The following is a 72,089-nucleotide window of genomic DNA, read 5'->3' as shown; positions in this document are numbered from 1 at the left end:
AGACCACATTAGCGCAACTCATATACAATGAACCTGAAATTCAGAATCATTTTCAGTTGCAGCTCTGGGTACAGCGGGCATCCCCCAGAGAGGTCTATGATACCTTTGGATAGATTTCAAAAACTGGACAGCGGGCACAGGTATCTCCATGTATTGGATGATGTCTGGAACAGAGAGGTCTATAAGTTGGGAAGGCTGAAGGTCTGTCCTCAACATGGTGGCATGGGTAGTGCAATGTTAACAAGAACTCGTGATAAACAAGTCACTGAAATTATGGGTGCAGGTAGAGCCTACAATCTCAATATTGTGGAGGATTTCTTCGTAAAGGAAATTACTGAGGCTAGAGCATTCAGTTCGGAGAAAGAAAAGCCTGTCGAGCTAAGCAAGATGGTTGATGAGATTGTAAGCTGATGTTCTGGCTCTCCTTTAGCTGCAACTGCATTGGGCTATGTACTTCGTACCAAGACTAGCGTCGAAGAGTGGAAGGCTATATCATCTAGTAGCAGCATTTGCACTTTGGAAACTGGATTCTGCCAATATTAAAGCTTAGCTACAATGACTTGCCATCACACATGAAGCAATGCTTTTCCTTTTGTGCTATATTTCCAAAGGATTACAAGATTGATGTGGACAAGCTGATCTGACTATGAATTGCAAATGGCTTTATCCCAGAGCACAAGGAAGATAGTCTTGAAACCTTTGGAAAACGTATTTTCATTGAGCTTGCCTCAAGGTCATTCTTTTTTTCTCGAGAAAACGCAAAAGACCTTTCTGTTTCTTTTCATTGAAAAGGTAGGGAGTCAGTTACAGTCGTCCTAGGATGAATAATGAAGGATCAGATACAATGCTCAGTGCACGTCCCATAAAGGGGGTAGGACTACTCTAAGGCCTACTGCTCCGGCCTTAGCCCAGGAGTCGGCTTCCTCCTTGATCCGGTCGACTAGCGTGCCTAGGGAGGGCGTCGCGCTGTCGAAGACGTGGCTGTTCATATGCTTCCAGACGAGCCATGGTACGAGTAGCACTACGGATTGCAGGGCCTTGCGTTGTGCTTGCGGCGTGCCGCCACCAGTCCATGAGGGTGGGCTCCTGGTTGGGGATCGACGCCGGTATGCGTAGCCAGGCCAGGGTCTCATGCCATGCCTGCCTAGAGAAGGGGCAGTCAAGCATGAGGTGCCGGATCATTTCCGGCGCCTGATCGCAAAGAAGGCAGCACAGATGATGCTGCAGTCTTTGGCAGGCCAGTCGATCGGCAGTCCAGCAGCGATCCAGGTTGGCAAGCCAATGGAAAAACTTGAGCCGAGGGGGAGCCCAAGCCTTCCAGATCAACTTCCAAGAGTAGGAGTGCACTGATCCTTGGAAGGTAGCCGCGTAGCAAGACTGCGCCGAGTAGATGCCGCTCGCAGTCTGCTTACAGATCAGCTGGTCAGGAGCATCGCTGAGCATAGCCTGTTGCGTGAGTTGCCAAAGCTGTAGATACTGGCCTATCTCGTGGATGACGAGGACGCCCTGGATGTCATGGGCCAATGCGTTGCAGTTGAGACCTTCGGCCACCGTTCTAGCTTTGCGCCGGCGTTTGGGGATGCAGCTGTAGAACAGGGGCATGAGCTCGCCAACCGAGTGCCCGTTGAGCCATCGATCCTCCCAGAACAGGGCGTTCATGCCATTTCCAATGGTCATGTAGGTGGAGGCAAAGAACAGTGTACGCTCGTTGCTAGAAAATTGGAGGTCCAGCCCCTGCCAGGCGCGCCCTTCGTCCGTTCGCGAGAGCCAGAGCCACCGCAGCCTGAGCGCGAGTCCAACGCGCTCGACATCACGAACCCCAAGGCTGCCAAGCGCGAGCGGGCGGGAAGCATGATGCCAGTTCACATGGCAGTGCCCGCCGTTGGTGATGGCTCGCCCGGCCCAGAGGAACCCTCGTTGAATTTTCTCGAGTTGCTGCAGTCTTTTCTTCGAGGGGGCAAATGCAACCCGCTGGTGCACCGGGATAGTGCAAAGGAAGAACTTGACGAGGGCGAGCCTGCCGGCTCTGTTCATGAGCCATGCTTTCCAGGTGGGCAAGCGTCCGGTGACCTTGTCGACAAGGGGCTGCAACTGCCCGGCGGAAGGGCGGCGCATCGTCAGAGGTATACCGAGGTAGGTGACCGGGAGCGCGGCAGTCGAACACCCCAAGCTGGTGATCATCTCGGAGGCAACCTATTCCCGATGCAAGACCGTGGCCGAGCTCTTGGTGTAGTTCACCTTGAGGCTGGACGCTCTACCAAACAGGTCAAGGATTTCCTTGACGACAGTCACGTCACTCTCCGTGGCATGGCAAAAGAGCATGACGTCGTCGGCGTATAGGGATATAGCCGGTATCGGCCTCCGCGGATGCAGCGGCTGGAGGATGCCCGTATCATGGGCGCGCCGAATCAGCCGGCCGAGAGTGTCGACCGCGAGCACGAACAGCTGCGGGGACAAGGAGTCCCCCCTGCCGTAGCCCTCCCTTATGCCATATCAGTGGGCCTGGGACACCAATCAACTACACCCGAGTGCTTGCCGAGGACAGGAGGATGGCGATCCATTCGAGGAAGCGATTCCCGAACCCAAATTGGCGCAGAACCTCAAAGAGGAACGGCCAGGAGATGGAGTCAAAAGCGCGCGTGAGGTCGAGCTTGAGCATCACCCTGGGGGCCCCAAGTTGGCTCAGCAGCTTGACCGATTGCCTGACGAGCATAAAGTTGTCGTGTAGGCTCCGTCCGAGGATGAACGCGTTTTGATTGCGGCTGACAAAGCGGTCAAGTTTTGGAGCTAGCCGGAGCGAGAGGGCCTTCGCGAGTACCTTGGCCACGATATGAATGAGGCATATCGGGTGGTAGTCGCGCACCTCCTGGGCTTCGGCAGCAGCATGAGAAGGGCCTGGTTGACCTTGCAGAAGCCACGGCCACGCAGCTCGAAGAGCTACTGGAACACATCCATGAAGTCCTGCTTGATGATGCTCCGGCACACGCGGAGAAATTCAGCGCTAAAGCCATCAGGCTCAGCTGCCTTGTGCGCGGGGAGGCGTTTCACAGCTTCCCATCTCTCCTCCGGGCAAAAGGTCGCGTCAAGGTCAGAGAGATCGCTCCCCTCGATGAGCTGCGACAGGTCCATCGAGTGGTCGTGTTCGACCGCCGTGCCAAGCAGTGTGTCATAGTGCCGGAATGCAGCCTCGGCCATCTCGTCATGGTCTGTGAGTAGCGTGCCGTTCGCAGAGAGGCAGAAGATGCAGTTTTTCTGTCATTGAAACGAGCACTGCCGGTGAAAGAAGGCAAAGCTGGCATCACCGTCTTTGAGGGTGGCAATGCGGGCGCGCTGTCTAGCGATCGTCTGTTCCAACCGCATTTCGAGCGCACACAGAAGGGCAGGATCCGACTACGGATGAAATCAAACAAAAAAGAAGAATAATATCCACCCCACTAATCCCAGGCTCCCCGACCCGGAACCTAATCCCTTGATCGAAGAAGAAGAACTCCAAAAGCAATCAAGCATCGCTCTCACGTCAGATCATTGCATTACCTGTACCTACAACTATTGTTGTAGTCATCTGTGAGCCACGAGGACTCAGCAATCCCATTATCATGGGTATGAAGACTAGCAAACCTTAATGGGTATGGAATGGATAGTGGTGAAGCTGCAGCAAGCACTAAGCATTTGTATGGTGGCTAACTTACGAGTACAAGAGTAAGAAGAGAATCTACACAACGGTCGCAAACTAATAGTGATCAAGAAGTGATCCTAAACCACTTACGTTCAAACATAACCCAACCGTATTCTCTTCTCGAACGCACCTGAAAAGAGACAGTCACGGTTACAGCCGCGGTTGGTGTATTTTAATTGAGTTTAGTTCAAGTCCTCTACAACCAAATATTAACAAATTCCCATCTGCCACATAACCGCGGGCATGGCTCTCGAAAGTTTAAACCCTGTAGGGGTGTCCCAACTTAGCCCATGACAAGCTCACGATCCGCAGAGACAATCCTCCATCTCGGGACCCTCCGATCAGACTCGGAATCCCGATGCACAAGACATTTCAACAATGGTAAAACAAGTCCAGCTAGAGGTGGTTTCCAATACTTCATGACGTTTACAGATAAGTTGAGTAGATTTGGATATGTCTACTTGATGAGGCACAAGTTAGAAACTTTTGAAAAGTTCAAGGAGTTTCAGAATGAAGTGGAGAATCAACTCGACAAGAGAATCAAACTTCTGCGAACTGATCGTGGCGAATGAGTATATGAGCCAGGAGTTTGATGATTATCTGAAGAGTCGTAGGATAGTTCCACAACTGACTCCTCGGGGTATGCCACAGAGAAATGGCGTGTTGGAACGAAGGAATCAGACTCTGTTAGACATGGCCCAATCAATGACGAGTCAGTCGGATTTACCCTTGTTATTTTGGCGATACGCTCTAGAAACTGCAGCTTTCACACTAAATAGGGTACCATCCAAGTTTGTAGATAAGACGTCATATGAGATATGGACTGCGAAGAGCCACAGTTTGTCTTCTCTAAAAATTTGGGGTTGTGAATCATACGTCAAGCGACTCCAGTCAGACAAGCGCACACCCAAATCGGACAAGTGCATATTCATGGGGTATCCAAGGGAAACCTTGGGATATTACTCCTACATCTGTGAAGAGGGCAAAGCGTTTGTCGCTCGACATGGAGTTTTCCTTGAGAAAGAGTTTCTCAATCGGAAGGCTAGTGGGAGGATGATCCGACTAGAGGAAATTCGAGAACCACATGGAGTTAGTCAAGGAACCCATAGTGGAGTCGACGCTGATTCCACAGAGGTCGGAAAGGTTGCGCAATATGCATAACTGCAATGTGTTGTTCTTGGAGAACAACGAGTCGGCAATGTATGCAGAAGCGACGGAGAGCCCTGATTCCGAGTTATGGCTTGAGACCATGAGATCCGAATTAAAGTCCATGGATGGCAATCAAGTTTGGAAATTGGTTGATCTGCCAGATGGCGCTCGAGGCATTGAGGGCAAACTGGTAGTGATGCCTAAATAAATTAGGATCATTCTTGCTATATCTGCATATTTCGACTATGTTACTATTATGTACTTCAGCGGAAGGTCCCAAATGTTGTTGTGCCTCTGCTGATGGACGTCAAAAGTGAGATGACTATTGTTTGCCCTTTGAAGATCGGTTTCAAATATACATACTTGACTGAGTGTTAATCAAATGGATGCCTCAAAATTGAATGATGGAGGCAAATAGTCAATGAGTGCGGGCAACAAATTGGAGACCGGGGATCTCTGTGGTCCATCATGGAGATGTAGTTATTTTTTCTGTTTTATTCTATTTTACCTAAGACACTAGAGTAGGTCATAGTACTTGTCATGTGCTTGAAAGTTACTTACCTAGGATGATGACAATTAGCTAGTAGTGGTTAACTTATGATGATGCTGATGGTGATGATGATGATGATGATGATGAGACATTTTTATATAATTATGATCATGATGAGCTGTTATATCACTACGATGATGATGAGTTATATCATTTTGATAATGATGATTTGTTACATGATGATGATGATGAGTTGTTATATAGTTGCTAGTGTATAAAAATCTGTATAATTATTGTATAATATAGTATAATATGTAGAAAGGAAATACATAGAGTTAGTAGTGGCGGGGGGCCTCGCGCTATAGCTAGTTATTTGTAGCACGGGCCAAACACCGCGCTGCTACTAATGTAAGTAGTATTAGAGCCGAGCCTGGCCCGTCTTACTAGGAACCAGTTAGCTACGCGCTGATGAGTTGTTACATGATGATGATGATGATGATGATGATGATGATGATGATGACGATGATGAGTTTTTATATAGTTGCTAATGTAAGTAGAGAGGCAACCCGCGCTACTCCTATGCCTTTAAACCGCGCCACTACTAGCACTAGTAGAAAAAGGGCCTTTAGTCCCGGTTCATAAGGGCCTTCAGTCCCGGTTCTGGAACCGGGACTAAAGGGTCGTTACTAAAGCCTCCCCCTTTAGTCCCGGTTCTTACACGAACCGGGACTAAAGGCCCTCCACGTGAGGTCCACCTTTAGTCCCGGTTGGTAACACCAACCGGTACTGAAGAAAATTTTATGATTTTTTTTAAAAAAAAAAAAATTTGATTTGCAAATTTCTGAATTATTTTAACCTCTAATCTCTAATCACCCCTCATCACTGCTCAATTTAACCTCTAATCTCTCATCATTCCAAATCATCTAACTTCCCGAACGGTCACCCATCCTCTCACTACTCCAGCCTGAGCACGCTTAACTTCCGGGTTATATTCTTCCTCGTTTCCAAGTCTGCACTTGTTGTTTTCCTGACAATAGTAAGATGTCAATCCTATTAACCCTCAGGAATTTAGCTTGAGCATGAAGTCACACATTTCACTGTTTGAGTTTGAAACTATTGTTCTAAAAAACAATAATTATTTAGTAACACTAATATTTCTTGAATAAATAGTTTGACCACAGTTTGACCAGATTTGACCAAAATTTAAAAAAAACTGAAATAATTATTTACTAGCACTAATATTTCTTGAATAATTAGTTTGACCATTGTTTGACCACAGTTTGACCAGATTTGACGAAAATTCAAAAAAACTGAAATAATTATTTAGTAACACTAATATTCTTGAATAATTATTTAGTAACACTAATACTTCTTGAATAAGTAGTTTGACCATAGTTTGACCAGATTTAACAAAAATTAAAAAAACAGAAATAGCATAACTTTTTTCCCTTTTAGAATTTGAGGATTCTAAAAATTTACAAACAGGCCGTAGGCTGTCAAAATCGGATGCGGATTTTCGTGCTGAACATTTCGATATATTATACGTTTTTTCTGACATCGTATGCAAAAGTTATAGCCGTTTTACATTTTCCCTACACTTTTTACGAAACATGTCCAAATTGAAGTTTTTAAATTTTCCTAACTAGGACATGTAGTAACATAACTACATCTGGAAGGATTTTAATTTTTGAAGTTTTTATCATTTTCTTTTGCTTTTTACAAAACTGAAAAGGCGTGCCATGAACCGGTACTAATGCCTCAAACCCCATTAGTACTGGTTGGTGGCTCGAACCGGGACTAAAGATCTAACCTTTAGTACTGGTTGATGCCACGAACCAGTACTAATGGGCATCGCACCCTTTAGTCCCGGTTCGTGGCACCAACCGGGACTAAAGGTCCCATTTGAACCGGGACTAATGCATGTACAGTGCCCTAGCCGCTCGAACCTGGACTAATGCTCACATTAGTCCCGGTTCGTAATGCAACCGGGATTAATGCTCTTTTCTGGCCGAACCAAAGCCCTGTTTTCTACTAGTGTAGCCTTATCCCTTGTAGTGACAGGCAGATGGAGCGATGAAATGCGCATGTCCTCAATGGGCTCCAAAAGAGAACATTCGCCTAACTCAAGAAGTGTGGCCGGTGATGGATCTATGAGCTTCCCTATGTTCTATTTAGTGTAGATATGGCTCTTAATTAACTTGTTTTTCTGCGTATAGTGACTAACGCTTTGAGCCTTTGTGGTTTATCTCACAATTTTTGTCTTCACAACTGGAGTAGGCCACAATGTTGACATGCAAAAAAGGTCCATAAACTAATTAAATAGAATATCATTTAGATACGACATTTATAAGATACTTTAAATATTAAGAGACGTGTTGAGTATATAATGAATAGGGGTCATTGTCTCTAAATAGTTTTCACTAAATAGGATGATGTGTCAAGAGACACTGCGTTGTGAGTTCCCTTCGCTAAATTAATTTGCCCTGGTTCGATTGCAGAGATGTGTGCGGAGTTTCTTGGGGGAGTTTGGCAGCCAATCGATGATAACTAGTTCTAGGACGCTACTAGGTCAGATTCGAAACTGAACATATGGCTTGGTCCAAGAGTTTGGGCTCTCACAACCTGAAAATCTGCAGCTTTCAAACTAAATATTAAGAGATTCCAAACTGAACATATCTGTCATTGGTTTGATGCTGTGGGCCCTTTTCATTATCTTTTTTTTTATCAGGTAGTTGGACGGCCACACCATGCCCTGAAAATCTGTCTAGATCTTGATCGGGAGGCATAAGATTTCTTATTCTGACAACCCTGAAACTGTTTGCCATGGATGCGTTATCCTTCGCAAAGCGAATTAAGTTGCCCCTAGACAAGGGAGGATGGAGTATAGTTCACTGTAGCTTCATGATTCTTTTGTCAGCTTATTTTTTAGAGCTGCGGCTATTATATTTACACCTGCTGTTATATCTGTTTCCAGAACCATGTGTCAGCAGCTTCTGTTATCATAGCCGATAAAACTATCACGAAGCTACAGTGTGAGCAATGAAGACGTTATATAACCAGGGATAAAATATATTGTGCTAAACTGCTCTATCCAAAACCATGTGTCTGCTCCTCTTGTTTGTTTCTTTACTATTTTTTCATATTGTGGATGATCATGACGATACATACTAAAGAGTTTTGCATAGCATATGTAATTTCATGCATACAGACAATGTTTTTTTATTGGTGTATTATTTCACTCTGTTAAGACAAAATTATATTTTGGAATATTGAAATAATAATATTAGGTAAATCATACATGTGCACTATGAAGCTAACTTTGTGCAAGAGAAATGAGTAAAATTAAGGACAAGATTTATACATATGCAATACAAAAAAAAACTATCTGCACAGTAAATTCATGTAGCTGGTAACATTACTGGTACAAATTAGATCTAATATATAGTGCATACATGTACCTTTTTTAGAAAAACAAATCTTGAAACTTCGATAGAAAATTCTATGATTTATGAAATTTGAATGGGAAAACTAAACCAAAACCAAAAGGCCGGGAGTTAAATGTGAGTGAAAATAAATGTCAGGAGGTAAATGTCAGTGAAAATAAATATGAGTGACACTTCTCCATGCGAATATGTTAGTGAAAAAACTTGAATTTTCACTGTAAAAACAACCCCAAAATAAAGGAGGAAGCAGAACCATCCAAATAAACAATATATCGAAATGTTTATGAAACGAACAACCACCAACATAAGAGAGAAGTCACCATACTCATTAAGACGCCCACGTTCATCTGAGTAGTTAAGCCACTGCATAGCAATTAATTTTGACGGGCTCGTGGATCACAGCAGAAGCATGTATGAATGCATATGTCTATCGTTGCAGGTCATTCATGAGAGCAATGCATTCATATCTCATCTTTGCACGTACGGATGGAAAAATTAGTCTGGCGCCATATATCTTCTATTTGTTATATCACACAAAGGCACAGATCTCATCACGGACGATTAATCAACACTATATACTACAAAAAGACACATTAAAATAAAGTTGCCCCTAAACAAGGTGCATGGACGACCACTCATTTTGGCAGACTGTACTCGCACAATTCGTTTTCCCAATAATAATGTGAATGGAGAGAGTATAATTCACACTGTAGCTTCATGATTCTTTTGTCGGCTTGTTTTTTAGAGCTGCCTTCTTTTGCGGGAATATTTTTTAGAGCTGTCAGCTATTATATTTACCCCTACAGCCATAACTATTTCCAGAGCCATGTGTCGGCAGCTTTTGTTATCATAGCCGTCAAAACTATCACGAAGCTACAGTGTGATCCAGGAAGACGTTATATTTTCAGGGATAACATATATATTGTGCCAAACTACTCTATCCAAAACTATTTGCCGGCACCTCTTTTTTTGTTTATTTACAATTTTAATATTGTGGATGATCATGACGATACGAAGTAAAGAGTTTTGCATAGCATATGTAATTTCATGCAGGCAGACAACACATTTTTATCGGTGTATAATTTTGCTCTGTAAAGACAAGATTTTATCTTGTGATATTGAAAACATAGTGTTAGATAAATCATATATGTGCTCTCTGTGGATAAATTTGTGCAAGAGAATTGATTAAAATTAAGAACAAGTTTTATACCTGTGCAATAAAGAAAACTATCTGCAGTAGTAAATACATGTACGTGGCAACACTCACATTTTGGTTATTCCTGTATAAACATTGCTGGTGCAAATTGGATCCTATATATTGTGCACACGGTGTTCCCGTCCTTGGATGGTTTCCCCTTGTTCGGTCTTGCTCATTCTCGTTGCTCACAAGCTCATGCAATTGAGATCCTGAGATCTTCAATCTGGCCATCTGCGATTTCCGGACTTCTCCTTTGAAGGAAAAAAAGGACTGGCACATATGGCGCTCTTTGGACACCTTGACTAGATAGGGGCCTGTCGTGCGCACCCGCAACATCAGCATAACCAGGTTTACCGGGGTATCGTGAAGCTCTGTTTTTGTTGGCACCTTGGGACATGTCTGCACCAAGATTTCCATGGGATCAACACATACGGAGAATGGCATGGCGTGATTGAAGGACTTGCAAGTGGCGAATGCGAGGTCTTGGATGCGATGAAGACTTTGCTTCATAGGCAGTTGTTTAGACATGGCTTACAGGATATGTTCCCGTCCAGGCGGGACGTGAATTCCTGTGAGCCTAATGGTGCGTGACTTGCAGTAGTAGCCTCCGCAAGTGGGGGTGGCGGCATTGGAGGACTTCTTTGTTATTCGGTGCTCCTTTGAGTACCCAATCAGGATTTCCAAGGTGAAAATCCAAGGTCTGGCCTTTATTGGTTGTGCCTGGCGGTAGTCTTGTTGAAGGCATTATTGTTGGGAACCTGATCTTTCTCCAGGGTGAAAATGTAATATCTTTGATCGGGCAACGACAATGCTTGTGCTTTGTTTCCTTTCTAGAGGCATTGCTTTTGGAGAACCTATTTTGTAGTCCGGGTGACATCTTTGGTGGTGGTTAGAGTGCGGCTACTTCGGGTGATTGATCACCGTGGCGGGATATTTTTTCTCATTTTTTCTTCCCTTTTTATTTTAATTTTTAGCTGTGTGCATCCTGGATGTTTTTAGGCATCTTGTTGTTGCAGAGTCTGGGAGTAATTGGTATCTGCTTGGTATTAATACATTCTCCTTTACAAAAAAATTACATATGCCTTTACTAGATTTTTTTTTCTTAAAACTTCCAGGGAGGATTCTATCATTTGTGAAATTTTAATGGAAAAATTAAACCAAAACCAAAAGGTCAGGAGGTAAATGTGAGTGAATATTAAGGTCAAGAGGTAAATGTGATTGAAATAAATATGAGTGACACTTCTCCATGTGAAATTGTTAGGGAGAAAACTAGACTTCTCTTTGTAAAAATAACCCCAAAATAAAGGAGGAGACAAGACCATCCAAATAAACAATATATTGAGATGTCTATGAAACGAACAACCACCAAGATAAAAGAGAATTCGCCATACTCATCAAGACGCCCACATATCAGTAGCTCGGTCAGTCAAGATTATAGCAATTAATTTTGATAGGCTCAAGGATCATAGTAGAAGCATGCATGAATCGTTGCAGGTCATTGATGAGAGCAATGCAGATCTCTATCTTTGCACGGTCAGAAAAATTATTCTGGCGCCACCCATCTTCTATTTGTTAAACCATATGAAGGTGCATATCTCATCACGAATGATTAATCAACAATATATACTACACAAAGACAAATTAAAATTATTGCACATGGGCGAGATTGATGGCTTTATCCTTCATATGATCCAAATAATCTTATTTATTATTCACACTGTAATAACATAATGTTTTTGTTGGCTATCTACCCCTGCTACCATTCCTATCTCCTGAGCAACATGCTAGTATCTTTTGTTTAGTTTAGCTAAAAAAATTGGAATGAGAGATTTCCTTTTTTTTTGTGCAATAACATGATAGTACAAACTACTGAACTTTACATATTTAGGTACTCAATAAAATACTGTTAAAGATAGCTACAGACATTCTCATATTCATTCAACCATAAGAGATTATCATGTACCATATTAGCATGATTACTGGTCCTGTTGAAGAATTCGTCTGATTAACCAGTTAACTTGGGAATTAATCCCTACTTGTAAGGTCACCATGTAGCCAATAAACTGATAAATCCTCCGTTTAATTGCTTAATAGGCCAATAAACATGCCGATTACCCTATTAATCCCCTACTCCCTAGCCAACCAAGCTGCTACCAATTAACAATTTCCTCAACAAATTTACTAGTATGTTCCTGTTTAGATGGTTCACCGATATACTTCCAAAGTTATTTTTGAGAATGATGCACCCTTTTTACATTTTTTGGTATTATTCCATCAATGTTGCACTACATCATAGCACCTTCCTTTTTTTGGATGGCTATGAAAGGACATGATATGTATGTCTGGTGAACTTTTTGTGGAGATACTTGGGCTCATGTGTCTGAGAATAAGAGGATGTCCTCCCATAGGATTTAGATATACCAACAACTATTAACCATGTCTCAATGTGAGATTGGAGACTAAAGAGGCTAGATTTTATAAGATTAACCGGAAGTGTTGACTTCAACCGTGTATTACTAATCCACTGCAGTTTAATTTTGCATATGGCTAATTTATTAATCAACACCTAGGAGAAATAGTTTGTAGGAGTTACCTATAGCGTTGCCCTAGCAAAAGGAAATGTTATTGTTTATCAAAATTGTTTCTACTTATATTGTTTTATCCCGTTACTACTGCAGCACAAATTTTTAGTTAACTAATGAAAGAAAGGCATCATATTGTTTTATCCCATTGCTACCAGAGCACCATTTTTTAGTTCATTAATTATGTTGCTATCTTCAAGTATTTTTAATCCGGAGGAAGTTCCACAAAACAAAATATGTTCATGTACAAGGCGAGTTTCTATTGTAGAGAAGAACCAGATTAATCAAGCGTCTTGTCCGGCTACTACATTATGCCCCACATTGAGGACTATGTATACAGACATTCCATGTTAAAGATCAGGCATCCATCACTACCCGGATTGTCTTCTTAGAAACTTGGCAGAGCCCATAATAAACACGGCGAAACTTTGCCGAGTACCGAATTTGGCAAACATAAGTCTTCGCCGAGTATCAGATGCATTTGACATTCAACCACTCGCTCGTTTAGAAACTTCTATACATTCTTTAATAATTATGAGTTACATTCAATCACATAGGATACTTCCCGGGAAAGAGTTTTCAAACTTAAGCATGCAAGTGGAATGGTTATGTCATTTTGCAGTCTACTCACATGATAAAAATGTCATGATAAACGATTCCTGAATGGCCTTCTCAACACATATCCCATACTCACAATATATTTTTATCATATGAAGAGCTACTAGAGATTGGAGACGTGTAGAAGGTCTATATATACCCAAGCCTTTAGACACGAACCGGGACTAAAGGCCGTCCACGTGGAAATCTCTAATCTCTAATCACCACCCCTCATCACTGCTCAATTTATCCTCTAATCTCTAATCACCCCTCATCATTTCAAATCATCTAACTTCCCGGACGGTCACCCATCCTCTCACTACTCCAGCATGAGCACGCTTAACTTCTGGGTTCTATTCTGCCTCGTTTCCAAGTCTGCACTTGTTGTTTTCCTGACAATAGTAAGATGTCAATTCTATTAACCCTCAGGAATTTAGCTTGAGCATGAAGTGACACATTTCACTGTTTGAGTTTGAAACTATTGTTTTAAAAAACAATAATTATTTAGTAACACTAATATTTCTGGAATAATTAGTTTGACCATTGTTTGACCACTGTTTAACCACAGTTTGACCAGATTTGACCAGAATTCAAAAAAATTGAAATAATTATTTAGTAACACTAATATTCTAGAGTAATTAGTTTGACCATTGTTTGACCACAATTTGAAATTTTTTGAATTTTTTTGCCTCTCCAGATCTTAAAAGTCCCGTATCTTTTTTTCTGTTAGGTTTTTGAGGATTTTGAGTAGATGATTTTTCATATAAAAAACTTTTTCATCCGAGTTCGTATGCAAAAGTTATGCCCATTTTAAGAAATTTCAGAGAGATTTTGCAAATAAAGTCGAAATTCATATTTGTTAATTTTCCCAACAACTAGACCACATATCACATGGGGAACTTATTTTATTTTATTTTATTGACATTTCCATCATTTTCTTTTGTTTTTCCTAAAACTGAAAAGGCGGTCCACCAGGGGGGGTAGAGTTTGAAAATGGGCCCTTTAGTACCGGTTCGTGCCATGAACCGGTACTAATGCCTCAAAGCGCATTAGTACCGGTTGGTGGCACCAACCGGTACTAAAGGTTAGACCTTTAGTCCCGGTTGGTGCCACCAACCGGTACTAATGGGCATCGCACCCTTTAGTCCCGGTTCATGGCACCAACCGGGACTAAAGGGCCCAGGTGAACCGGGACTAATGCCTTAGCCGCACGAACCGGGACCAATGCTCACATTAGTCCCGGTTCGTGACTGAACCGGGACTAATGTGAAAATTGCCCTGTGACGAAAGCCCTGTGTTGTACTAGTGAGATGTCGAGGTGAGTGTGATATGAATTCATATTTGTTTATGCGTATAGCTTCACCGCATCTAAGATATGGGAGGAAAACAAAAATGTGAGAGTCAAAAAGGTGAGGGGAAAACGAGCTGAATACCACCTTAATTCTTTCTCCTGTCTTGCTTATTCCACTTGAAGTCAGATTACCACTTCGGCAGGGTATGCTGATGGAACTGGAACTAGGAACCTCAGTGACATTTGTAGCCATACATTCAAAACACCTCCAGGCACATGATTTCAAAATATATTTTTGAAGCAACAGGTCACCAAGCGTCTAATTGTGTGTTGTAGACATGACAATGTCTAAAATGGCGACTTTGAGGAAGCGTAATGGAACAAAGATTGTGTCATGCATCTGCTCTCTACCACACCCTTGACGGAAATCAAGATCCCAGTCCAGTGGAATGAGGAGGACTAGGATATGGAGGACGAAGGGCCCAACAACTAGAGAGAGACAACTTAGGAGTGAGCCATAGGAAGATCATCTAGTGCACTGGGTGTGTGGATTTGAGGGCCCACTTGTAAGAGAGTGCCTATGTGTTTAAAAGGGGCAAGTGAATCAGACATGTGCCGTAACTTATCGATGAAATGAGAATTGTTTGAACTCTCACCTACTCTGTTCTACATCTCACCCTCTTCATCTGTTCTTCAACTTCTTCTCATCCCCTACTCCAAATTATCCTCTCCAATATGTGATTCTTCCACCAACACTAGTCGGACATCACAGTTTGACAATGGAAATCTTAGTAAATTTTTCTCTTTGACAGCACTCGGAAACAATTGATGCAGGCGCAAATCCATGATACTCCCTCCGTCTAGGTGAATAAGTCATCTTATGTTGTGCACCGTGACCAAGGAGGAGGGAAAACGAGAGAACTTAATGTTTTTTTGCTAATTAATAGCATTGCATGCAATGAACTAACCACTGCATGTCGTGTTTGGTAGTCTCAAGTCATTAAAAGCATGCACACCCACATCTCTTATTGGTTGATATGTCAAGAAACAAGAAACGAGGTAGAAGTTAACGCACCGCGCCTAAGTGTTTTGGGATTATTTGGTTTTCGTAAGATGACTTACAAACCTAGACGGAGGGAGTATAAGGGATATTTTCTGTAGCATTGTTTGAAAATACATGAGTTAGGCAAGGGCCCTTTTGCTTCTTTATTTCTTGTTCTGTGTGCACTCTGATGTTCGAAGGTGCAGTGATGGTAGACCAGATATTTTGTTGGAAGAAAAATAGATAAACTCAGATTTCGTGCAACCCGGGCTCACTCTTTTCATTGAATAAATTATTGTCACAAAAAACCAGCCTTTTGCTTCTCTTGATGACATTATTCTTAGAAGTAAGAATGTGCATTTCTGCAGCCCATGCTCATGTGCTATTTTTATTTTTAGCTCGTGTAACAAATGGGATAGATGTTTTTTTTTCTGTGGCCATAATGGTGTTAAGACTGCTAGAATCTTGTAAGGGAAGAAAACATTGAAGAGCAGAAAGAAGAAGAAAATCATTTATTTATTTAGAACTGACATGCATTTGAACATCAACAGTCATTTAGTATTAATAATTCCGCATTTTGTGAATTCCTTTCTCCAATGTTTTCTTCCAGGTTTCTTTACTATGATAGGCTCACCAGGAAAGGAACCTGAAAATTTAAATCGTGTCAATTTCCATTTCACACAATTCTCTCATGATGCAATGGTTTCAGAGAACGCTGTTGTTATTTGCCAAACAAGTGATATTTAGTATGACTTGAACTAGCATAACATGCATAGTACGTTCATTGAGTACATGCAGGTTAGTTTCTTTGAATCGTTTGGGATTAGCCTGTTTGCAAAGGCTATTATCACTGATTTATGAACATCTCCCAATCATTTGATGTGAGTTCCCTGCAACCACACACGATATTTCCCTTACTCCGTTTTCGTAAAGATATGAGAAACTAAACATTCAAGGATATTGTTCCCACAAGTGGAGAGACTGAAAAAGTCGCGCGCGTCGCTCTCCGGGGGGGGGGGGGGGGGGGGGGGGCATCCTCGCCTTCGCAGCCCACGGCCGGACGCTGTTGGAGGAGGCCGAACAGGCGAAGCCCGCCTCAGTGGGCGGCAGCATCAGGGCAGTCTATTCCCGCGGCGCAGCCCGCTCGCGGCGCGGTGGCGGAAGTCGGCGCGATGGATCCCATAGTGGACCCCTCGTCAGCGTGGAGAGATGCTTGTGTGTGGCTGACCAGGGTCGAGCACGAGGGATTCGGGCCTTGTTCACCGTATCAATCTCGCGACGACACCTGTGTCTTCAGCCGGTGCGGTCAGGGTGGTGACCCGGGCTGGCGGCGGCGACCGGTTTGTCCATGGCTGTGGGATTAGTCGTTGACCTGGCCGACCATGTGATGGGTGGCGGCAGTGGCCGCGGAACTAGCGTCCCATCCAGATCCATCTTGGCGTGGCCTTGGCCGGCAGGCGATGCGTGCAGGGACAGGTCAGGGGCGACTGGAGGCCCTATGCCGACGTTCCGGCGACAGCTTACGTCTCCATGTCGACGCGACTTCCGGTGAAATTGTGCTAACTGCGGTCATGGCGGATGGTGGCATCTCTAACGTTGTTTCCTTTTTCGAGGCATCGTCATTTGTAAGTTGTGTCACTACGCTCGGGTTGTTCCGGGGGAAACTCTAGTTCTGGGTATCCCGGATCGGACGATGATGGTGCCTTTAGCGCCGTTCTCCCTCCTAGGGGCATTGTCTCGAGTAGGAGCCGACTGGAAGAGACAAGTGGAGGAGCGGTGTTACATCTACCGAAAGGACGACACAGGGTCTCGGTGGCGTGGCACTGCGGAGTGTCGGCGACGGGCGCCCGCGCTGGATAGTCGAGCTATCTGGTGTCGAGATGGCCTAGCGAGATGAATACATTGATCGCTCCTGAAGGTGGGACAGCGGAACATGGCGGTGGCTGAATCTAAAGCGTGTGCATGATGTGCGTGCAGAGGGTCTAGCTAGACCGGTAGGTGCTCTCAAATTGCCGGCAGGCATCTTGGTGAGGCGACCGGAATATATGATGTGTGTTGATAAGTGGTCAGGGCACGCCATTAAAGCTTGTAGGTGTAACGACAATAGTTTCTAGGGAGGTGGCTTTGGCTTGATCCATATATTTGTTTCGTTTGGTTCCGTTAAATAATATAATAAAATGGTTGTGTGCATGGCTCTATGTAGATACTAGGGGTAATCCTCTTTTTCGAAAAAAGTAGAATTGTACAGTCACACCATTTTGCCAGTCACATTCTAAAAATGGCATGATAAACGATTCATGAATGATAAATCACATGCTGACAGTATATTTGTTTTACAGGAAGAGCTGGATAGATTAGAGTATACTGCCCCACGATTTAAAAGTGAGTGCGAGAGTTCAGATTTATTTACATCTTTAGCTTCAGAGCTTCAGAACGTCTTTTTTTTCGTGAATACACAAAGCTTGCATATCCTTTATTGATAGAAGAAAGAGAATGCGTACAAGAGAGGATACAACACATGGCATGAACCCAAAGAGGCATGATCATGGAACCCGGAGCAGAGAGACAAGGGGTGCTCAGCCCGAACAGGGGAAATGACACAACTACACCCACAAATCCTAAACAGAGAGGCAGGCCGAACAAGTACGACGTCGAACATCTCAAAATCAAACAAACAGGGACACCGGGGGCGAACAAGATAGCGCCTTCAGGAAGGGGTGCGACATCGTGACACCGCCACCATCCGATCCGAAGAACCAGACCTAGGGTTTCCCCCCAGCGCTCGAAGAGGGGCCCGGATAAAGGCCATGGCAAAGCACTCACGAGTGTCGCCTCTGCCAACATTGGCAAGCAGAGCATGGATTTCGCCTGGCCTTAGTCTGAGCAATGCCATAGCTGCCAAATCAGGATCCGAAGATGAGGAAGACAATCCGCTAGTCAACCACCATCCCGGTACGGAGGTGGTGGGGCTGCACCTGCTGCCGAAAGAACACGAGCTTTGGAAATGACATGTTGCGGGTGTCGACAGGGTCGGGAAGGCAGCATGGTAGAAAGCCGGCATGGAGGGTGGGATGGTGACCGGCGCCGCTGACGAGCTGGAGGCGGAAGGGAGCACAACTCCGAGCTGCCGGAGGTGGAACCGCCAGAACACCGGCAAACCGAAGATGCCGGAAGGAGAGGCAGCGACCGGAGTGTTGGGGCTGAATTCACGGCGGTAGGGAGGCCGAAGAACGCTGGTCGATGGCCGCTGGGACCGGAGCAGTGTCGGCAAGGACCCGCCGCGAAGCTTCATCCTGCTGCCCAAAACAACACCTTGACCACACACGGGCAGAGGTCGCCACCGTAACTAGAAGGAGACGCCATCAGAGACGAAGGGTGGTCTGCAACACGGGGCAAGACCGAGCCTTGGCCAGCCCGTGACCTCCACACGAGTCCTCGCATGCCCCAGCGAACAACAACAAGAAGGAAGCTGCGCCAGCAAGGTGAAAGAGGTAGACTGGGGGAGGTGCACGACGGGCACGGCCGCGCCACCTCGTCGGACAGGCAGGACGAACACAGTAGCAGTTGGAGGGTAGGGGAGCCCGCGGCGCACCAGATCGGATCTGGGGGCGAGGAGGTTGGGGACGAGGAGCTACAGCATGAAGGGAATGAAGCTGCCCTGCCGCCCCCACCCTCAGGCGCGACGCGGCAGCAGCGGCGCGGGGAGGCGATGGCGGCGAAGGGGTTGTTGGGGCAGCGCACCGGGGGGGAGGGTACGAAACCGCCCCGCCGCCGCCATCCCCGAGCGCGGCGCGACTTCGCTGGCCGACCCTCCTGCGGCAGCGATGTGGGGGGGGGGGGGGGGGGAGGGGCACTGGCGGAGGAAGGCTACCGGCGGCGACGAAAGTTTCCCCCGTATCGTCTGTTGCGGGCGACACGGGGGCAGGGTTGACCAGCTCGAGTGATTTCGACCGAGCTTTAGAACGTCTGAAATATTGAAGGAAAACAAAAACATGAGAGTCAACAGGTATTGGAGAAGTTGGTATAGAGTGGTACATGGAGAGAGAATTGTTACTTTTACTGGAGGTTGAAAGAAGTTATGTTTACACCTTCTATTTCACTTTGTGGGCACTCCGAAGTTGCAAAGAAAAAAATATAAAATATCATCATTCGTACGCATTTGTATGCAGGTAATGAAAATGTCTCCACCTAATTATAAGATTATTAAGCACTCTTAGTATCCGGGAGTCCCTGGTACTGTGAAGATGATATTAAGACTAATTAATGGACATGGATTTGTTCTGATCACACAAAGATAGCTCAAACACCCATCCGCTTACTTGCTTGCATTTCAAAAGATTGATAACCACATTTGAGCATTTTTTCCCCACTTCTCCACCTTGCTGGTAATATATATCCAGCTTCTGTACATATGATATTTTTCACTCTAGCACTTTCAGCTTCTTTTTGAAATGAAGACTACTTTTCCTGCTGATGCAGCAACAATAGGAAGTCAGAGCTTTCTTCTCGGCCTTGTACACTGCAAGGTGCTTAGGAGAGGTGCTTCGAGAAATAAACCAGGCTTTCCTTAAGCACTGATACTTATTTGTACAGGGTATACGCTTAATTAGACGTCTCTCCGGTAGAAATAGGCACCGGTGTATCAGTAAAATCCGGTTTATTTTTCTAAACACCTAGCATTGTACAAGACCTTATGGCCTCCTTCATTCTTTAAGGTCAATCAGTATGTTGTGTATTTTTTCAAAAAAAAAACGCAGTGGGAGGTATTAAGGTGATCTGATTAATGTTGTGTTGTAACGGCGATGAAACAATGTAATTCTTTCTTCACAAAATCGATGGTTTCTTGTGAAATGCAGCAAACATATTGTAAAATTTATGTGGTCCAAATGGGTCCTAAGTTTGCAAATGAGGAGCTGAAGGTGATGTGCTTGCTTCATAAAGTGATACAGGGTCATGCAATTTATGTGAAACTGTAACTTCCTGTAGAGAAGAGCTGTACCTGGTCTTGCAATTAGTTATGACATTGACAATTAACTTTGTACGAAATTCAAGGAAGGCGGGTTCTTGAAAGAAAATATTGTTATCGCAATACGATGAAAGTTACCGACAGTAATTTCCCAGGACGTGAGGTGGATACAAGATGTTTGTAGAGCCGATACACCTTGAGCCGGTAAACTAGGAGGAGATCGGTAAGAAGAAAAGAAAGCACCCCATTTATGTTATGTTTGATGGCCTTCTTAGCCGGGAACGCATAATCAGAACAGGAATGGAGCCGAGAGACCATCATCACTCTCGCCTTCACCGTCAAGCCATCGCCACTAAGAACACATAAAACTAACAGAGAAAACCTAATCTACACGCTATGCAAAACAATGGAACGACCCCGGGGTTCCTGGATCTCTTGGCGGCGAGACGGGTAGATGTCTTTTCTTTTTGACGGAAATGATGGTTTTTTTTTTGCGAGAGAGAGAGAACGAGGGGAATGGTAAGATGGGGCTGCTAGCGAGGCCCACAGCCTGGAGTGAGTGATTAGGCCCAACATAAGCGCTGGTTTTACTTGCTGAGACCACTAAATTCGAACTGGGCTATATTTTCTGAGACCCCAACGTCACAAGCCCAGCCCACACGTTGCCGATCTGCGTCTTCCATTCCCCTTCCCCGGAGCAACTAATTAAAGAACGGTTTGCCTCAAAAAATAATACTAAAGAGCGCTCCTTCCCACCCTTCCCAAGGGTCATTTGTGGATGGGCCGAGAGCGCGTCACTTGGTGCACTCTCAACCTCCATCTGGTATTTTAGATGTTTTTTTTTTAATTTTCCGGCTTTTTGGTTGTTCACCGGTCTTCCCTAGGTTTTGGACCAATTTTTTTTAATTTTTTTCCTGTGACAAAACACGTTTTCTTTTTTTCCCTTTTCACCAGAGGCACGGTTTTCCTTCGGCGGGAGGCATGGCTTTGCTTCCGCGAGACAGTCGTGCCTCTCATAAACGAAAAAAAATCGTGTTTTCCCTGTATTTTTCTTCCGCGGGAGGCACGGTTTTGCTTCCGCGAGAGGCACTGCCGTGCCTCACGAAAAGGACAAGAAATGTGTTTTCTCTTTTCTTTCTTTCACGAGAGGCACGGTTTTGCTTTCGTGAAAAAATGCATTTTTTTGTTTTTCTTCCATGAGCGGCATTGTTTTGTTTCCGCGAGAGGCTCTCGGAAACGAAAAAAAACGTGTTTTCTCTTTTTTCTTCTTCTTCTTCCAAGAGGCGGAAACGGCTTTCGGACAGGAAAAAAATGTCCTCCCAGTCTGGTTTTTTCTAGGAGGGGCAGTCATCACCCCTCATGTAAATAAGAGGGGGCTGGACTTCCCGTGCAAGGAAAAGTTAGAATTCATGTCCAAAACCCTAATTTGAGTCCAATTAGGATCGTATGATCCAAACTTTCCAAAACTGTTCAGTCTAAAAATTGGCTGCACCTTGCGGGTCATTTTTGGGGTAGTAAACGACCTCGGATCAAAATCGCGGAAGAAGCAAATTTAACTGTTTCGACGAGACGAACAACTTTCATGTTGAACAGTTTTCGATTCGATATAATCTTCAGTGCCAAATCGCTCGCGCAAAATAGACTATTACTCGCGTAGCTTTTGGCTCGTGACAGGGCCGGACTCAGGAGACACTAACTTTTACATACGACCTTGGATTGAGACGATTTTTATATCAAAATTGACTGTTTCGACCAAGCGAAGTCAATTCATGTCGAAAGTTTTCTCATTTGAGGCCGTCCTTGAGGCGTAATCGGCCGAACAGTGCTCGGGATACAAAATCTCAGTATTTCGAACACAACTTCGGCCTTCGAGATGAGATCGGATGGCAATGGCCCAAACATCGAAGATGTTTGTGTCGACAATACGGAACTTTTTTTAATGTAAACCACTTCTCCATTTGGGAACATCTTAATTGCATTTCCTACCATGCTAAAATCTGGTGTCAACCCTTATCCTCTGTTTTGGGCAGAGCTTGAATGCCGGAAAATAATTTGCATCGCGTTTATTCTAAGGACGATGTCAACACTCCATGTGTCATTTATACTTCTCGGTGCGATAATTATATATCGGCCATGTTTATGCTAAGGGCCATAGTCGTATATCGGCCATTGATTATCTAGGCTTCTTGCCACACACTTGGGTGGTACTTCTTCAAATATTTGCCATTGACAGCTCGAGGTAACAATGTCCTTTGTACGGATTCCACTAAATATAAGTTTCTGGGAACTACCCTTGTAATCTTAAAAGGACCTACCCAACTTGGAGACCACTTCCCGAATTTTATGTCTTTCGAACCAATTGGTAGAATCACCTTCCACACGAGATCGCCAACTTGAAAATTCTTCAACTTGACCTTCTTATTGTAAGCTCTTGCCACCCTCAAATTATCTCTCTCTATGGCCTTCAAAGCAACAAAACATTTATCAGCGACTTCATCAATATTTTCCATTATCAAGTTATAAAAGTCCACCGCCGATAAATCATTTTGTTTTGCTATTCTCAAAGCATTCAAATTCACTTCCACTGGTAAAACGGCCTCTTTACCATATATGAGCTCATATGGAGTTACCTTTGTAGCACCATACCTTGAGATTATGTGTGCCCACAAAGCTTCGGACAATAGCTCATGCCATCTCCTTGAATTATCCTCAATCTTCTTCTTGATGAGGTTGGTTAATATTTTATTGCTAGACTCAGCTTGTCCATTGGCTTGGGCATAATACGGAGATGAATTGAGCAACTTTATCTTATATGATTCGGGAAATTCTCTAACTTGATCTGACATAAAAGATGAACCTTGGTCCGTAGTTAACATTTGAGGAATGTCAAATCTATGAATATTGTGCTAAGTTATGAATTGAATTACCTCCGTATGCGTCATGTTTGTTAGCGGTATTGCTTCAGACCATTTAGTGAAATAATCAGTTGCCACCAACACAAACTGATGCCCCTTTGAAGAAGAAGGATGAATCTCTCCAATAAAGTATAATCGCCAACCTCTAAAAGGCCGCGGCTTAATAATAGGATGTAACATAGCAGCAGAAGCTAGCTGAATATCACCAGACATTTTACAAGCTGCACATCCTTTATAATACCTGAAGCAATCATTAATCATCGTTGGTCAATCAAACCCAGCCTGTCGCAATAACCATTTCATAGTGGGAGCCGACTGATGAGTCCCACAAATTCCTTCATGAACCTCTCTCATAGCAACTCTTGCTTGGTCCTCATCCAAAATTTTATTAGAATCACGCAAATAATCAATAATGGCTTTCCTCTAGTCCAGATTTTCTACATTAAAATTTTCATTTGTGACCGAAACGGTGGGCTCCGGTTCAGCCTCCCCTATGTTGGCAAGAATAGACATCGGCCTTTGGGAAATATGAAACATGTCATGATTAACATGATAGCCAGATGCTTGTTGTGCCAACTGATTTGCTCTCCAATTGTCATGTCTAGATATATGAGGAATGCTAAAATAATCCAAAGTAGAAATTATATCTAGACATTTATCAAGATAAACATTAAGTGATTCATGAAAACATTGAAATACTCTGGATATTTGTTGCACTACTAATAACGAATCACCAAAAGCCTCAATATGTGTAGCGCCTATGGCAAGCAACATCTCTAAACCGAGTAAAAATGCTTCATATTCGGCCTAATTATTTGTACAAAAATACTCTAAGCAGCATGAGGCTTGAAAAATAGCTCCATGAGGAGATATATAAACAATACCAACACCTTGTCCATTGCTACAAACGGAACCATCAAAATATAATCTCCATGGTACTAATAGACAAGTTTAAGATCAATATCATGCTTGTCATCAATCCGATGCTCAACAACAAAATTAACAACGATTTGCCCATTCATGAATTTCAGAGATTCATAAACCAAATCATATTCAATTAAAGCATAAGCTCACTTGCCAATTCTACCACTAAGAATTGGCCTATGCAACATGTATTTGATGACATCAGTTTGAAAAGCTATAATGCATGTACTAGGCACTAGGTAATGTCTCAATTTTGTGCAAGCATAATATAAGCATAAGCATAATTTCTCAATGTATACCTTATCTCGACATCCAATAAGCGTCGACTCAAATAAGAATAGCATGCTCCTTTCCTTCGGTCTCTTGAGGGGACTTTCTATGCCTGGGGGCTTTCTCCTCCGCAATATAAAGCCTAAAGGGCTCTCTATGCTTGGGGGCTTTCAACACTAGAGAAGTGCACAAATAATTGGCTATGTATCAACCTTCCCTGACAATTTGGCTATGTATCTCCTCAAATAATTGACTTTGCCAAGGAATTTTTGCATATCTCTCTTGCATGTTCGAGCCCACACCTTTTGTATAGCCTCTATCTTTTTGGGTCAATTTCTATGCCATGTTGATGAATAATGAAACCCAAAAACTTACCAGCCGATACACCAAAAGCACATTTCAAAGGATTCATCTTTAGTCAATATTTTTTCATTCTCTCAAAATCTAAGCACAAATCAGCTAGATGAGATTCAAAAGCATCCGATTTGACAACAATATCATCAATATAGACTTCAAGTATAACACCAAGTAAATCATGAAAACTTAAATTCATAGCCCTTTGATACGTGGTGTCGGCATTCTCTAAACCAAAGGTCATCACTGTCCACTCAAATAAACCAAGGAAACTGGGACATCGAAAAGCTAATTTGGTCATATCATCGTCGGCCATAAAAATTTGATTATACCCCACATTACCATCAAGAAAGCTAATGACCTTATGTCCAGAGGCATCATTAATAAGCATATCGGCTATGGGCATGGGATACTCATCTTTGGGTGTAGCTCTATTCAAATCTCTAAAATCAATACACACCCTCAACTTGCCCGAGCCTTTCTTCTTCACTGGTACAATGTTAGAAATCCACTCGGCATACTTGCAAGGTCTAATAAAATTAGCTTTCAGCAAACGACCGATCTCTTCCTTGATCCGGTCATATGTTTTTGGATTAAACTTTCTGGTCGATTGCTTATACGGTCAAAAACCAGCCTTTATAGGTAATCGATGCTCCACTAGCTCTCGGCTTAAACCGGGCATCTCATGATATTCCCATGCCAAGCAACAAATATATTCTTTTAACAGCTCGATCAACTTAAGTTTATGATCGACTCTTAAATTTTTATTTACAAATGTCGGCCTAAGAAATGAACCATCTGCTATATCTATCTCTTCTAATGGATCGCCGATGTAAAACCTTGTCCTAATTTATCCATATCATCTAACTCTTCTATGGACTCATACATATCATTCTCATTGGACCGATATTCTACAAGACGCTTTTGAAACCACTCTGAGATAGGATCCATTTAAATACATCATACCTTGGAGCCGATTATCGCCAACCGGCTTTATAGAAAGGGGCACGAAACCAATTTTGTAGCGCTAAGAAAATCAAATTCTGATAAGTCGCGCCCCGTCAAGCAAGTAGCATTGGGATGTTGCCAATCCACCGATTCATCGGCCAAAGCAACACAAGCCGATCGAATTATCCGCATGAATGACTTCCACTTCATCATCAACTCATTGATTCAAAAACTGGTGCATAGTAGATAGCACACATTGGTTTGCATTAACCCAATCATGGCTTAATATCACATTGGAGTTACCTTGCACCTCGGCGACAAAGAATGCGGTAGCCAAAGTTTTGCTTCCCACCGTAAGCTCCACATACATCACACCTTTGGCTTCAATTTTCTCTTTGCCTTCAAATCCGTTGAGCACCATGTTGGTCTTTATCAACTCTTCATCACGCAGCCTCATTTTTTATAAGACTGAATATGGGATAAGATTCACCACAGGACCACCATCAACAAGCATTCTAGCAATCGGCGATCCATTAATATGACCTTTAAGGAACAATGGCTTCAGGTGCGTCACCCATTCTTTTGGCTTCTCGATTATAGCATTTTTAGGACCAAAATCCAACTGAGGTACTTGCCCTTCTTCATATATAGCACGGAATTCAGCGGGTAAGTAGTGCACCATATTAATATCAATACCTTCATGAACCGGTGTAGACTCATAATCCAAAATACCATCTCCATCCTGAAGCATGTCCATCGACTCCGAAATATCTCCTAGTGAAGAGGAAGTAATAGGTGAAGTGGACGATGTAATAGCAGTCGCATCGTCCTCCATTGGTGGTGTAGGTGCTGTTATTACCAATGCAGAAGCTACTATGTTTTCCTTTTGCTTAGGCCTCCACACTTGTTTTGCGGACATCATGGGACGGGTTTCATTGAACAGTTTATCCCTTTGCCTCTCCGCTTCTTATCCCTCCTTCTCGTGGCTTCTCATGTGCTGCAACCTACTTTTTTGTGCCTTGGTCAGACCGGAGGGACACCACTTAGGCTAAGTATATTTTGGATCCCTCAGCTTGGCCTTGCTTGTGCTAGCTTCATGATCATTAGCCACGGGACCTTGTTGGACAGCAGCCACATCCTTGTTAGAAATAGCTGCATTATCAACAATAATCGGCTATTTGATTGTTAATTCTTTAGTGCCTACAATAATAGTTTCAGCACTAGTACTCTTCTCCTTTTGGTTGCTAGCCTCTGAAATTTCAGCACTTGGTGATTTAGCTCGCCACACTTGATTGCTGAACCTTTTTTGATTATCCTGCATTGGCCGATTGACACCATTGTTCAAACGGCCATGTATAGGGTAAGAAAGCCTCTCACAAACGGGCCTCCTTGGTTCTACCCAACCCGGATGAAAAGCATAAGGGGTCATTGGGGGTTGCCCCCATCCTCCATTAAAGTTTCCCATGTAGTATGACACATAGGGGGGGTGGTGCCATCGATGGTCAAGGTGCCCAAGACCCATATGGCCTTGCATGATGATGAAATTCTTGTCGAGGAGGTGACCTGGAGAGCTTTAAATTTGATGACCGGTTAGAGCTAGAATTGGCCGCTTGATTGGCACATTTGCATAGCAACATAACAAAAGTTGGCTTGATTCTCTTGCGTTGTACTTTAGCTTCATTCGTCTACCACTTGCCAACCTCTGGATTCTTTGGTTTAACAAATTTGGCATGAGTATTCTCTTGCACTTGTGGTTGCCCCCCCCCCCCCCCCCCCCGAGTGTATGATTCTTGATGGTGATCTTAATGATCTCCTTGCCACCGGGTCGCTTGTCAAGCACAACTTGTCTCCCCAAGGCCTTGTCGTCTTCCTTGCTTTTCTGAGGCTCACCAATGACAATCTTATTTTTATTAGCTGATTCGGCTATATCGGGCCGAATTAACATCTTTTTCCCTCCAAATCCATGGTGTTCATTGGAAAGGGCTGCTTATCAAGTGGAATCTGATAAAATTTCAATCGTCCGTTATTAATGGCCGGCTGTATTTGTCGTTGAAAAACATTACAATCGTTAGTGGCATGAGAAAAAGAATTATGATACTTGCAATAAGCACGCCGTTTCAGCTCTTGAAACGGCGGTAAAGTATGAGATATTCTAATAATGTTCGCTTGCAACAAAGCATCAAATATTCTATCACACTTAGTAATGTTGAAAGTAATTTTCATCTCTTCATCACGATTCTTATGAAATTGGCTTTATATCATTGCAAGTAAATGGTTTGGCCTTAGATGGCCAAACAAATTCAGTATCATAAATATCACCCTCATCATCCGAGTGCTCACCATCATACTCAATCATATTTATCTTAGGATGATCAGTGTTATACCTATGCACCTCTTTAAACTCTTTGCTTTGGCTTTCTTGAGCCAAAGCCCTTTTCTAAGACATGGTTGATACTTGAAAACTCATAGCCTTCCAGCTTCTCTCTAATGTGAGTTCTCAAACTACTAAGCACGAGATCAGCCACATCTCTCTCGGTTATCACCAAACTATAGCACCGGTTTTTTGTATCTCTAAATCTTTTGACATAATCGAAGACTGATTCATCATGCTTTTGCTTAACCGATGTAAGATGGGATAGTTTAAGCTCATTGTCACCACTCTGGAAGTGGTCATGAAACTTTTGCTCCAAGTGAAACCATGCAGTAATAGAACCGGGTGGTAATGCAGAAAACCACGGGAAAGCAGTACCGGTTAAAGATAAAGGAAAATAACGTACTTTCCACTCGTCTCGTGAACTTGCCTCACCTAATTGTGCCAAGTACCGACTAACATGCTCCCATGTAGTCTTTCTTCCCTCTCCGCTAAATTTAACAAAATCTGGAACTTTATATCCGGGAGGACATGGCACGACATCAAAAATTTCTAGCTATGGTTTCCTAGAAATTCGTGGTTGAGGTAGTTCAATCCCGCAATGCTCTCGGAACACCCTCGACATCTCCTCTCTGACATTAGCCAAAATATCACTCGTATTGAGCGGCGTTGCGTGTGGTTGTGGCGCATGGTGAATATGATTTCTACTAGTTGGTATAGTGCTAGTCGGAAGAGATGGTGGTGTGTATGTTATACCATAGTTCGGCAGCAATCCACTTGGACTTGCCGAACCATAACCTAGCAATGCAGTTGGATTCACTGAACTTGGCATATTCCTGGCTGGATTAAATGGTGGAGCAACAAGTTGGTTTGTCTGACTGGGATAAGAATTCAATGGCATGGGCAGCACCGCTGGAATAGGTAAATTTGGACTAAAGTTTTCCACACCAGCAGACATACTACCACTACCATTAGATGATTGAGGAGTATTTTTTCGATCAGTATTATTTTCTACCATTAGATGATTGAGGAGTATTTTTTCGATCATTATTCTGAGCAATAAGAGTAGTGATTTCAGCCGACTCTACCTACTCATTGTGAAGAGGAGGAAACTTGATTTCTTCAATTGAAGTGATGTTGCCTTGGCGATCCTTTTTGAACTTAGCAAGGAACTCCTGCATCTCCTTCCCTTCACGTGCCTTCTTGTACTACTCACAAGCTTGGCGATGTTCTGCCGATAATTCCTCAAAATTGGGCTTGTTGATGTTATCGGCATCCACTTCAGATGGCTTGGGAAGATTGACCATGATGGATGATGATGATTGCTCTTTGGTCCCCAGCGGAGTCGCCAAAAAGTGTGTTCACACACAAACACGTCACCGTGTACCCTCGGCGTCGAGCGCGATACGCAAGACACATCGCCGAAGGAGGCTCACCGGAAGAGTGGTACGCAATACAATCCGGCGAGCGCTTTTGAAGACCCGAAACCCCACGCGGTCGGAAGAGACCCTGTCTGGCCGCACGACAGTGATGGGCTGCCCTAGGTTGGTTCGCCCACCCCTAGGACTTCATAGATCAGAGCTCTCCGAAGCAAAGAACACTGATGAACGAGAAGCAGAAAAGTAGGATAGGAGATGAAAGTTTGTAGATGGGTTTTGCGATTGTGTGTTGTTTCTCAATCGGCCGTCACCCCTCATGTATATAAGAGGTGGATGGACTTCCCGTGCAAGGAAAGGTTAGAATTCATGTCCAAAACCCTAATTTGATTCCTATTCGGATTGTTCGATCCGAACTTCCCAAAACTATTCGATCTAAAAATTGGCTTCACCTTGCGGGTCATTTTTTGGGTAGTAAATGACCTCAGATCAAAATCATGTAAGAACCAAATTTAACCGTTTCACCGAGACGAACAACATTCATGTTAAACATGTTTCGAATAGATGCCAACTTCAGGGACGAATTGCTCGTGCAAAATAGACTATTACTCGCCACTTTTGGCTCATGACCGCACTCGGGTGGCTCTAACTTTTACATACAACCTCGGATTGACATGAATTTTTATCAAAATCGACCGTTTTGATGAGACGAAGACAATTCATGTAGAAAGTGACCATCCCTTGAGGCATAATCGGCCGAACAGTGCTCTGGATACAAAATCTCAGTATTTCGAACATAACTTTGGCCTTCGAGATGAGATTAGATGGCGATGGCACAAACTTCAAAGATGTTCAGGTCGACAAAATGGAACTTTTTCATGTAAATCACTTCTCCATTTGGGGCAATCTTAATTGCTTTTTGTACCATGCCAAAATCTGATGTCAACAACCATGTTCTTACTTCCTCTTGCAGATGCTTTCGGCAAGAAGGTCTCCTTCAGGTGTGGGCCATACATTGTCTGCAGACACTCCGTCCTCCACGTCCACTCAAGGTATCTATCCTATTCGTCTGGCTCTTCTGCGATTTGATTCACCTGAATTTAAGGGCACACACATTCACATTCCACCTCCATTAATCTGGATGTGATGTACATTTGTGGCTTTTCTAACTGAATATAGCTATGTGCTCTATGTGGACGTCACTTCAAATACTCATCAAATTTTCTCCTACGCCCACTAAACAGGTGGAGAAGTAGTTAGTTAGCATGGAGGTTGAATCAAAAGCTCTTAGGAAGTTCCGTCCCCTTTGATCTCCGAGAAGAAAGCTCTTAGCGAGTTCGTCCACTCAGTTGACTGGAGCGACACACAAGTTAGCCACAGCATCCAATCATCCGTATAATCTCAGTGTTTCTTATGTTTTGTACCAGTCATATTTCATATGTGCATCAGAGGACACATGCTTCCACTAGGCATGTTGGAGCGAGCGCACCAAGTTCCCACATTGCAAATATGATCCTAACCGCTAATATGTTAGTTCTACATTTTCTGGATCTATGTCCTAAAGGACTGAGACACTGGGACAACCTGTTACAGTCTTATAGAGTGTTGAGCCGCCAACTCCACATTTATCTTGGTCTAATTTCTGAATGATAATGTGCCGCATCTCCTGCCAAACCTACTTTAGAACGTGTTTTTTAGAGCATTTTTGGATGATATTTTTTGTAGCCCATAAAATCAAGTATAATCAAGTGCATTTCATAGTAATTTTTCTGTCCCAAGCTAGTTATAAAGAACAAGTTCAATTCAGTCTAATTTAGCTCCGCCCGCCTAGCCGTTGGAACCGGCACTAATGGACACATTAGTGCCGGTTTTGTTACAAACCGGGACTAATGTGCTTCACATTAGGCCCTTTTTCTACTAGTGTTGATGCCTTCCTTCCCACCCTCAACCTCTACTGTACCCTCTTCTGACCTCAACTCTTGCTTCCTCTCGCAGATGGTCTTCGCAAGAGGGTCTTCAAGCTCTTCGTCGAGTGCGGGCCGTACATCGACGACAGCCACTCCAGCCATCCCGTCAACACAAGAAATAAGGTATATATTAACCCTGTTTGTCCGTCTCTTCTGCAATTTGATTCACATGAATTCAAGGGGCACGCCCATTTGCATATCCGCTGCATGAATCAGGAAGATCATCGAGCAGAATTCAGTCTTGTAGCCTGAGAGTGATGTACATTTGCACTTTGCTAGCCGAATAACTCCTGCTCTATGTGGATGTCACTTCAAATACTCATCAAATTTCCGCCTACGCACGCTATGCAGGTGAAGGAGAAGCAGTGGGTGTGGAGGTTCCATCCCTTTTCGACGTCTCGGAAGAAAATTTGTCCATTCCGTGGTCACTAGAAGGATATCCAAGTTAGTTACATCATTAAATCATCCGTATATCTCGGCGTTTTTATGTTTTACTCTCAAATTTCATATGTGCATCAGAGGAAATGTGCTTTCTAGAGGCTTGTTGCAGCGAACCGAGTCCCAGACCTTATTTATATGGCTATAGGCAGTGATCAATAAAAGGGCACTGCATTTTATATCTTCAAAAACTTCTCTGAAATTTTAGCGCTCTGTCTTTATTTTTTGTTGCTTTCGTTCTGTGTTTAGAAACTCGTTATTATGATAAAAAGAATTCCATATGTCCCTTTATTCAGTCTTTCACTGTTTCACAATAACGGCACATATTAAGCTCACCAAATTGAATCGCATACTCATATATATCTTTCATCTTCGAATAACAGGAGATTGTCAAGTTGCCTTGTATCATGTCAGTATATTAAGTATTATGTATGTTCATATGAACAAGAAATAATGGTCTACCAGCAGATTATGGTCACTTCTGAGTTCGATGATGTACTCAATCTTAATTACAGGTGTCATTTAAAGAGGACAAGAAAGTGACCACTTGCTTCTGGGTCTTGTCTCTTCAGCAGTAAGCATGTGATGCATTCTAAATTCCATGAATTCACGAGAACTAATCCCTGCTGGGTAGGTGCTTGAGATGAATTATCTGTTGTTGCTGCACAGCAGGTGTGTTGTTTCACGTCTAGTCAGTCGAGGTAATTGTTTAATTTGCAATCCTGCAACTTTTTGTAGTATTTGGAAAGAAAATTCGTATCATTTGCTAGTTGCAGCCAATGGAACGTCATTTTGAAAAACTGCACTGGATGTTCTGACATAAATACATAATACAGTGCTCTACTTGCAATAAGATGGATTACATGCTCGTGGATGTCTCATATGGCTGCCGGTGCCTCAGTTTAGCCATTTGACTAATTTAAAACTTGCATCGTTAATGCCATCACCTTGTTTATTTTGGCATTATGTATGGATATCTGATCTCATGAGGGCTATTGCTTTCCAATTGAAATGACGTAAGGAGGAGGATGTGAAGTTGACACACACCCAGTATCAAGTTCTATGGTTTCTAGCTGCGTTGTTTATTTTGCTTTCCATCAAGTAAAAATGTGGTATGGTGTAAGAGCATCAAAAGAACAAAATAAAATAATGCGCGAAGAATACGCATGCAACAACTCCCCCTCCCCACACACACTGACTGTGCTAGCTGGTCTAGGACATCACCAGCAACTTATTTCGAATTAACTATGTAGTGGTGTGTGTGTGTGAAGTTCAAGCAAAAGCTGACCTTTTTCTTGACAAAAAAATTGTGCAAAGAATCAATGAACATATTTGCAAAAAAACCAAGCAAAGAGAGTTAACGATCAAACCAGTTGTGGTTGTCACTGTAGACCATGGTGGTAGTTGGAACCAGATACAAACCAATAAAAATAAGATCTTGAATCTCCAACCATTAAAGAGTTGTATGTTAGTCCTTGCTTCAACTCAACCAAAATTTTACAATAACACTATTATATTTAAATCTTGATTATTTCTATACATGAATAATAAATTAACGCACCAGGTTTGTGACCAGACAAGACGAACTTATGAACTTGCAAGCATGGTAGTCACATCGACGTCCACAGAACGCCGGTATGAACATTGTCTAGAGAAAACTTTATTTGTATTTTATTCCAGAATTTAACTACTAGTTTGCGCGGGTCACACATGACGTTTGTGTGACACTTTATTTGTCACCGCTACATCGACATATCCATCGACTAAACAACGGTGATCTAACGACTATATATTACTAGAAATCTTTTCTTATCAGTAGCCACCAACTCCAGTGCCAATGCTGAATGGCATAATAGTGGTCGAGCTGTACAACGGCACGTTGACACCGCACATCGTTGGCAAGGTACGGAGTGCAATGGAAGTCATCACCTCAAGTTGAGATATCTGGTGTGGCTGCAAGAATATACCCTGTGGTATCTGTTGTTGTTGAGGCTGCTGACCCAATTGTTGTAGTTGTTGAGGTTGTTGGAAAGAACACTGTCCGAGTTGCTGCTGCTGCTGCGACTGCTGTTGGTGTTCGGAGACACCTTGGCCCGACTGTTGGGGTTGTTGCTGCTGAGGTTGGACAAAACCCTGTTGTTGTTCTTGCAGGATGATGGAGTAGACGATGGCACGGATTGCCTCAGAGCGGGATTGTTCGGGGATTTGCGGCAGCTGTTGGCAACATTGTTGTTGCATCACATGGCAACTACTCTGTTGCCACATTTGTGACCTAGCAAGACGTTGCGACATTGCCACATGGCTACACTGCTGTTGGAGGAACACCTTGCATGGGTTTAGCTGCTGCAAAACGGATGGTTGAACAACAGGGATTTGTTGTTGTGGAAACTGTTGGTGTTGTTGTGGAAAAGGTGGTTGTTGTGAAGATGGTTGTTGCTGCTGCGAAAATGGTGGTTGTTGTTGTTGTGAAAATGGTGGTTGTTGTGGTAGAACTGGTTGTTGTTGCTGCGAAAATGGTGGTGGTTGTTGTTGTTGTTGTTGTTGTTGTGAAAATGGTGGTTGTTGTGGTAGAACTGGTTGTTGTTGCTGCGAAAATGGTGGTTGTTGCAGTATAATAACTGGTTGCTGTTGCGGCAGAACTGGTTGTTGTTGCTGCGAAAATGGTGATTGTTGCAGTATAATAATTGGTTGTTGTTGCTGTGGAAATGGTTGTTGTTGCTGTGAACATGGTGGTTGTTGTTGTGGTGGTAATGGTTGTTGCTGCCATGGTTTCTCCAAACCAGGGACGCGGCTAGTCTCCATTTGTGCAATGGCACTTGTCGCCGCAATGGCAAGGAGAGCAAAGATGAGGAAGGTCTTCATGGTGGATTGGTGTTAACTAGTATTGCTTGGTTTTGATGATTGTGCCTGTGATGATCTTGATACTTCATGCCTATTTATAGTAGCCCGGGCACCATCTCTTTCCTTCTTTCCATCAGCTTTAATAATTATGTTTGGATGTTTCTGAAATGGATTTTTGGTACATTGTGTTAGGTTGCACTAGCTACAAGCGTACTTTTGGATTGATCATCAAAGTTGCTTTTTAGTTGTGCATATGATTATACACAAAGTATAGAAATCCTAAAGTTTGCTATAGATGAATCACCTTATTCACTTTACATGTCACGCACTTATCAGGATAGTATCACTTTTGCAACCGAGTTTGGAATCTTGTATGGGCTGTCAGCCATTAACAAGAAAGACGAAACTTGTGTGGAACCAAGTCGCAATCGTGTCTCGGCTATTAAGATATGCTAAAGCCTTGCGTGTCGAGGGTACGGTTCTTCTAGGCTCGGTTGCTTTTCGAAAAACTAACTTTGTATTTTCCTCTAAGGTGATAAGATGAACTGACGCCTATAGAGCATGACATGACTCATCAAATCCTCTTTACATGTAAAGGATGGCAATTGCTACAAGCTAGAGACATCAATGCAGAGGTGGAGCGAGTGAACACGGCGCCCACTGCGTCGCTTGCATGGGCCTGGCCCAGCAACGCTCGCTGCTGTCGCCGCTCGGTCGCTAGCTACCGCTCGATCACTTTTTTATTTCTCTCGCTCAAAAAATGCTACAGTGTGTACTGATTTTCTTGGAAAAAACAAACCGTTTTGCTACGGTATGTACTCTTGTCCTTTCAAAAAGTTCATCAGAATTTGAAAAAGTTCATCAAATTTAAAAAAGTTCATCAAATTCGATCAAAAGTTCATTGAATTCGAAATAAAGTTCATCGAATTCAGAAAAAGTTCATTGAATTCGAAAAATAGTTCATCGAATTTGAAAAAAGTTCATGGAATTCAAAAAAAAGTTCATCGGATCTGAAAAAACGTTCATCAAATTTTTCGAAAAAAATCATCAAATTCAAAGAGAAAAGTTCATCGATTTGCAGAAAATATTCATGAAGAAACAGTTTTGCGAATTTGAAAAAAGAAAGAAAAAAAGGAATAAAAAGGAAAAGAAGCATAAGAAAAGACGAGAAAACATGTAATCAATCACACCAAGGGGTGTGGTTGAGTGGTTGTAGCGTTTTCGATACCCAGCTCTAGCGCCCTTTTTGCCTTTTGGAAACACAGAAAAAATGTCGAAACTGGGCCGGCCGAAAGACCTATAGCGGGCGCTGAAGGCGCCAAATAGGATTTAGCCGACGTAAGCGCTGTGTGTGTAAGGGCACCAATTCGAACTGGGCTATAGTTTTCGGAGGCCCCAACGTCACAAGCCCAGCCCACACTCCGCCGATCCGCGTCGTCTTCGTCTCCCCTTCCCCGTCCTCCTCGCCGGCGCACGACGTCTCCCGGACCCCACTGCCCGTGGCCTCTACCAGAACGCAACGCCCGTGGCCGCTCCACGTACGTCTGTGGCGGCGGAGGTGTCAGCCTCCCTCCCACCCTCCGCATCCGCCCGCCCACCACCACCGCGGCCGCTCGAGGTACTCACTCATCCCCCTTCCCCATTCCTTCCTACCGTGAGCCTCTCTCGTATCCTCTTCTAACAGCTCTTTTTTACTTCCATTGCAGATGGTGTCGACAAGAAGGTCCCGGAGCTCCCCCGTCGGCTGCGCGCCGTACGTCGACGGCAGCCACTCCGGCCTCCCCTCCCCGTCGACACAAAGGTATTGATCCTGTCCGTCCGTCTCTTCCAGCGATTCGATTCACATGAATTCGAGAGGCGTGCCCATCTCCATGCTAGCTGCGTCTGCGTGAATCAGGAGGGTCAGCAGGAAGCAGGATTCAGCTGGGTAGCCTGACAGCGATGTACATTTGTGGCTTTGGACATTCCGTTTCTCTCTCATTTCCGCCTATGCGCGCCGCGATATCCAACTTAGTTACAGCATCCAATCATCTGTATAATCTCAGTGTTTATTCTGTTTTGTACAGTCAGTATTTCATATGTGCATCAGAGGAAAATGTGCTTTCTAGAGTCGTGTTGCAGCTGGCCGAGTCCCAGATCTCATTTTATTTATATGGCCATAGGCAGTGATCAATTAAAGGGCACTGGAATTCATCTTCTAACGCCACTGTTGTTTCTAGCTCCGTGTCTTTGTTTTTGTTGCTTCCGTTGTATGGTTGCAAAGTTAGGCCTGATCTGATTTTAGTTAGTCAAGCCGATCTCATTATTTAGCTGATAACAAGAATTCCATATGGCTCCTTATGCCCGTTTTCACTGTCTCACAATAATGGAACATATTAATTAAGCCCACCAAATGTAGCCCTCAAAAAATAAAAAAGGTCACCAAATTGTATCGCATACTCATACATATCTTTCATCGGCAAATAAGAGGGGAATGTCAAGTTGAGTTTTATCATATGAACAAGGGGTAGTCATCTGCCAGCTTATTATGCTCATTCCTGAGATCGATCATGCCCTTTCAATGTTACTTAGAGGTGTCATTAAAAAAATACAAGAAATTAACCACTTGCCTCCGGGTCTTCTCTCTTCAGCAGGAAGCATGTGATGCCCTCGAGATGAATTGTATTTTATAGGTGCACTGTATGTGTGCTGCCACCTGTCAGTGCATGTAATTTTTTAATTTGCATTCCTCGACCTTTGGTAATTGGAAATAAAATTTATACCATTTCTTATTGTCACAGCGGATGCATTGTCACTTGAAAAACTGCATCAAATGTACCGACATAAATTTCCGCCTATGCGCGCTATGCAGGTGGAGTCGAGGAGAAGCAGTTGGCATGGATATTCCGTTTCTCTCTGATGTCTGAGAAGAAAGTCCGTCTTCGGTGGAGCAATATCCAAGTTAGTTACAGCATCCAGTCATCTGTATAATCTCAGAGTTTATTCTGCTTTGTACTGTCGTATTTCATATGTGCATCAGCGGAAATGTGCTTTCTAGAGGAATGTTGCAGCTGGCCGAGTCCCAGATCTCATCTATATGGCCATAGGCAGTGATCAATAAAAGGGCACTGGAATTTATCTTTGTTCTGTTCTGGCTCCCTGTCTTTATTTTTGTTGCTTCCGTCGTATGGTTGCAAAGTTAGGCTTCATCTGATTTTAGTTAGTTAAGACGATCTCCTTAACCTGATATAGAGAATTCCACCCTGCCCTTTATTCCGCTTTTCACTGTCTCTCAATAACGGAACATATTAAGCCCACCAAATTGTATCGCATACTCATACATATCTTTCATCGTCGAATATCAGGAGATTGTCAAGTTGTATTTTATCATATCAGTATATTAAGTGTATCATTCGTCCATATGAGCAAGGGATGGTCATCTGCCAGCTTATTATGCTCATCTCTGAGATCAATCATGCCCCTTCAATGTTAGTTAGAGGTGTCATTAAAAAAGGACAAGAAATTAACCACTTGCCACCGGGTCTTCCCTCTTCAGCAGGAAGCATGTGATGTATTTTAGATTCACGAAAACCAATATCGTGGTCCTCCCTGTGCGGTAAGTGCCCGAGATGAAATATATTTTGTTGTTGCACAGTAGGTGTGCTCTCACACGTCTAGACATGGGAGGTAATTGTTTAATTTGCATTCCTGCAACTTTTTGTAGTACTTAGAACGAAAATTCGTACCATTTGCTAAGGTCACAGCCAATGGGACGTCACTTTTGAAAAACTGCATTGGATGTACTGACACAAATACGTAATTAATACTCTATTTGCAATATCGTGGGTGTACTGACATAAATTATTTTACTGCCTGCAAGTGTTCATTTTCTAATTGAAGTGCACATTGTCCCATATGGCTGTCGATGCCTCGGTTTAGCCACTTGATTAATTTGAAACCTGCGTCGTTAGTACGAGCCACCTTTTTATATTGGCACTGTGTATGGTTGCTGATCTCATGAGGGCAATTGCTTTCCGATTAAAATGATGCTGCATATAATCTCATTGGGGCTATTGCTAATTGTTTCTACGTTTGTCTGATCTGTCAACAGATTAAAATTCTGTATTTAGTTATAAAAACTGAGGAGTGTGTAACCACGAAATTGCATCAGACTATATGAACAAGATATAATTCTCTGCCAGCCGATTATGTTTGCTCTGAGATCAATCCTGTACTCAATCATACTTAGAGGCCATTCCAAAAAAAAAATGAACAATAAAATAACCACTTGCTTCGGTGATAAGTAGTGATGCATTGAAGGTTCAACTAATCCAAGAACACCATTATTCTGGTCTCCCTGGGCGGCAGGCACTTGAGATAAGTATATGCTGTAGTTAGGCAGTAGGTGTGCTGTCACACGTCTAGCCAGTGGAAGTAATTATTTAATTTGCATTCCTGCAACTCTTTGTATTTGTTAAGGAAATTCGTACCATCTGCTAAGGTCACAGCCAGTGAAACGTCACTTTTGAAAAACTGGATTGGATGTACTGACACAAATACCTAATACAATGATCTACTTGCAATATTATGGTTGCCCGCGTCGTCTTGCACTCTGGTTGTGTCTCATTAAGAAATGAAGATGCCCCCAGCTGTTAATGTGGTATGCTGATTGTCCTATTATGCATCAGCCCAAAAACAATGCCCAGTGCTGAGCTGTTCAGGATTGGATAGTTGTGATTGGTTCCCGTAACGCGAGCTCATCCACTTCGCTCCCAGAAAGTCAATACTCACCTTGGCTTCCAGTTTCATTACTAGCAAAGCAAGCACGTCTTGCTCACACCATTCCATTCTCCATTCCACACTGTGCTTCGTGTTGCTGTGCCAATCGTGTGGGCGTTCCAATGGTGGAGGTGGTGGCCGCCATGGCCATCCGGCCGCTGGTGTCCATGCTGGTGAACAAGGCGGGCAACTCCCTCCTGGACCAGTACAAGGTGATGGAGGGAATGGAGGAGCAGCACAAGATTCTCAAGCGCAAGCTTCCAGCCATCCTTGACGTCATGACTGACGCCGAGGAGCAGGCGACGGCTCATAGAGATGGTGCCAAAGCCTGGCTCCAGGAGCTCAAGACTGTGGCCTATGAGGCAAATGAAGTCTTCGATGAATTCAAGTACGAAGCACTCCGCCGTGAAGCCAGGAAGAAGGGGCACTACAGAGAGCTTGGCTTCGATGTAATAAAGCTATTCCCTACTCACAACCGTATTGTGTTCCGTTACAAAATGGGTCGCAAGCTTTGCCGGATTCTGAAGGGCATTGATGTCCTTATAGCGGAGATGCATGCCTTTAGGTTCAAGTACCGACCACAGCCGCCGGTGCCCAAGCAGTGGAGGCAGACGGATTCTGTTATCACCGACTTGCAAGAAATTGCCAGCAGATCCAGAGACAAGGATAAGAAGAATATTGTTGCTACACTACTTGGTCAAGCTAACAATGCGGATTTCACAGTTGTTCCCATTGTTGGAATGGGGGGCCTCGGCAAGACCACATTAGCGCAGCTCATATACAATGATCCTGAAATTCAGAAGCATTTCCAGTTGCTGCTCTGGGTCTGTGTCTCTGATACCTTTGATGTGAACTCCTTGGCCAAGAGTATAGTTGAAGCATCTCCCAGTAAGAATGTTGATACAGACAAACCACCACTGGATAGACTTCAAAAACTGGTCAACGGACAGCGGTATCTCCTTGTATTAGATGATGTTTGGGACAACAAAGAGTTACGTAAGTGGGAAAGGCTGAAGGTATGTCTTCAGCATGGTGGCATGGGCAGTGCAGTGTTGACAACAACTCGTGATAAACGAGTTGCTGAAATTATGGGTGCAGATAGGGCAGCCTACAATCTCAATGCTTTGGAGGATCACTTCATAAAGAAAATTATTGAGGCTAGAGCATTCAGCCTGGACAAAGAAAAGCCTGCTGAACTAGTGGAGATAGTTGATGAAATTGTGAAGAGATGTTCTGGCTCTCCTTTAGCTGCATGTGCACTGGGCTCTGTACTTCGTACCAAGACCACCGTGAAAGAATGGAAGGCTATAGCATCTAGAAGCAGCATTTGCACTGAGGAAACTGGAATCTTGCCAATACTCAAGCTTAGCTACAACGACTTGCCGTCGCACATGAAGCAGTGCTTTGCTTTTTGTGCTGTATTTCCCAAAGATTACAAGATTGATGTGGAGAAGCTTATCCAACTATGGATCGCAAACGGCTTTATCCCTGAACACAAGGAAGATAGTCTTGAAACCATTGGACAACTTATTTTTGATGAGCTTGCTTCAAGGTCATTCTTTCTGGATATAGAGAAGAGTAAAGAAGATTGGGAGTATTATTCCAGAACAACATGTAAAATCCACGATCTTATGCATGATATTGCAATGTCTGTTATGGGAAAGGAATGTGTTGCTGTGACTATGGAGCTAAGTAAAATTGAGTGGCTTGGAGATACTGTGCGGCATTTGTTCTTATCATGTGAAGGAACAGAAGGTATTTTGAATGATTCTTTGGAGAAAAGATCCCCAGCTATTCAAACATTGCTATGTGATAGTGATGTGTACAGCCCATTGAAGCATGTATCAAAATACAACACTTTGCATGCCTTGAAGCTCTGTCTGGGAACAGAATCATTTCCGCTCAAACCAAAGTATCTGCATCACCTGAGGTACCTTGATCTCTCGTGGAGTGATATCGAAGCACTTCCTGAGGATATAAGTATTCTATATAACCTGCAAGTGTTGGACGTTTCCAACTGCCGTTATCTTGAACGACTTCCAAGGCAAATGAAGTATATGACTTCCCTCTGCCACCTCTACACTCATGGATGTCGGAAGTTGAAGAGCATGCCTCCAGGACTTGAAAATCTCACTAAGCTGCAGACACTCACAGTTTTTGTAGCAGGAGTTCCTGGCCCTGATTGCGCTGATGTTGGAGAGCTGCATGGTCTAAACATTGGTGGTCAGCTAGAGCTATGCCAGGTAGAGAATGTTGAAAAAGCAGACGCAAAAGTGGCAAACCTTGGTGGTCAGCTAGAGCTGCAGCATTTAAACCTTGGTGATCAGCTAGAGCTACGCCGGGTAGAGAATGTTAAAAAAGCAGAGGAAAAAGTGGTGAATCTTGGAAACAAGAAGGATCTCCGTGAACTGACATTAAGATGGACTGAAGTTGGTGACAGCAAGGTGCTCGACAAGTTCGAACCTCATGGTGGGCTGCAGGTTCTAAAGATATATAAATATGGAGGGAAGTGTATGGGTATGTTGCAAAACATGGTTGAGATCCATCTTTCTCGTTGTGAAAGAATGCAGTTTTTGTTCAGTTGTGGCACATCCTTCACGTTTCCAAAACTGAAGGTGCTTACACTAGAGCATTTATTGGATTTTGAGAGATGGTGGGAAATAAATGAGAGACACGAAGAACAGATAATATTTCCTCTGCTTGAGACGTTGTTTATTCGGCATTGTGGAAAGTTGATAGCATTACCTGAAGCACCATTGCTTGGAGAACCAAGTCGTGGAGGTAATAGACTGGTATGCACACCATTTTCTCTGCTTGAGAACTTGTTTATTTGGTATTGTGGAAAGCTGGTACCATTGTGTGAAGCACCGCTGGTTCATGAAAGTTGTAGTGGAGGTTATAGATTAGTACAGTCAGCATTTCCTGCTCTAAAGGTACTTGCATTGGAAGACTTGAAGAGTTTTCATAAATGGGATGCAGCTGTCGAAGGAGAACCGATATTGTTTCCTCAGGTTGAGACACTATCAGTTCAGAAATGCCCAAAGCTAGTAGATTTACCTGAAGCACCAAAACTCAGTGTACTAGAAATTGAAGATGGCAAGCAAGAGTTGTTCCATTTTGTAGACAAATATTTGTCTTCGCTGACCAAGCTGACACTGAAGCTAGAATACACAGAAACAACATCAGAGGCTGAGTGCACTTCAATTGTACCAGTGGACAGCAAGGAGAAATGGAACCAGGAATCCTCTGTTACAGTTATGGAGTTAGGATGCTGCAACATGTTCTTTGGAGAAGGTGCACCAGAGCCATGGGACTATTTTGTACACCTTAAAGATTTGGAAATTGATGGATGTGATGTGCTCGTCCACTGGCCAGAGAAAGTGTTCCAAAGCTTGGTATCCTTGAGGAGATTAAGGATTAGAAACTGCAAAAACCTGACTGGATATGCACAAGCTCCTCTTGAGCCATTGGCATCCGGAAGGAGTGAACGCCTGAGAGGTCTGGAGTCTCTTCGCATAGAAAGCTGCCCAAGTTTAGTAGAGATGTTCAACGTCCCGGCATCTCTCAAGAAAATGGAAATTTGTCAGTGCCATAAGCTTGAGCCCATATTCGGCAAGCAGCAGGGCATGGCCGAGTTAGTCCAAGTATCTTCTAGCAGTGAGGCAATCATGCCTGCAGCTGTATCAGAGTTGCCATCCTCACCCATGAATCACTTCTGTCCATGCCTAGAATATCTACGTTTAGTCGGATGTGGAAGCTTACAAGCGGTTCTAAGTCTGCCTCCATCCTTAAAGACCATATATATTCACAGCTGCAATAGCATTCAAGTCCTATCATGCCAGCTGGGCGGGCTCCAGAAACCAGAAGCCACTACCTCCAGAAGCAGAAGTCCTATCATGCCACAGCCACCAGCAGCAACAGCACCAACTGCAAGAGAGCATTTACTTCCTCCCCATCTTGAATCTCTAGTAATACGGTATTGTACTGGCATGTTGGTGGGGACTCTCCGTCTGCCTGCGCCCCTCAGGAGACTGGACATTATGGGCACAAGTGGGTTGACATCGCTGGAGTGTCTGTCGGGAGAGCATCCCCCATCGCTGGAAATCCTTGATCTTCAAAGATGCAGTACCCTGGCATCCCTACCGAATGAGCCGCAAGTATACAGGTCTCTCCGGTATCTTAAAATTACAGGCTGCCCTGCTATAAAGAAGCTCCCTAGATGCCTCCAGCAGCAACCGGGCAGCATCAACACCAAATACCTAGATGCCCGGTATGAAGGTATGCTTGCAGCACGTCCTTCTATCTTTGCCACATTTAACAAACAGATGCAGTAATCTGTTCCATTAAATCTACCACGCCAGCACGTTTGAACAAGTTTGCTCTCCATTATTTTACTGTCACGTATAAATTTTCATGCTACATTAGTTTGTACATTTTTGTTAATCTGACAGCATTTGCAATATGTGCAGTGATGGCACTTAAACCAAAGACATGGAAGGAGATGCCAAGGCTAGTCCGTGAGCAGAGGGAGGCCGCTCAAGAAGCCAAGGAGCGACAACAATCCACCATGCAGGAGTAAACAGGTTGGAAACCACGTAGAAAGGGTGTGGATTTCGATTGCTCTGAACAATGTACAAGATTATGTCGTGACTGTAATCAATCGGCTTTGTTGAGGTTTGGCCTCTACCTAGTTGAGATATTTGTTATGTGAATCAAATGAATTTCCCCGGTTCAGTAGAAATTAGGACAATATACTCACATGTGTGTCTCTGAGCTATCTATGTATCTATCTGTTTTTGCTTTGCGATGGTGGCGACCTGACTGCGTGGGCGTGCTCGCACGGGGACGAGGGCGGTTTGACGCGCGGTGATGGAGGCGACCGGACCGCGTGAACGACAGCGGGTCAAGGCAGGCCCACGGCGGCGGTTTTGACAGAGGTGACCCGGCGTGTGGACGGCTCGTCGGAGCTGATGTTTGACTGCTGCGGCTTCGATGTAGGGGAACGAACCGGCGGTAACCCTCGGACAGGCAGTGGTTGATGGGGCAGGAGGGATCGGCGAGTCACAGCGTGCAGACCTGTGGAGGCACTCAGGCATGGTGAAAAATGTTACAGCCCGTGGCCAGCATGGCGCCAGTATTTTCCCATGCTATACCTAGCCACCGTGTAATGCTCTTGCCCTTGTTTGACCATCAGTAATAACTTTCCCACAAGCACGAACCAATCTCAGACATAGCTTTTAGCTGACCATGGCAGTGCCCGATGGATTTCCTATTGATCTCAGCGACTTGTGATTCTGTTGATCTCGCCGATTTGTAGTGGCGCATCGACGCTGCCCTAACTTTTTGAACTTTAAATTTTCACAGATCGTAAAGCCGGATCAGTGAACACAAAGCTGACGCGGATCTTTTTAAACCGGTGTTTCTTCATCCGAAAAAATTACGAACTTCTTTATCCCTGGAAGAGATCCCTCCAAGAACTCAACACCACCGTGTGCAGGCCCAACGGTGGGGCCAACTGTCTGCCAGGTTATGACTGGTGCCGGTTTATGATTGTATGCCGACTTATAAATACTGACGGCACCGGGTCATAATTGTAGTTAACATCAAGCTTGCAAATATACCTCTTATATCACTAGTAGGAAAAGGGGCTTTTACCCCGGTTCATAAGGGCCTTTAGTCCCGGTTAAAGGGTCGTTACTAATGCCCTAGCCCTTTAGTCCCGGTTCTTACACGAACCGGGACTAAAGGCCGTCCACGTGGACGGTGCGGGGAGCCCAGGCAGGAGGGCCTTTGGTCCCGGTTGGTGCCACCAACCGGGACCAATAGGCATCCACGCGTTAGCACCTGGCAGGAGCTGAGGTTTTTGTTTTTTTGAAAGGGGGTGGTTTAGGGGTTTTGGGGGGTTAATTTAGGTGTTTCATATATTGTGTTAGCTAGCTAATTAATAGAGAGAAGTGTCCTCTCTTATCTCCGTGCTTTGTCGACGCTACGTACTATATACGTATGGAGAGGAGTAGACACGCTAGCTAGTAATCAAATGAAGGAAACAGAAGATCGTCATGAACATATATATATGCATACAGAGAGAAGTGATATCGACCACCTCTCCTTCTCCGAGATATTGGTCGAACAACAAGTTCTCGTATATCTATCCGACACTACCGGCTACATATATACAATAATTATCTCTTACAATACAATCTCCTAATTATATTGTAGGAACACAGGGTCCACATAGTATTCTCCGTTTTCAGCGATCACGTGGTCAAGGAAGAATGCCGCCAATTCCTCTTGAATTCCTAGCATACGATCTTCTGCTAGGAGTTGATCCCGCTTCCGAAAAATCTAATTTGAAGAAGGGGGTCAATACATATATATATGAATAAATGAAACTCAACACAAATGATGGTAATAAAATAAAATTGTGAATATTATTGCTTACGCACTTCATATTGTTCTTCAGTGTAGCCCCGCTCACAGGTATGGTAGCGGATGGACTCGCAAATGTAGTATCCACAGTAATTATTCCCGGGTTGCTGCCACAACCACTTTACAAGAAATAGAGGTCAATCAAACTGATAAGCAAGGATGCTAAATGGTATTGATCAAACTAGCGCTTGAATCACTAGGAGATGCGCGGAACATGCTACTATAGTACTTACTTTCGGGTGTCTAAATTGCAGCTGGTTCGGCAGTCCCGGGGCTTTTGAGGTGAATTTTCTCTAAACCCTGCCAGACAAAGAAAACAATTACTTGATATCAGGAAATGAACAAAGTTGCTGATATGGTGGATAATGATCGATTTAACTTACTTCTGGAGCATTTGAGTCATGTTCGCATAGTCCTGGGGATCTTTTCGTCTCGAGTCTAAGACGGTTACTACTCCCGGCTCAAGCTTAATCTCTAGGAGAATATAGTGGAAGCTGCGCATGCATGCATAAGTCATCAATTACATTACCATAACTCGGCTTCTTTGGCATGAAATTTAACCTGAGTTGCATCTATGAGATTTGTGTTAATGAACCCAATATCACCGATTTGTCTTTTCTTCAATTCGGCGATCTTCAATCTGCATAATATAGTGAGGATAAGTATAAATACATGCAATGAAAGAGCTGACCTATATAGAGAGACTTAATGACAGAAGTAGTACTACTTACAGACAGTAGCAAGTGATCGTTGTTTTATCGAGGGACTTTAGATTGTAAAACTAGAAGAAATCCTCAAATGAAACATTCAGCAGTTCAATTCCAACGAGGTCATGCTCCGGTTTAACTCTCAGCGTTAAAGTACTCATCCCATCAGACTCTCTGCAGGTTTTCATGTACCAATCATGTAGTCTTCGCATCATCGTGCTTAGAGATTTGACATCTTTGACGAGAGGCTTCCCGTAATGGTATTTGTGTTCGTCCACCTCCATGATTTCATAATGTACATCGTCGGGCAGGTAATCTCCAAGATCGGTATAACCGGGCACCATACCCGGATCATTAGCGACGATGTCTTTTGACACCTTGAGCGGGGGGCACGATTGGTTCTCTTGTTCGCCGAGCTGGGCAATTTTTTTCCCAGCTCGTCGTTCTTTCATCCTTTTATCACTGACAGTACTTCCCGACCGCTCCGCTTCGGCATATGCCTTTGCAAGAACGCGCTCATAGTTGCCTTTTGGCGGAGACTTTGGTGGTTTTGTCAGGGCAGCCAGAGTGCGCTTTGCTTTCACCGGATCTACCTTCTCCTCCGGAGGTGGATGTTTCTTTGCTTTGTCCCCTTCAAAGAAGTTCTTCACTTCGGCTCGCACGATCTTCGCGTTCTCCTCCTCGGTCCTCTCATATGGTAACTTCTCTGGAGTCTTCAGAGAAGGACCGAATCTGTATTGCCTCCCGCCTCTGGCAGCTGTACTGCTAGACGCCGGCAGAGAAGACGGAGCGGCTGCGGCTGTCTTCTTTCCTTGCTTACGAGGCGGAGGAGAAGGACTACGACGCGCCGGAGCAGCCGCAGCGGCGGCGGGTCTCTTCCGCCCTTGCTGACGAGGCGGAGAAGGAGGAGGCTGGCTGCTCTGGCGCGCTGGCGCTGGCGGAGAAGGAGGCGGAGTGCCGCCACGCGCCGGAGAAGGAGGCTGAGTGCCCTGATCACTCGCCGGAGGAGGAGGCGGAGGAGGAGGCGGAGGAGGAGGCGGAGTGCCCTTACTCGCCGGAGCCGTCCAGTTCGGAAGCTTGATGAGCTCCTTCCGCCATAGGCATGGAGTCTTCAGAGCTAAACCCAGCCGAGTCTCCCCTTCGCCGGTAGGGTGGTCAAGCTGGAGGTCCTCAAATCCCTCCGTTATTTCATCCACCATCACCCTAGCATATCCTTCAGGAATCGGCCGGCAGTGGTAGGTTGCGCCGGGTTCAGTAGGTAAAACAGAGCTGACAGCCGCCTTGACTTTCAAGTTCTGCCATTCCGCCATAAGGTGGCAATGTTGAGACTCCGTGATAGCATCCACGGGGTAGCTAGGAGTAGCCGCATGCTCCAGCTGAGGCAGCTCGGTGGAAGCCACGCTGCTTCTACGCTGAGATGGCGGTGTGCTTCGGGGGCAGTTTCGGCATCTCTATTGCTGTCTCGTTCCTCTAGCACTTGAACCCTTTCGTGCAGACGCTGAATTTGGATCTGCTCTACTTTTTTCCTCCTCTCCTGGGTTTTGTAACCGCCCGCGTCCGGAAAACTAGCCTTCCACGGAACGGAGCCTGGCGTGCCTCGTGTCCGTCCAGGGTGCTCAGGATTCCCGAGGGCCATTGTGAGCTCGTCGTTCTCTCTGTCTGGAACGAACGTCCCTTGCTGCGCTGCATCGATATAGTGCTGAATCTTCTTGACGGGTATTGCAAGTTGCTCGTCCGTCCAACGACACCTCCCTGATACAGGGTCCAAGGTTCCGCCAGCCCCGAAGAACCAAGTCCGGCAACGGTCTGGCCAGTTCATTGTCTGTGGTTCGATCCCTTTATCAAGCAGATCCCTCTCAGACTTGGCCCACTTAGGCCGGGCTTTGAGGTAGCCACCTGACCCCGTGCGATGGTGAAGCTTCTTCTTCGCAGCATTCATCTTGTTTGTCGCTGACATCTTCTTACTCTTTTCCGATGTCTTGTGGGCCACAAATGCGGGCCAGTGATCTCTGATCTTCTCATACCGGCCGATGAATTCAGGTGTCTCTTCTTTGTCGACAAACGTTTTCAGCTCATTCTTCCACCTCCTGAATAGGTCTGCCATCTTCTTAAGAGCATGAGACTTGATTAATTGCTCTATAACTGGCTTCTCCGGATCCTCCTCTGGCGGTAGGGTGAAATTTCCCTTCAGCTCAGTCCAAAGATCATCTTTCTGCATATCATTGACATAAGACACCTCATGGTCTTCCTTCTTAGGCTTATACCATTGGTGGATGCTGATCGGGATCTTGTCCCTAACTAGAACCCCGCACTGAGCAGCAAAAGCATCCTTTGTCCGGAGGGGTTCAATTGGTTGGCCATCGCGCGCGATTGCTGTGATCTCAAACCTTTCATCCGAGCACAACTTTCTCTTCGGGCCTCGTCTCTTTACCGCAGTTGTGCTCGATCCGGAGGGCTAGAAAAAAGAAGAAAGACGAGTGTTAATTAATATGTGTACATACCAAAACAATGAATGCATCAATTAGCTAGTCAGCACAGGCTTAACTAATGTATTTACCTGGCCGGACTCTCTTCGGTCACCGGAGCCGTCACCACGGGCTCCTTCTTGCACCAGCATTGGGTCACCGGAGCCATCATAATCATGTCTTTCCTCCTCCACTCTTCGATCACCGCAGCCTGCTTCTTCACCCTGTTCTTCCAGACCATCATTGTCGTTAAGATACGACAAGATATCACCTCCGGCTAAGATTATGTCCCCCAACACCTCTTCTGCTTGCTCATCTCGTCCGTGCTCCATTGTTTCTGCAAATATTACAACATGGCAATTATTACACAAACATGACAGCAGGTGGATATATTAGTGCAAACGTAGACCTAGCTTATTCCGGGTTTGGGGTGGCCTAGGAAACGCTTCAAGGGTAGGGGCGCGGCGGGAGGGGGTAGGAGACCGACATCGTTTTTTTCTAGGGTTTGGGTGTCCTCGAGAGTTTTGGTCGAGCGAGAGGGCCGGGGGGTGCTCCCGTGGTATAAGTTATCACGGTCGAGAGGGGGTATACATATCGACCGTCCATCATGTCGAAGTTATCTGGGAGGGAGTTATATATATCGACAACGACGACATACATACACGGGAAAATAATGTTATCGGGGAGGGGGTATATATCGTCCCCCCCACGTGTTGAAGTTATCGGGAGGGGGTTTTATATCGACAACGACGACATACATACACGGGAAAATAATGTTATCGAGGAGGGGGTATATCGACCCCCCCTCGTGTTGAAGTTATCCCCCCTCGTGTTGAAGTTATCGGGAGGGGGTAATATCGACAACGACAACATACATACACGGGAAAATAATGTTATCGGGGAGGGGGTATATCGACCCCCCCCCACGTGTTGAAGTTATCAGGAGGGGGTTATATCGACAACGACGACATATATACATGGGAAAATAATGTTATCGGGGAGGGGGTATATATCGACCCCCCCTCGTGTTGAAGTTATCCCCCCTCGTGTTGAAGTTATCGGGAGGGGTATATATCGACGACGACAGACCCGATAAAACATAAGAAAACGAAGAAGAAATAAAAAGAGGAGAGAAGAATAAAGGAATAGAGGAGAGGATTGAAGAAAAAAAAGAAGAAAAAAAAGAAGAAAAAAAAGAGGAGAAGAAGAAAGGAATAGAGGAGAAGAAGAAAAAATAGAATATTTTCTATTTTTTCTTCTTCTCCTCTATTCCTTTCTTCTTCTCCTCTTCTTTTTCTTCTTTTTTCCTCTTCTTATTTATATCTCCTCTTCTTCCTCTCCTCTTCTTCTTTCTTTCCTCTTCTTATTTTCTTCTTTCCTATCCTTCTTTTTCTTCTTCTTCCCTTCCTAGCTAGATATATAAAACTTTTCTAAAATTGTAACTTTTGCATATATAAAACTTTTCCATGTGGATCATCATTTCTCATATATATCCATTGTCATATATAAAAACTTTCTATATATGAACAAAAAACTTTCTATGAACAAAAAAACATTTTTGACATATATATTCATACATTTTGAACATCTACATACATACAAATTTTTTTTGTTCACATATACATTATAGCCACATACACATATACATCACATATGAACAAAAAAATTAAACTAATAAAAATAAAAAAACAGAGCCGGGGCGGCGGCTCTCATAGCGGGGGCGGCTAGGACGATGGCGACGGCGGGGGCGGGGGCGGCGAGGGCGCCGGCGCACGGGGCCGGGACGGGGCGGGGGCGGCGAGGGCGCCGGCGAGCACGCGCGGGCCGGGCAGGGGGGCTCGGGGCGCCGAGGCGGCGCGCGCGAGCAGGGGAGCACGAGGCGGGGCGGCGCGTGGGGGCAGGGCGACGGCGACGAGCACCGGGCGGCGACCCGTCGAGGCAAGGGCGCGGGGCGACGGCGATGAGGAGCGGGCGGCGACGGCGAGCACGGGCAGCCTGGCGGCATCGGGGGCAACGGGCGAGGTATGTCGAAAATTTCCTAAGTGTGGACTTATATAGCAAATCCTTTAGTCCCGGTTCGTGGCACCAACCGGGACTAAAGGTGGGCATTAGTCCCGGTTGGTGCCACCAACCGGGACCAAAGGCCTCTTTTCAGCAGCCCAAAGGGCGGGAAGCGGCGGCCTTTGGTCCCGGTTGGTGGCACCAACCGGGACTAAATGGGGGGCATTGGTCCCGGTTGGTGCCACCAACCGGGACCAAAGGCCTTGCGCTGCCCGCGGCCAAAAGTTTAGTCCCACCTCGCTAGTTGAGAGGGGCTCGGAGTGGTTTATAAGCTCCACTGCGGCTGCCCTCTCGAGCTCCTCTCAAATGCAGGCTTACGGGCCTAATGTCACACTGTGCTGTCTGTTGGCCTATTGGGCCTTTTGCGGGCCTGAATCCTGGCCCAGGTTGGGTTTCTAGTCGTATTCAGGCCGTGGTGGCCCAATAGGTGGCAGTTTCTTAAATTTTTTGCATTATTTATTTTCTTTTGTTTTTTGCTTTATTTTTTAATTCTTTTTGCTTTTAGGTCAGCAAAATTATAAACTGTCTGTTAGTGCCATTAGTTTTAGAAAACATATAAACTTTCTATTAGTGCCATTAGTTCTTTATGAAAATTCTTTTTGCTGTATTTAGTTTTTTTATTTTCTTTTTTGCTATATTTATTTTGTTTTATTTCTACTTACAACAAAAAACTTATTTATTTATTTTATTTTGTTTCTAATTACTTATTTATTTTACTTTATGATAATTCTTTCTGCTATTAAAGTTTCTATCAAAAAAAGTTCTTTATGAAAATTCTTTTTGCTTTTAATGATTAAAAATAAAAAAGAGGCGCAATGTGCGTTGATTTGCTTCAAGCCTTTCGGAATAGTGTAGACTGCACTGCACATAGCTCGATGCAGTCTACCTTATTCCTCAAGGCTTGAAGCTAAGCAACGTGAGCATTGCGCCTCTTCTTCATCGTCTCTGCACTCAGGGCTTATAAACCGCTCCTAGTGCCTCTCAGCTAGCGAGGTGGGACTAAAAAACCGCTTAGCTAGTAAAAAACTCTAGTACCGGTTCGTGCCACGAACAGGTACTAAAGGTGCTCGTGGGGCCACAGCCTCATTAGTACCGGTTCGTGGCACCAACAGGGACCAAAGGGTGGAATTGGTCCCGGTTCGTGCCACCAACCGGGACCAATGGCCTTGCACATCGGCGTGGTGGTGAGTTTAGTCCCACCTCGCTAGCTAAGAGAGAGCCGCACCTGTTTATAAGGTGCGGTGCGCCTGAGCTGTCGAGCTCCTCTCTAAAGCAGGCTTACGGGCCTAACCTCTCTGCACTCAGGGCTTATAAAGCATTTCAAATGAACTCTGAAAAGGTTGAAAGTTGGCATGGTATCATCATTTCATCCACATAGCATGTGCAAGAAAGTTGAGAGGGTTACGGCAAAAACTAGATGCACTTCTTGTACAAAACGGACAATGGTATCATACTCGTCTATTACAAAGTTGGCATGCTATCATCATAATAGTTGCGGGAGAAAGTCTTCACTTTTTCTTCGCTTGTGTCATTTGCTTATTGCGCTGTAACCATGGATAATCTTCATCGTTTATCAGGATGCTTGGGTCAGCCTTGACTTTGAAGGGAGGAATTTCATGAAACTTTTCATAATCTTCAGACATGTCTGTCTTGCCCTCCACTCCCACAATGTCCCTTTTTCCTGAAAGAACTATGTGCCGCTTTGGCTCATCGTATGATGTATTCGCTTTCTTATCTTTTCTTTCCCTTGGTCTGGTAGACATGTCCTTCACATAGATAACCTGTGCCACATCATTGGCTAGGACGAACGGTTCGTCAGTGTACCCAAGATTGTTCAGATCCACTGTTGTCATTCCGTACTGTGGGTCTACCTGTACCCCGCCTCCTGACAGATTGACCCATTTGCACTTAAACAAAGGGACCTTAAAATCATGTCCGTAGTCAAGTTCCCATATGTCCATTATGTAACCATAATATGTGTCCTTTCCCCTCTCGGTTGCTGCATCAAAGCGGACACCGCTGTTTTGGTTGGTGCTCTTTTGATCTTGGGCGATCGTGTAAAATGTACTCCCATTTATCTCGTATCCTTTGTAAGTCAATACAGTCGAAGATGGTCCCCTGGACAACGAGTACAACTCATCACAAACAGTGGTGTCACCTCTGAGACGTGTTTCCAACCAACTGCTGAAAGTCCTGATGTGTTCACATGTAATCCAGTCGTCACACTGCTCCGGGTGTTTGGAGCGCAGACTGTTCTTGTGTTCATCGACATATGGGGTCACCAAGGTAGAGTTTTGTAGAACTGTGTAGTGTGCTTCAGACCAAGAATATCCGTCCCTGCATATTATTGAGTTCCCCCCTCCAAGCATGCCTTTTCCAGTCAGTCTCCCCTCATACCGTGATTTAGGGAGACCTATCTTCTCAAGGCCAGGAATGAAGTCAACACAAAACCCAATGACATCCTCTGTTTGATGGCCCATGGAGATGCTTCCTTCTGGCCTAGCGCGGTTACGGACATATTTCTTTAGGACTCCCATGAACCTCTCAAAGGGGAACATATTGTGTAGAAATACGGGCCCCAGAATGACAATCTCGTCGACTAGATGAACTAGTACGTGCGTCATGATATTGAAGAAGGATGGTGGGAACACCAGCTCGAAACTGACAATACATTGCGCCACATCACTCCTTAGCCTTGGTATGATTTCTGGATCGATCACCTTCTGAGAGATTGCATTGAGGAATGCACATAGCTTCACAATGGCTAATCGGACGTTTTTCGGTAGAAGCCCCCTCAATGCAACCGGAAGCAGTTGCGTCATAATCACGTGGCAGTCATGAGACTTTAGGTTCTGGAACTTTTTCTCTGGCATATTTATTATTCCCTTTATATTCGACGAGAAGCCAGTCGGGACCTTCATACTGAGCAGGCATTCAAAGAAGATTTCTTTCTCTTCTTTCGTAAGAGCGTAGCTGGCAGGACCTTCATACTGCTTCGGAGGCATGCCGTCTTTTTCGTGCAAACGTTGCAGGTCCTCCCGTGCCTCAGGTGTATCTTTTGTCTTCCCATACACGCGCAAGAAGCCTAGCAGGTTCACGCAAAGGTTCTTCGTCACGTGCATCACGTCGATTGAATAGCGGACCTCTAGCTCTTTCCAGTAGGGTAGGTCCCAAAATATAGATTTCTTCTTCCACATGGGTGCGTGTCCCTCAACGTCATTCGGAACAGCTAGTCCGCCGGGACCCTTTCCAAAGATTACGTGTAAATCATTGACCATAGCAAGTACGTGATCACCGGTACGCATGGCGGGCTTCTTCCGGTGATCTGCCTCACCTTTGAAATGATTGCCTTTCTTTCGACATTGATGGTTGGTCGGAAGAAATCGACGATGGCCTAGGTACACATTCTTCCTGCTTTTGTCCAGGTATATACTTTCAGTGTCATCTAAACAATGCGTGCATGCGTGGTATCCCTTGTTTGTCTGTCCTGAAAGGTTACTGAGAGCGGGCCAATCGTTGATGGTTACAAACAACAACGCGTGCAGGTTAAATTCCTCCTGTTTGTGCTCATCCCACGTACGTACACCGTTTCCAGTCCACAGCTGTAAAAGTTCTTCAACTAATGGCCTTAGGTACACATCAATGTCGTTGCCGGGTTGCTTAGGGCCTTGGATGAGAACTGGCATCATAATGAACTTCCGCTTCATGCACATCCAAGGAGGAAGGTTATACATACATAGAGTCACGGGCCAGGTGCTGTGATTGCTGCTCTGCTCCCCGAAAGGATTAATGCCATCCGCGCTTAAACCAAACCATACGTTCCTTGGGTCAGCTGCAAACTCAGCCCAGTACTTTCTCTCGATTTTTCTCCACTGCGACCCGTCAGCGGGTGCTCTCAACTTCCCGTCTTTCTTACGGTCCTCACTGTGCCATCGCATCAACTTGGCATGCTCTTCGTTTCTGAACAGACGTTTCAACCGTGGTATTATAGGAGCATACCACATCACCTTCGCAGGAACCCTCTTCCTGGGGGGCTCGCCGTCAACATCACCAGGGTCATCTCGTCTGATCTTATACCGCAATGCACCGCATACTGGGCATGCGTTCAGATCCTTGTACGCACCGCGGTAGAGGATGCAGTCATTAGGGCATGCATGCATCTTCTGCACCTCCAATCCTAGAGGGCATACGACCTTCTTTGCTGCGTATGTACTGTCAGGCAATTCGTTATCCTTCGGAAGCTTCTTCTTCAATATTTTCAATAGCTTCTCAAATCCTTTGTCAGGCACAGCATTCTCTGCCTTCCAGTGCAGCAATTCCAGTACGGTACCGAGCTTTGTGTTGCCATCTTCGCAATTGGGGTACAACCCTTTTTTGTGATCCTCTAACATGCGATCGAACTTCAGCTTCTCCTTTTGACTTTCGCATTGCGTCCTTGCATCGACAATGACCCGGCGGAGATCATCATCATCGGGCACTGGTTCCTCTTCATCTTCAGCAGCTTCCCCCCTTGCAGCATCATTGGGCACATCGTCTGGTTCCTCTTGATCTTCAGCAGCTTCCCCCATTGCAGCATCACCGTATTCAGGGGGCACATAGTTGTCATCGTCCTCTTCTTCTTCGCCGTCTTCCATCATAACCCCCATTTCTCCGTGCCTCGTCCAAACATTATAGTGTGGCATGAAACCCTTGTAAAGCAGGTGGGCATGAAGGATTTTCCGGTCAGAGTAAGACTTCGTATTCCCACATGTAGGGCATGGACAACACATAAAACCATTCTGCTTGTTTGCCTCAGCCACTTCGAGAAAATCATGCACGCCCTTAATGTACTCGGAGGTGTGTCTGTCACCGTACATCCATTGCCGGTTCATCTGCGTGCATTATATATAATTAAGTGTGTCAAAAACCATTACAGAACATCATGAATAGATAATTAAGTGACCAAATTAATAGAAGTTCATCATCACATTAGAACCAAAGTACATACATAGTTCTCATCTAACAACATATATATAGCTCTCCAGAGCATCTAATTAATTAAACCATACATTGAAACTATGTAAAACATATCAATGCGAAAACAAATGCGATCATAATCACAACCAAGGTAACAATTGATCCAACGGCATAATGATACCAAGCCTCGGTATGAATGGCATATTTTCTAATCTTTCTAATCTTCAAGCGCATTGCATCCATCTTGATCTTGTGATCATCGACGACATCCGCAACATGCAACTCCAATATCATCTTCTCCTCCTCAATTTTTATTATTTTTTCCTTCAAGTAATTGTTTTCTTCTTCAACTAAATTTAACCTCTCGACAATAGGGTCGGTTAGAATTTCCGGTTCAACCACCTCCTAGATAAATAAAATCTATGTCACGCTGGTCGGTATATTTGTCATAAACAATAAATGAATCAAATAGTTATAAAAAGATAATATATACCACATCCGAATCATAGACAGGACGAGGGCCGATGGGGGCGGATACCAAAACCATCGCACTATGTAATAAGAAGGAATAAATTAGTAAGAAAATTAGACAAGTATCTATCTAAAGTAAGAATTTTTCTTTCAAAAAGAAGATAAGAACAGGAGGCTCACCACGGTGGTTCCGGCGACGAGATCGGCGCGGGCGGTCGACGGCGGTGAAGACGGGAATGAGACGTGACGGGCCGCTAAACCTAGACAAATCTCGAGGAAAATGGAGCTTTGAGGTCGAGCTTCGAGAGGACAAAGCTTAACTAGTGTGGCTCGGGCATTTCATCGAACACCTCATGTGCATAGGAGGTGAGCTAGAGCACCACAAAGCCCTCCCCTCGCCGGCCAGAGAAAAACAAAGCACTGGAGTGCTCTGGTCGCGAGCGAGGGGTATATATAGGCACCTCTTTGGTCCCGGTTCATGGCATGAACCGGTACTAAATCCGGGCCTTCTGTCCCGGTTCATGCCAAGAACCGGGACAATGGTTGTGGGCCAAGAGCGAGGACCATTAGTCCCGGTTCGTGGCTCGAACCGGGACAAATGGTTCCATACGAACCAGGACCAATGCCCACGAGGCCCCGGCCGGCCCCCTGGGCTCATGAACCGGGACGAATGCTGTAGGAGATATGCCCTAGAGGCAATAATAAATGATATTATTTATCTCCGAGTTCATAATTATGTTTATGTTCCATGCTATAACTGCAATGATTCTCGAGTCTGCAATATCCACGAGGCTCGGAGGAAGACTCAAATGCACGTGTGGAATAATAAACGGTAAGAAGTATTCCTAGTCTGGCCTCTAAGACTAGCTCAAGTGTTGCATGATGGTTCTGTTTTCCTGGTCATGGGCATGTCTATGCCAGCAACTTTGAGGGCACAATGTTAAGAGAACATTTGTGTTGAATCAACCCGGATTGATGTTATGCTATGAGATTCATTCGTCACAAGTTTATTGGTACATAACACAGAGATGGTTAACGTTTGCATGATTCCTTAGACCATGAGAGTATCGAGTTTCTTCATGCTTGCTTCATGAACTTTGGGGTTTGTTAAACGTCATCCGTAAATGGGTGGCTATTACGGCGGCTTACGGGTTCATGGAAAAGTGTGTCAAGTAACTTGATAGCTCAAGATTGGGATTTGCTCCTCTGACGATGGAGAGATATCTCTGGGCCCTCTCGGTGTTACGGTATCCATCATCGTCTGGCCAGACACTTTGTGATTTGATCACGGGGATGCCGGAATACGATAACGAGAAAAGAGAACAATACCGGTAACGAGGTAACTAGCATAGTGGACAAGTTGTTGATCCACGGGAATGCCAACATGTCTCACCTCGGGTATTTGTAACATATCGCGAAGCAACAGGAATAGCACACGGCAACTGGAGGTTCACTCGAATATTTATTCGTGTGGGTATAGGGGTCAATATGGGTGTCCACGGCTCCGATGTTGATCATTGATCGGAAGGGGTTCCGGGTCATGTCTATACTTCACCGAACCTATAGGGTCACACGCTTAAGGGTCATCTATCTGCTGAATACTAGACAGGGAGTCTGAGAGAAAATCACCGGAAAAGTTTCGGACACCGGAAAGTTTCGGACAGCGGAATCGTACCGCAGAGAGAGGTCATCGGATAAGTTTCGATGATACCGAAAAGTTGTTTCGGGATACACCATTAAGTCAAATTGGTTTCGGCACATGCCTGATAATTCTTGGAGGATGCCAGAATCATTCTGGAAGCTTTTTGGAATTTTCTGAGGTAAAAACCGGAAATGTTCCGGAGCTGCCGGAGCCACTTCAGATGCGTTTCGCAGATGAAAATCACTAAAACCGGAATTGTTTCGGAACGCGTTGAAAATCATTTTAGTGGGTACTGGAAATGTTCTTAGCCCACATAAATATTTTCAGTTCGATCAGACGCTGAAAAATGTCGTCGTGAATAGTGAAAATCAGCTTTATGGTTACTTTATGGAAAGCCACCTTTTGGGGCTTTGCTCCAAAAGATCTTGGGGATGACATGGATGGATAGGAGCCATTTTTTGGGCCCCTCATGGGGGTGTGGCCGGCCACATGGGGTATCCCCCCTTGGGGACCCTCTTGTTCCTTGGTTTCACTCCTAGGTCCTTGTGGAAGGACTTCATTCATGTGCATTTTGGGTTTTTTGTGAAACTACCCTACCCCCTTGGGATTTCCTATAAATAGAGGTGGAGGGGCAGCCCTCCACACTCATCCCTTGCTCTCATACACATGCCATGCATTATCTGGCTTCTTCTCTCCCTCCCACGAAAAGAGTTTCGTAGAGCCGTAAGGCTGTCTGGGTTCCGGCAGGAACTAGTTCTGGACGGCGAAGCCCTGCCGGATAGATGACACCGTATGTGTGCAACTCTGTAGAGAGATCGTAGTTTCGGTCTTAGTTCGTGAGTGCCTCCCGAAGGGCTGTCCGTGTGACCGTCCGAGTTTCGAAGGTCCTCCCGAAGGGCTGTCCGAGTGACCGTTCGAGTTTCGAAGGTCCTCCCGAAGGGCTGTCCGCGACACCGTCCGGGGGGCTGTTCGACCGCCTCCCGGAGGGCTGTCTGAGGAGCAGATGAGGGTATACATCCTCGCGGTTGGGAGGTTGTAAATCCTAGCTGCGGGGATCTGCACCGCCGATCGTCATCGACTCTACTTCCCGCTGCGCTACGAGTCGGTAACGAAAAAGATCAAACCATGTATGCAGTCACCATAGTGGTCCTGGGCTGGTGCGTAGGTCGGAAAAATTTTGTTTTCTGTCGCGTTCCCCTTCAGTGGTATCAGAGCCGTGCTATGCGTAGATGCAGGTTTCGATCTAGAATACATGGAGATGTATGGGTATTGCATAATATAATTAGGTAGTAGATGAGATCTATTGCTGAAAATTATTTATGCGGGTGATAGATGAAATCTGTTACCCGAGGTTCTTGTTGCTTCCCTAGAATTTGCGTTTGCTCAATCTCGAGACAGCATGGTGGAATTTGACAAAGTTCTGGCAATCCGTGATCCTGATTGATCATGGAAGTGCTATCAGTTCTTTGGGTTCTGCCGTAGTCAAAAGAAAGATGAAATTCGCAGATGAAAGGGCATTGCGGATATGATCTGCACGGGGGTCATGCGTATGACGAAGTTTAGTATGGGGCTCGAGATTTAATTATCCCGTGTTTCATACACCCCGAGATGTTAATCTAGCAACTTGAATAATCATACTTGATGATAAAACGTTGGTCGCTGCGGTTTAAGTCAAAACCTTAGAAGCCACGTAAAATAAATTTTGCATAAACCGATTAGAGGCGTCGAACTTGGTTTTGCAGGATGTGCATATGATGTGGTATAGCAGTGCTCATACTAATTCGATTATGTATGAGATGACTATATGATGTGATTGATTAACATGACCTGCGTGTCATGATTCGGCATGATGGTTGGAGCCATATGATTGCACTTTAATGACCTGCGTGTCAACCTTGTTGTAATGCATTATTTTGTTAGCTATAGAGATAGCAATATTATCTGGTGCATCGACAAGGTGGTGGCAATCTTCGCGAAGGTGAACACCGACGCGAATGCCGAAGACGAAGAAATGAAAGACTTCTCCGTCAGAAAGGGCTATACCATATCATGCTATTATGAATTGCCTGAGATGTTTATCCCTTATGATGCACCCTTCTTGATTGCGCGGTAGTCGCTTTTATTAGGGTGATCTCTCACTTAAAATACCAAGTAGTTAGTGTTCTCCCAAGTGTAGCACCGTCACGGCACCTATCTTTTCGGGGTGCGCCGTGTCACACGGGTACGAACGATTAGAGAAGTGTGAGGCGGGTGAGTTGAGACCTCGCAGCGAGATCACTTGGTTGTCTTGACGTTCAGGCATGACCGTCATGAGCTCGGAACACACGCATCGAAAGATGAACAAGAGTCACATAGAGATGTGATTGGCAAGTTGGCCTACCGGTTGAGATTTTTCGTCATCAGTGGTGTTACACCAATGGCGAACAATTGAAATGTGGGTCTTGTATCACTCACAATCAATTTTGAGAGATATTGATTTGAGTGGGAGCGCACTGTTGAATTAACATGTTTAATTCTTCGTGCAATTAATTATGAACATTGTCTAAGTGTTATATGCAAAATAGTTGTAGAATAATGGCTCGCGTTTCCACCTTCCCTGTTAAAACTGAATAGCTGTTAAATATTTGGTTAAAACTTTATGATTGGTACCGTAATATGAGGATTGTCCTCAAAAGTGCCGAGAAGGACTTTGTCCTATCGCATGCTTTCCGTATCCTCCCGCTAATGCTATGGATCATGTGACTCTCGTCCTTTGATCCAAAAGCTAGAATTCTGTTACGGTCAAGTGGAATATGTTTGCTTCCATGAAACCCAAACTTCGAAACTTGGGATAGTTATATGATATTCATGGAACTGAAAATTATTTTCAGGTACAAACAAAGCAATGTTTGTTTGCAAGTATTAGTAAAAGTGTTTACTATGCATTTGACTGCTGGGAAAGGGATCCAGAAGAACGCCTGTCATATAATGAAAGGTGAATAAAACAACAACTTAAATAGAAAGGAAGTGTCCAAAGGGTGTTAGTATGACTTACACGCCTAGGAAGTCCGGGGCTAATGACACTCTTAAGTTGGGTGCTTCTTCTGAGAGTAGGAGAAATACTAAAAGTTAAACTGCTAGAAGTATAAAGGCAAAAGGAAAGAAGACTGGAATATCCAGCTCATGTATGAATGTCATACAAGTTTTTGATGTATAGAAGGCTGGTCAAAGATATAGTTCTTGCGAATTATGGTTAAACATGTCAATCACTAATTCTTGGGTATTGTGAGTTCATCACAAAAATGCCCGCTCGATTGCATTCTGTTGCAACTCGATGTAAGAACTACTATGGCCTGAAAGACTAGCTAGAAATGAGGTTAAGGTATACACAGGGAACATAGTAAATGTTACTATACCTTCCATCGGTGTATTGCCGTCTGTATTTATTTTCATAATTCATTTAGAGTTTTACAAACTCTATCCCATTGCATAAGGCATCTTGCAAGAAGGTTGTTCATAAGTGAACTTTTATGTTCGATGTTAGGAATAACACAAGGGCCATACTTTCATTATGAATGAGATGTATGTTATGAATATTGATAATAATACAATACCTCTGGGTTTACTTTCATAATTCATTTTAGAGTTTCATACACTCTAGCCCATTGCACAATGTTTGTTGCAAAAGAGTTGTTCATAAAAACAACAATTGTTGTTAAGTATTATGAATAACATAAGGGCCATACTTCCATCATCGATGGGACGTATGTTATGAATATTGAGGGTAATATGATACATCCATAACACTGATGCTAAATGTCGCAAGACTAAAAGAATACCACACAAGTGTGGCACTACATTTGGTCACATTGGAGAAACCCGCATGGAAAATTCCATTATGATGGATTTTGAAGTCTTTTTGATTTTGAATCATCTGACACTTGCAACTTTCCTCCGAAAAGTGAAGTGACTAAAATACCGTTCACAGGCCATAGGGAACGAACAACAAACTTATTAGTGATCATACATTTGATGTGTGTAGTCCGATAAGTGTTGTTAGTGGTGGATATATTTATCTTCAGAAATGACTCAAGTAGATATATGGATATTTACTTGATGAGGCGTAAGTCTGGATCTTTTGAAATCATTCGAAAGGTTCTCAAAAATGAAGTAGAAGTTATTGTAACAAGAAAATTATGTTTCTGCAATTTGATTGCACAAAGGAATATTTGAGTTACATGTTTAGCGAATGTCTGATGAGTTGTGAAAGGGGTTTCATAAACTTGCACCTCCCGGAACACCACTGCAAGTGGAAAGTCCATGGAGATGTAATCAAACCATTTATGACATGGTAAGGTCAAAGATGACATAAATAAATTTGCCATTATCCCTTTTAAAGTGATGCTTTAGAGACTGCGGCTTTTACACTGAAAAGAGCTACATCGGGTCTGTTGAAATGAAGCCATGGTATGGTACGCCCAACCATGTTATATCTTTTCTTAACATTTGGAATATGGGGCTTGTGTAAAAGGTTACAAACCTATTCCAAATCAGACAAGTGCTACTTTGTAGGTTATACCAAAATGTTGGGTATTCCTCCCTCACTATACTGAGGCAAATAGTTTTGCCGCGAAACGGTGTGCTTTTAAAGAGAATGGTTCTTTCTAAAAGGTGAGTGGGAGAATAGTGCAACTCGACGAGATAAATAGTATCTTCATCAGATCAAAGGAAAGAGACCTTGGAAGAAATTCCAGAGTTTCCTACTGCGACTGATACAGAAGTCTCTACAATAAAATGTATGAACTTCGGTCGAACTTGCAGCTGAACCACGTAGGCAAGGCTCGTGCAAACCTCTCAGGTGCGCAAACGAGATATTGTTGTTAGACAACATTGTACCTACGATACACAAGGAAGCGTTGATGGGCCCTAACTCCGGAATTGGCTAAATGCCAATACAACCCGAGTTAGTTTCCATATAAGTGATTCAAGATTAAAACCTTGATACACCTTTCGGAAGACTTAGAGTCTAACGAATATTTATGGAACTTAAAACTGATACGGATAAAATGTTTTATCCATAAAGCTCGACTTGTTGAAATAATACGATGAGGTTGTTTTCATCGTAGCGATGCTTAAAGTCGGTTCGGGTTGAACTAGCAATTAATACATATTTCAATCATGAGATATGAAACATGGATGATAAAAGGATTTCCATCTGATGGAAATGAAAGCTAGGACTTGTATATGATACAGTCCAAAGTAATTTGTCGATCCAGAGGATGCTAGTAGGTATGCAAACTTCAGAGTTCCAGCAATGGACAGAAGAGAGCAAAATGGAGTTGAAATCTTCGTGTTTTGATGAAATGGTCAAAGGGGTTTTGACTTCATCAATGGGTAATGAAGATGCTTGTAATTCAAGAAAGTAAGTGGGAGCGTAATAATATTTCTAAAAACCTTATGTGCTTGGCACATTGGTAATTGGAAATAAATTTCTTGACACAAATTAGGACTTCATTTGAAAATAGTTTTTCGATGAAGTGCTTAGGCTAAATAGCCTCAATATTAGGCATGATGATGTATGGAGATAGATTTACCTAATGGGGCTAAGCAATGAATACATATTGACAAGATGCTAAAACCTTTTAGCATTTAAAACGCCAAGGAGTGATTCTTGCCAAAGTCACATGGAAAGAGTTTTTGCAAGACTCGGTGTCCCAAAACACTGATGAGTAAAATACATGATGCAGATTCCACACACTTTTGTGTTTGGATTAATCATGTATTCCATGGTATGTAAAACAACCAGATATGTCCGATACTCCCAAGGTGTTGCGAGTATGGATACCAAAGTGATCAAATTACTGATCATGGGACAACAGTGAAAGATGTCACAGAGTACTAGAGTAAGTACTGATGACATGCTTTTCTCGCAAGCAGAGATCATGAAGAGTTCGTTGTAAAATGTTACATCGATAGAGTCTTCATCTTTTCTCCATGCGATTTTCGATTTAAATTAAGGGTTTTGTGTAACACACAATGTGGTGGCACAGTATGTTGGAATTTGTTCAAACTAGTTACTGTGGCGAATTCTATAACAAGGGCTAAGTATGTTGACGCTTTAGAAGCGACAAAGAAGATGTTGAATCATATAGTTCATTCATGAACTTAGTATAGTTCCAAGATGGCTTTTGACAATGGGACACTACTGCAGGTAGTTGCTCCATAACTCAGTCTGAGGAATCCAGGTTCGACCTGTGATTCACATACATACAAAGCCAAGTCCACACAAAATATGAATTTTGTGAAAACGTGAAAACGCGAGGACATGCAAAGATACACACGGAACTGAAGTCGTCAGATCCGTTGGTCATCAGGCTATACCACAAGCGAAGCATATTTACACCGGTGTGCCACAGGTGTGAAGTGCATTAGCATAAGCTAGATTATTGACTCTAGTGCAAGTGGGAGTCTGTAGGAGATATGCCCTAGAGGCAATAATAAATGATATTATTTATCTCCGAGTTCATAATTATGTTTATGTTCCATGCTATAACTGCAATGATTCTCGAGTCTGCAATATCCACGAGGCTCGGAGGAAGACTCAAATGCACGTGTGGAATAATAAACGGTAAGAAGTATTCCTAGTCTGGCCTCTAAGACTAGCTCAAGTGTTGCATGATGGTTCTGTTTTCCTGGTCATGGGCATGTCTATGCCAGCAACTTTGAGGGCACAATGTTAAGAGAACATTTGTGTTGAATCAACCCGGATTGATGTTATGCTATGAGATTCATTCGTCACAAGTTTATTGGTACATAACACAGAGATGGTTAACGTTTGCATGATTCCTTAGACCATGAGAGTATCGAGTTTCTTCATGCTTGCTTCATGAACTTTGGGGTTTGTTAAACGTCATCCGTAAATGGGTGGCTATTACGGCGGCTTACGGGTTCATGGAAAAGTGTGTCAAGTAACTTGATAGCTCAAGATTGGGATTTGCTCCTCTGACGATGGAGAGATATCTCTGGGCCCTCTCGGTGTTACGGTATCCATCATCGTCTGGCCAGACACTTTGTGATTTGATCACGGGGATGCCGGAATACGATAACGAGAAAAGAGAACAATACCGGTAACGAGGTAACTAGCATAGTGGACAAGTTGTTGATCCACGGGAATGCCAACATGTCTCACCTCGGGTATTTGTAACATATCGCGAAGCAACAGGAATAGCACACGGCAACTGGAGGTTCACTCGAATATTTATTCGTGTGGGTATAGGGGTCAATATGGGTGTCCACGGCTCCGATGTTGATCATTGATCGGAAGGGGTTCCGGGTCATGTCTATACTTCACCGAACCTATAGGGTCACACGCTTAAGGGTCATCTATCTGCTGAATACTAGACAGGGAGTCTGAGAGAAAATCACCGGAAAAGTTTCGGACACCGGAAAGTTTCGGACAGCGGAATCGTACCGCAGAGAGAGGTCATCGGATAAGTTTCGATGATACCGAAAAGTTGTTTCGGGATACACCATTAAGTCAAATTGGTTTCGGCACATGCCTGATAATTCTTGGAGGATGCCAGAATCATTCTGGAAGCTTTTTGGAATTTTCTGAGGTAAAAACCGGAAATGTTCCGGAGCTGCCGGAGCCACTTCAGATGCGTTTCGCAGATGAAAATCACTAAAACCGGAATTGTTTCGGAACGCGTTGAAAATCATTTTAGTGGGTACTGGAAATGTTCTTAGCCCACATAAATATTTTCAGTTCGATCAGACGCTGAAAAATGTCGTCGTGAATAGTGAAAATCAGCTTTATGGTTACTTTATGGAAAGCCACCTTTTGGGGCTTTGCTCCAAAAGATCTTGGGGATGACATGGATGGATAGGAGCCATTTTTTGGGCCCCTCATGGGGGTGTGGCCGGCCACATGGGGTATCCCCCCTTGGGGACCCTCTTGTTCCTTGGTTTCACTCCTAGGTCCTTGTGGAAGGACTTCATTCATGTGCATTTTGGGTTTTTTGTGAAACTACCCTACCCCCTTGGGATTTCCTATAAATAGAGGTGGAGGGGCAGCCCTCCACACTCATCCCTTGCTCTCATACACATGCCATGCATTATCTGGCTTCTTCTCTCCCTCCCACGAAAAGAGTTTCGTAGAGCCGTAAGGCTGTCTGGGTTCCGGCAGGAACTAGTTCTGGACGGCGAAGCCCTGCCGGATAGATGACACCGTATGTGTGCAACTCTGTAGAGAGATCGTAGTTTCGGTCTTAGTTCATGAGTGCCTCCCGAAGGGCTGTCCGTGTGACCGTCCGAGTTTCGAAGGTCCTCCCGAAGGGCTGTCCGAGTGACCGTTCGAGTTTCGAAGGTCCTCCCGAAGGGCTGTCCGCGATACCGTCCGGGGGGCTGTTCGACCGCCTCCCGGAGGGCTGTCTGAGGAGCAGATGAGGGTATACATCCTCGCGGTTGGGAGGTTGTAAATCCTAGCTGCGGGGATCTGCACCGCCGATCGTCATCGACTCTACTTCCCGCTGCGCTACGAGTCGGTAACGAAAAAGATCAAACCATGTATGCAGTCACCATAGTGGTCCTGGGCTGGTGCGTAGGTCGGAAAAATTTTGTTTTCTGTCGCGTTCCCCTTCAAATGCCCCCATGGGTCCCGGTTCGTGACTGAACCGGGGCTAATGTGAAAACTGCCCTATGACCTATGCCCTGTTTTCTACTAGTGTATGCCTATTACTTGTAGCCCCCAAGTCTTAAGAAGGTAGCGTAGCAACAGCTTAAGACTTGCTTCAATATAAATGTCACAACCTTGAAGAAATCCGGTTTATTTTTTCCTGCCCCATGGTGGGCGCCAACTTCGTGGAATTGTCACGTCAGATGTCCTAGTGCAAGGACTTAGTCGTGAGGCCAGCGCATCTATGCGGTAGCTTGAGAGGGGTTGATCGGGACGAGAGACGCAACACGCAAGACAAGAATTTAGACAGCTTCGGGCACCGGGAAACATCGTCCGGTAATAGCCCTACATGCTGTTTGTGGCTAGGTTTCATTATGATCATGAGAGAGTCGTCGTAAACCGGCTCTCCCAGTTATGTCTAGCCCTAAGATTATTTCTCTCCCCTCTTGGGGTGCCCTGCCCCTCCTTATATATGTTGAAGGGGCGGGTTACATGTAGAGTCCAACTCGGATTAAGACTTAAACTATTCTGACTTCTCTTCATGGGCTTCTTAACGTCTTGGGCTTCATAACGTCTCGGGCTTCATAACCCCTGGCAACCGAGTAATCACTGTCTGCCAGGTTATGACTAGTGCGGTTTATGATTGTATGCCGGGTTATGATTCTCTGCCGGGTTATGATTGACTTAACACCTGCCGGGTTATCATCTGACTTAACTCCTGCCGGGTTATCATCTGACTTAACTCCTGCCGGTTTCCCGTCTGTCTTAGCCATCTGTCTTAACTGTCAACCGGTTTATCACCTGCCAGTTTACCAAGCCCCAGCCGGGTTATAACTCCGGCCGGGTCATACCGCGGGGTATATCCCCGACAGTCGCCGTTATTTTCTTTGGGTGGATCCACCATGTATATATCATACGAGGAGGTGTGATGACCCACATGTGTAGGGGATCTATCGTAGTACTTCCGATAAGTAAGAGTGTCGAACCCAACGAGGAGCAGAAGGAAATGACAAGCGGTTTTCAGTAAGGTATTCTCTGCAATCACTGAAATTATCAGTAACAGATAGTTTTGTGATAAGGTAATTTGTAACAGGTAACAAGCAATGAAAGTAAATAAGGTGCAGCAAGGTGGCCCAATCCTTTTTGTAGCAAAGGACAAGCCTGGACAAGTTCTTATATAGAGAAAAGCGCTCCCGAGGACACATGGGAATTATCATCAAGCTAGTTTTCATCACGCTCATATGATTCACATTCGTTACTTTGATAATTTGATATGTGGGTGGACCGGTGCTTGGGTACTGCCCTTTCTTGGACAAGCATCCCACTTATGATTAACCCCTATTGCAAGCATCCGCACCTACAAAAGAAGTATTAAGGTAAACCTAACCATAGCATGAAACATATGGATCCAAATCAGCCCCTTACGAAGCAACACATAAACTAGGGTTTAAGCTTTTGTCACTCTAGCAACCCATCATCTACTTATTACTTCCCAATGCCTTGATCTAGGCCCAAAAAATTGTGAAGTGTCATGTAGTCGACGTTCACATAACATCACTAGAGGAAAGACAACATACATCTCATCAAAATATCGAACGAATACCAAATTCACATGACTACTAATAGCAAGACTTCACCCATGTCCTCAGGAACAAACGTAACTACTCACAAAGCATATTCATGTTCACGATCAGAGGGGTATTAATATGCATTAAGGATCTAAACATATGATCTTCCACCAAATAAACCAACTAGCATCAACTACAAGGAGTAATCAACACTACTAGCAACCCACAGGTACCAATCTGAGGTTTTGGTACAAAGTTGGATACAAGAGATGAACTAGGGTTTGAGAGGAGATGGTGCTGGTGAAGATGTTGATGCAGATTGACCCCTCCCGTTGAGAGGATCGATGGTGATGATTTCACCCTCCCGGAGGGAAGTTTCCCCGGCAGAACAGCTCCGCCGGAGCCCTAGATTGGTTCCGCCAAGGTTCCGCCTCGTGGCGGCGGAGTTTCGTCCCGAAAGCTTGCTTATTATTTTTTCCAGGGTAAAAGACTTCATATAGCAGAAGATGGGCACCGGAGGGCTGCCAGGTGGCCCACGAGGCAGGGGGGCCCGCCCAGGGGGGTAGGGCGCGCCCCCACCCTCAAGGCCAGGGTGTGGGCCCCCTCTGGTACTTCTTCCGCTCAATATTTATTTTTAATTCCAAAATGACTTTCGTGGAGTTTCAAGACTTTTGGAGCCGTGCAGAATAGGTCTCTAGTATTTGCTCCTTTTCCAGCCCAGAATCCCAGCTGCCGACATTCTCCCTCTTCATGTAAACCTTGTAAAATAAGAGGGAATAGCCATACGTATTGTGACATAACGTGTAATAACAGCCCATAATGCAATAAATATCGATATAAAAGCATGATGCAAAATGGACGTATCAACTCCCCCAAGCTTAGACCTCGCTTGTCCTCAAGCGGAAGCCGATATCGAAAAATATGTCCACATGTTTAGAGATAGAGGTCGATAAAATAAAACACGGACATGAGGGCATCATGATCATTCTTATAACAACATATATATATATATATTGTCATATGATTTCTTATACTCAAGTAACAATCTATTCACAATATCAAGTATGAATTAGAAACTTCATTGAGAACCAACAAACTATGATCTCGGTCATTGAAGCAATTGCAATTTATCATAACATCGGAAAGAGTCAATATAAGAGCTTTTCAGCAAGTCCACATACTCAACTATCATTTAGTCTTTCACAATTGCTAACACTCACGTAATACTTATGGTTATGGAGTTTTAATCGGACACAGAGAAAGATAGGGGCTTATTGTGTTTCCTCCCAACCTTTTTACCTCAAGGGTAATGTCAACAATAATAGTTCATGCTAACTTACATCCAATTGGATATATGTATCAGGATCTTTCCAACACGAGGTGCTTGCCGAAGGATAAAATGTAAAAAGCAAAGGTGAAGATCACCATGACTCTTGTATAAGACTGAAAGTAAAAGATAGGCCCTTCGTAGAGGGAAGCAGAGGTTGTCATGTGCTTTTATGGTTGGATGCACGAAATCTTAATGCAAAAGAACGTCACTTTATATTGCCACTTATGATACAGACCTTTATTATGCAGTCTTTCTCTTTTATTACTTCCATATCACAAGATCGTATAAAGCTTATTTTCTCCACACTAATAAGTCATACATATTTAGAGAGCAATTTTTATTGCATGCAACATGACAACTTACTTGAAGGATCTTACTCAATCCATAGGTAGATATGGTGGACTCTCATGGCAAAACTGGGTTTAAGGATATTTGGAAGCACAAGTAGTATCTCCACTTGGTGCAAGAAATTTGGCTAGCATGAGGGGGAAAGGCAAGATCAACATGTTTGATGATCCATGACAATATACTTTAATTAATATGTGAGAAAACATAACCCATTACGTTGTCCAACATCAACTCTTTAGCATGTCATACTTTAATGAGTGCTCACAATCATAAAAGATATCCAAGATAGTATATATATGTGAAAACCTCTCTTTCTTTATTACTTCCTATTTATTGCAACGATGACCAAAACTATGTTTGCCAACTCTCAACAACTTTTAATCATCATACTCTTTATATGTGAAGTCATTACTTTCCATAAGATCAATATGATCTCTTTCATTTCTTTTTATTCTTTTTATTTCCTCAAGATCACAGCAAGATAGCAAAGCCCATGACTCAACACTAATCTTTATTATATATAGCTCATGGACTCGATTACATAGAGGGATCACAAAGCAAAACTCAAAACTAAATCATACCAAAACTTTATTTTACTAGATCAAGATATTACTAAAAGGATAGAACTAAGAAAAACGGTAAAGATAGGAGAGTGTGATGGTGATACGATACCGGGGCACCTCCCCCAAGCTTGGCAGTTGCCAAGGGGAGTGCCCATACCCATGTGTTTAGTTCTTCAGAGGTGGTGATGACGGAGTTGTTGATAATGCAGGCTTCTTCCTCAATTTGCGCTTAAGAATGGAATTTTGCTCCCTTATATCATCGATCTCCTGCTCAAGGCTTAATATCCTTTTGCATAGTTCCTGTTTGTTTTCCTGCAAGAGACGAAAAGGAATAAACTCGATCTTTGGTTTCTTTGCTCTATCAGGGAGGCTTGACTTTTTAAACTCCACATGCATGTCCCCAGGCTGAGGTAATGTGGCTTCATCCTCATATGACCTCGTCTCCTCCTTTCCTTTAGGCTCGTAGTCGTCTTCTTCTTCAGTAGTACAACCATGATGCTCCAAGTCCCCATAGACCTTAGGGTCTGCAAGGTAATCAGCCACATAGCTTTCTCCCTCCGAATCCTGGGACGACATATTGCTCCAATCGCGGCAGAAACAGCTCAAGACAAGAACAGAGGATTTTTGCGCGATACGCTGGTCAAAACCTTCGGGAGCTTATATAATGAATTTTTACCGACCAAAAGAAGTATCGTGCAAGAAAACGGAGTCCGGACAGCACACGAGGTGCCCACGAGGCAGGGGCGCGCCCAGGGGGGGTAGGGCGCGCCCTCCACCCTCGTGGATGCCTCGTGTCCTTCCGGGACTGCTTCTTATTTTCCTATTTTCTTAAATATTCCAAAACGGAGAAAAAATGCTATTAGAACTATTTTGGAGTCGGTTTACTTAACGTACCACATACCTATTCCTTTTCGGAGTCTGAAACATTCTGGAAAGTGTCCCTTCTGTATTCCTCCGGTGTTACGGTTTCGGTAACATTAGTTTCAACATTTATTGGGTTACCCGAGATATAATGTTTGATCCTTTGACCGTACACCACCTTTGGGTTTGTGCCTTCGAAGTTGTTGATTTCTATGGCACTGGAACGATAGACCTCCTCGATAACGTAAGGGCCTTCCCATTTAGAGAGAAGTTTTCCTGCAAAAAATCTTAAACGAGAGTTGAATAGCAACACATAATCACCTACGTTAAACTCACGCTTTTGTATCCTTTTGTCATGCCATCTTTTAAGTTTTTCTTTAAACAGTTTGGCATTCTCATAAGCCTGGGTTCTCCATTCATCAAGTGAGCTAATGTCAAA

At 44.1% G+C, this 72,089-nt stretch overlaps 2 protein-coding genes and 1 pseudogene across 2 annotated transcripts; 2 read left to right on the top strand and 1 right to left on the bottom strand.

Annotated features, from left to right (window-relative positions):
• The window catches only part of LOC109745983 (putative disease resistance protein RGA4), a 1,002-nt pseudogene extending 214 nt beyond the window's left edge, over positions 1–788 (top strand).
• A 32,853-nt stretch (positions 789–33,641) lies between these two features.
• Positions 33,642–34,913, bottom strand: LOC109745966 (glutenin, low molecular weight subunit PTDUCD1). Its single transcript, XM_020305078.4, has one exon. The coding sequence runs from the start codon at positions 34,857–34,859 to the stop codon at positions 33,810–33,812; it is 1,050 nt and encodes a 349-aa protein (XP_020160667.1). The 5' UTR covers positions 34,860–34,913; the 3' UTR covers positions 33,642–33,809.
• Positions 34,914–36,239: 1,326 nt separating this feature from the next.
• LOC109745965 (disease resistance protein RGA2-like) lies at positions 36,240–44,385 on the top strand. The gene is made up of 4 exons (XM_020305077.4): positions 36,240–36,456; positions 36,545–36,639; positions 37,690–43,874; positions 44,066–44,385. Exons 3-4 carry the CDS (start codon positions 39,719–39,721, stop codon positions 44,173–44,175), a joined length of 4,266 nt encoding a protein of 1,421 aa, XP_020160666.1. The 5' UTR covers positions 36,240–36,456; positions 36,545–36,639; positions 37,690–39,718; the 3' UTR covers positions 44,176–44,385.
• Positions 44,386–72,089: the final 27,704 nt, after the last annotated feature.

Source organism: Aegilops tauschii, chromosome 1 (genome assembly GCF_002575655.3).
Source record: "Aegilops tauschii subsp. strangulata cultivar AL8/78 chromosome 1, Aet v6.0, whole genome shotgun sequence".
NCBI lineage: Eukaryota > Viridiplantae > Streptophyta > Magnoliopsida > Poales > Poaceae > Aegilops > Aegilops tauschii.
Note: the sequence above shows the minus strand (reverse complement) of the source record. Positions and strands in the feature narration are given on the sequence as shown.

Excerpts from the sequence above, each read along its gene's own strand:
- LOC109745966 (XM_020305078.4), bottom strand. The coding sequence starts at position 34,859 with ATGAAGACCTTCCTCATCTTTGCTCTCCTTGCCATTGCGGCGACAAGT.
- LOC109745965 (XM_020305077.4), top strand. The coding sequence starts at position 39,719 with ATGGTGGAGGTGGTGGCCGCCATGGCCATCCGGCCGCTGGTGTCCATG. Across the intron at positions 43,875-44,065 it reads CCTAGATGCCCGGTATGAAG|TGATGGCACTTAAACCAAAG; the intron begins GTATGCTTGCAG and ends CAATATGTGCAG.